At 44.6% G+C, this 60,948-nt stretch overlaps 1 protein-coding gene and 1 pseudogene across 1 annotated transcript; both read left to right on the top strand.

Moving 5' to 3' along the window:
* The first annotated feature begins 492 nt into the window (after positions 1-492).
* Positions 493-15,014, top strand: LOC148184767 (histone H4 transcription factor-like; annotated as a pseudogene).
* Positions 15,015-23,617: 8,603 nt separating this feature from the next.
* On the top strand, positions 23,618-45,501 carry RIPK4 (receptor interacting serine/threonine kinase 4). The gene is made up of 8 exons (XM_005526546.2): positions 23,618-23,863; positions 30,836-31,127; positions 38,511-38,659; positions 39,415-39,464; positions 40,500-40,658; positions 41,589-41,695; positions 42,204-42,456; positions 43,359-45,501. Exons 1-8 carry the CDS (start codon positions 23,682-23,684, stop codon positions 44,534-44,536), a joined length of 2,370 nt encoding a protein of 789 aa, XP_005526603.1. The 5' UTR covers positions 23,618-23,681; the 3' UTR covers positions 44,537-45,501.
* Positions 45,502-60,948: the final 15,447 nt, after the last annotated feature.

Raw genomic sequence — 60,948 nt, 5'->3', positions numbered from 1 at the left:
GGAATGGTGGGGTTGAGCCTGAACTAACAGAAATACAAACAGAAGGATTAGAGGGTGGGTGGGGTGTGGAGAGGAGGGAGGAGGGTTGTGGGAGGTTCGGGTGGGATGGGAGACAAGGAAAGGGGATGTGGGAGGTTCAAATAAAATATAAAAACCAGGAAGGGGGTGTGAGAGGTTCAGGTGGGATGTGGAGAGAAGGAAGGGGGATGTGGGTGGTCAGGGGGGATGTACAGACAAGAGGATGCTGTGCCATTATGGACAGGAGGATTTCAAAGGCTCTCCCACAGTTTTCCCTCTGGTGGTTTTTGCCTCCAGTCGCTGGGATACTGTGGATACTGGTGTTGGTCAATTAGAATAATTATAACTTGAGATATTTTGTTCCAGTGGTATTAATACCATGGCTGGAATGGCTTTAATAAAGTTACTTGACCACAGATTATTTAATGTCCAGCACAAACACTACTCTTCCTGCCTTTCCCTCTGTCTTTAGGGATGCCAGGAGTTCCAAGCTTGGCTGTAGAAGTTTGGATCAAAGTGTCACAACGTGAGGAGGGTCCCACTTGGAATACCAGCCCATCATTTCTCTGGGAAGCTTTGCAGTATTTCACTTTCTGCTAGGGGAACACTTCCAGAGGGGTATTTTTAGTAGCTGGAAGTACAAAGAGTACAAGGCCAGTGGTGTGGGTGGTGCCTGTTGAACACCGTGGAGTTGGCACAGCGATTCCTGCACGTTTTCCCGCTTTCCCACTCAGTTTTTTCAGCCCTGAATTATGTCAGCACCCACGTTTTTTAATCAGTGGGATCAGCACGAGCATCAGGGAAGACACAGTCAGGCTTTTACACTGGTGCTTGAGGCTACTGGGCAGAGTTTGTCTTCCAGATCTGTATGAGAAAGTGAAGAGCCTCCTCCCAGCTGCTTGTTGCCATCCTCCTCCCGAAGTCTGCCGCTGACTGAGATCCATCAGCTGATCTGCTCCGAGGCTCCTCAAACCCTAAAAACTAATCCAGGCTGCTGAGAGAGAATAAAGCAAGCCAGGGAGTGGCTCTCAGAGCAGCTGATCTGGCAGATCTTTTGAGCTCCTCACACAGGGAAGAGGAAGGAGGTGGGAAGCCATGGAGAATGGGCCAGGAGAATTTTTTTTAATGAAGTTTGTTGTTGGATCTGTTCAGGGTAACAAAAAGCCAGTGGAACTGTTCCTCACTGGTTTACATTCCTGTGGCTTCCTTTATACAAACATGCATCCAGCTGAGCAGAAAACCGATTTCTCTCTCTATCATTCCTCCCCCAAAACCAGCTTTCAGCTGAAAATCCCTCTTTTTTATTTTCTTTCAATTTTCTCATCAATTCATCAGCTGTGCCAATTCCAGAGCTGCATCCTGAGAAATGCAAGAGAACGGAAGCAGCCCTGTTCAGTGGGATCCCACGCTGGTGTCAGTGACTGGAATTGCACTCCTGGTCATGGTTGCTTTGGCTTTCTGTGTGAAAAGAGGTTTTACAGCTCTGCCGTGGAGTTAAATTGTAAGAAAGGGACTCTCAGCATGGGATGGTGATCATAGTACTCTTACTGTGTGGTTGCAATAAAAATGTTACAACTTGTGGCTTCTGGCAAGGTGTAAATGTTTGCAAAATATGGCCTTAGATACTTAAAATAAGGTGAACAGTAATTAAAAAAAAAACAAACAAAAAAGCAACAACAGCAACAAAAACCAACCAAAAAAAAAAAAATTCATGTCATTGAGGAGACTGTAATCTTGACTACTTGTATTTTTACAAGAGATATTCCCAGAAATGTGATATAACTAAAACCTTCAGTGGCCCCAGGAAGCAAATTTAAGAGCACTGGGTTGATGCTGCCATGTGTGAAAAGAATGCTGCTTTGTAGGGAAGTGCATGGAGGCATTTTGCAATCCCACTGGGGAACACTTGCAGGAGCAGCAGGTCACTCCTATCTCACCTTTCACACAGATCCTGTGCGAGAATATTCCGGGGCTAGAAGGGAATCCTGATTTCAGTTTACCTGGGAAATAAATAACACTGACTCCAGTTTACCTTGAAAATAACACTTACTTCAGTTTACCTGCACCTGAGCTTTGGTAAGCCCCACCTGCATGAAGCCCTTCAACAAGGTCTTATACCTGTTTTATTTCTTCCTTCATTCCTGGATTATTATTTTTCCTTATCCTGGATTTTTGTTTGTATTGATAACTATTACTAATATGGAAAGAGAGTGAGGAGGTGATGTCATGAGAACATCTGTTTAGTTTTTCTTTTCCAAGAGCAGGACCTTGCAGATTTTAACAAATTGTTTTTCATGGCAGAGTTTTCTTCCCTTTCAGGGATAAGTTTTAAGTTTAAATTAGGATTTGTATGAATCTTTCCAGGAAAAGGGAAACTTTTATTGTTTCTATGGTGTTTTCCTTAGTACACTGCTGTTATCATGATGGCTATTGTGCTTTACAGTTTTTAAATAGCATTAAATGTACTCAAAAAGAAAACAAAAAAAAAAATCCAATTCTGCAGAAAATTACAGGCAGACTCTGTGGATGTAATAGCAATAATATACCAGACTTTTTAATATAGCTGGTTTGGCTCTTGTGTATCCTGCTCTTTATTCTTAACACTGTAATCAAGTGTAATTACAGGTGTAGACATTTTAATTAAAGGTGAATGAGTTTTAATTAAAGGTGAAAAAAGTAGAATTGGACCAACATTAACAATGTCTCTGTGACCTAAGCCAAAGAGTGTCACAGTATATATGTAAGAAAATCCTGATTTTTACAAAATTCTCCTATTGAATCTATGAGGTGCCTTTGTGCAGGAAGTTGTGCTTTAAGGTACAAAGCACTCAGGTGTTGCTGCATTTGTGGGACAGTGGGATATCTGTTTGCCACTGAGATTTGCAAGTTTTATTTGGTGCATTATCACTAGATAGCAATTAGCAGTTTCTCTGCTAAGGCTGCTCACGGACTATGAAGTTACTACAGGGGAGTTTGCTGGCAGAATTGTGATGTGAATGCTTGATATTGGCATTTTCTTTTCCTCTCCTAACTTCAGGATTCTTTGGATTTGGCTCACAATGGGGAGTTTTTTTGCTCAGTCTTACCCCTGAACAACGTGTCCTACTATCTCTGTGACATGAGATTGTCACCGTAGCAAAGACAAAAATGAAAACCACCTGCCCCATATAGAGATTAAATCTTTCCTGGATGCTTTGAATTTCCAGGGGATTGCAAGTCTGACAGAGCATTTATCTTTAGTATTCTTCTATGCTATTATTATTCTTCATTTGATTTTACTACTAACTCTGTGTGTTGTTCACAGTCTCTTTGAGCCCAAACTGCAAAAAATTGATCCAGTTTGTTTTGGAGCATGAGACTAATTTAACAGGTTATATCCATTTTTAAATGTGTTCCAGAATAGCTTCTTTTGAACAGCTAAAGCACTTACATTCCTAACACACAGGCATCAGAAGTACACACAGAACTTTTCGTTTCAATAACTCGAGGAGAAAAATACAGAAAAATACAGAACAGATCAGCCACAGAGGGTGTGGAGCTCCCTCCCTGGGGATATTCCAGATTTGTCTGGACAAAATCCTGTGCCCTGTGCTCTGGGAGGGCCCTGCTGGGACGTGGGACCAGATGAGCCACCGTGGTCCCTCCCAAGCTGACCCACTCCGTGATATTTGCATAACATTTGTGACCTTGAATTCCAGTTTCTCTTTCTTGGGACCAAAGTGATCTTTTTTGACAAAGATACAACTTTCCTGTGTTTTAGAAGCATATGTGAAAACCTTTAATTCACCCAGTTCAATGAATAGCTTGTAGTCTGTAGCCAGATCTAGAGTGTTTTTTGTTGGTCTGGAATAAAGGGTAACAAAATCTGATGTTTCCTTGGTTAGTTGGAAATGGTTGGAATTTTTTCTTTGCTCAAAGAGAAATCAGACATTTGCACCAAGCTGTTCATCTAAGTTTGATGTTGAAACATTGCCAAGATTAGTTTCAATTAAAAATGGTTTGTACCTTGACCACTTTTTAATGTCCTGTGCTAAATAAAATCATTTATCTGTTCTGTGTCATTTTTGTACCAAGGCAAGAGCAGTTGCTGTATTTTTATTAACAATGCTAACATAAATACTGATGCCTATATGATTTTTTTTCCTGCATCTACAATATTTTTTTTCATGTTTTATGAGCTTTGCTCTTTCATTTAAGTGATATAACTGAAAAAATAATAGCAAAGAAACAAGTGAATTGAGTTACTGAAAAACTGTGACTCTAATCAATTTTGCAAACCTCATATGGACAAATCTGATGCTGGTTTTGAAATAGTGAATCACTAATCCATACAAAAAATTCATTTTTCAGAAGCCTTTGATAATTTTTTCCTTATGTCTCTCTATGTCTTTGAAAGATTCATTTCTTATCATCCTTAAATCCCATTCTCTATTACCTATGAGTTTTCTATATCAAAGTTTGTGACAATATTAATGACACAAACTATCTTTTTGAGGTTAAGGACAAGCACTAGTGAGGATGAAAATATTTCCACACAAGGTAATGTCAGACCAAAGGGTGGTGTTTTACAAAGATATTTTATTTCTCATGTGTGTCATATTAGAATTAGAATCAGTGTGATACTGGAGTATTTATTATCAGTATTTATTGGAGTAAATATACTGCAGTGATGGAGCAAAGCCACTTCTGTTTTCTGATGGTGCCATGCTTTGTTTTACTAAACTTTGACTTATTTGGTCTATAATAATTTCCTGTTTTCATCTTAACATTTCAGATAGGTTGTCTAAAAATATCCTTTTGACCCTAAATTTAGAGTATCTGTGTTCACATAATGCTCTTTTCATTAATTCTTCCTTAAATGAAATAAGGAATGACATACAAATTCTATTTAAAGAGAGAGGTAGTTCTGTTGTTAAATCAATCTGTGAGAACCTCTACATAAAATTTTTTATTTAGAAGTGGATTACATATGGAGTACCCCACTGTCATCTTTTTAAAGCTGTAAGCCTAAGCAAATAATACAGATCATTATTTGTGATAACTTTTGGACTGTCTGCATAGTTTGGTTACAAACTGTTGTTACAAACAAACTTTATTGTTGTTATGTCTGATATCTTACAGGAATCATTTAATGCAGACCAATCAGTCTTTACTTACACAGATTGGTCTATTTATTTTAAAAATGAAGAAGGTTCAGAAAAAGTTCAAAACCCTCAGAATTTTGCTTGCTGCCTCTGTCACTAAGCACAGTCTTTGCTTGAAAAACATGCTTAAACCCCAGCTAATTGATTTAACATCCCACTTTTTGTATTTTTTGAGTGGGCAGTCTGGGCTGATGGACGAGTCCACAAGCATTCTGCAAACCCCTTTTTTATACATGTTTCTTCAAGTTCCAACTATGTAGTGAATTTTATTAATTAGAAGAATGTTTCCCAACTTAGTAGGCAGGCTCCAGCAGCCCCAGGAGGTGGGGTAGGGCACGCTGTGAAAGAGGAGAACTTTGAGGGCAGGGAAAACTGCTTACCTTTCCCACCCTCCTGCAAATATGTTCCCAGAGTAATGAATATAATTCCCTTTGAAAAATCACCCGTGCAGCTTCCCCTGACACCTGGGGGGGGGGGGGGTTCAGCTGTGGCAGGTTCAGTTTCCCCACAGGTAAATCTTCTGACTCAGGCAACAGCCCCAAAAGCTCTGCTCCTCTCCTGTTTACACACAAAGAATATTTAAGAAAGTTCTGTTGAAACACTCAAAGTTTTGGGGCCAATGAATTAAAATGAGTTTAAGCCCCGTATGGTTGCTCTGACTAAGAGTGAAGTGGTTTTCCTTCTGTCTAGCTCAATATTTTAGTTGACTCACTTTTATGTGCCTCTATGTTTCCATAGGCACAGGACCTTGGATTTCTCAGATCCTGTTTCAAGCCCTTCCAAGGAAATAAGGGAAGCTAATAAGGGAATAAGTTTGCCTCAGGGAGCTGTTGTGAAATACACTGGAGTGTGAATTTAAAATGCAGCAGTTTGCCTGCATTAACTCCTTGTGGGAATGCTCTGTTCTGCACACAGAATGCTCAGCAGCTTGGTTTAATCCACTCTGCTAAGATTAGAATGACTAAAACCAGGTAACCCTAAAACCCAAAACAGGGTTTTTAAAGGTATGTATTTTTCTTTAAACAACCTGAATGATATTTACATTTTAATCAGCTGTTATCACCCTAAGGAGTTTTGCCCAGTTCCCTGGTGTTTGATTTGGTTGAAAACAGTTCCTTGCCCCAAATTCAACTTACAAAGCTGTGCCAGCAGAAGCTGAGGCTCAGATGGTCGGGAACTGAGGGAAGCACTTTGGATTTGGACTGCTGGCAGTGTGCTGCTGAATGGCACCTCTTCACACCACAGAAAATGCAATATACAGCCCACTCTCACTCTCAGGTGTGGGGTTCTGTGGACTGAGGCAGAGGATAATTCAGGTTTAGTCCCCCCCTTGTCACATAAGACTCCTGAGGTGCTGCATCCTGACACCTAATTCAATTTAATCACTGTGCACTTCCCATTTCTGTTGGAATTCCCTGCACTGCCCTCATAAACCTTGAGAAGGAGCAGGGAGGAATGAAGGGAGGGGACAAGGTAAAAATATACAGAGAAATAAACCAACAGAAATGCATGAACAGACACATTCCTGCTCAAAAGAATGAGGAGCATTCACTCAATTAGTCTGGACAGACTTTTCAACCACGAGACAGAAGGTGAGAATTCAGGACCTGGTTTGTGTTGTGGATACTGCAAAATTTTCTGCATTTTTGTAGTTGATGTAATTGTCTCTGTGTTGGGGTGAGTTAATTAAATGTTACTGCAATATTTACTGGTGTCTGTTCGGTTTTTAAAAACACTTAATTCTGTGTTCTTGTCAGTTCATTTTCTGCCAAAACCATCTTGTCTTCTCCATCCTTCTTTGGTTTATGTTACCTTCAGTAACCCTGTGTGGTTTTATGAACATGTTGCTCTTCATGCCTCTGATAAGGAGGAAGAAACTTACAAATTAAAAAAAAAAAGGTTGTTTGTTGTCAAGTGGAAAGGTAGTTTGTAAAAAAAATTAAAACACACTATCTCAAAAAATATTTCACATATAAATGTTTCTTCTAAAATTCACTTAGTGCTCTATGTGCATAGGAATTTGTGAGAGATCTTTGGGTATTTTTTCACCTATCTAAAATAGTTGCAAAACCACTTCTATTTTATGGGCACCATGATTTAAGCAGGATAGTTCCTCTCATCCATGGGCACTTCTCAACTTGGGGTAACTGGGAGTTGAACAGAGTTGGGTTTCCTCATGATTCTGCTTGTGGGTGACAGTGCATAAACCATTCTAGCAGATTTTTGACTTATTTCTACCAGCCAGGATCAGAGGTGTCTCCCTCATAAGAATATTTCATGGTGAGCTTACTCCTCCTCCTGTCCAGCTGATCCTTTCCAATCAAGGGACACACACCTACTGCTGCCCCACTTTTTCTCAACTCTGTGGTAAGAAAGAGCATTTTTAATGCATTCTCTATATTGCAAGCTACCTCTTGTGTTAAAATTACTGTCGTGGCTTCAAAGGTGATGTCCTGCCCGTGGCTGTATTGGAGCCACATTCCATTGAGAGCCTTTCATGGCAGATGCCTGGGCTGTTTGAGTAAGGGCCAAACTATTGGGTTTTATTTGCTGTGCATGCCATTCATCTGCAGAGCTGGGCAGGGTGGGAGCAGAGCCTCTGCAGATGAAAAGCTGAAGGGAAATTGGGCAACCTGTGTGACTCTGCTCCTGGAACAGATCATTCTGTGCTCGCTTCAAACCAATCAGTTTGGCTTTGTTTGGTAAAATGGATCAACAGAGCTCATGTTTGATGGGAATCCTCTTGGTGAAGCCCCAAGATATGTGTCTCTTCAATTTATGGGCTGAAGTTGCTTTTTGGGGTAGCTCTTAATGACAAAGTCCCATCAGTGGATGCAAGGCCACACAATGTGTTCATTTTCCCCCTGGAGATTAGCTGATACATTATTTTTTGTCTGGAGAACTCAATTCACTCCAGTGACCTGAGAGTTAAAATTTCCAGTCCTTAAGAGGAACAAAAATCACACATCACTGGGACCATAACTTTGGAAAATAAAGCCCATTATGCCAGGTGAAAGAATTCCTCTGGCTGTATAGCCTAAATATGGGAATGGGAAAAAGTCAGATGTGGAAGAAAAGGAATATGGTGAGTCTTCAAAGATGTTTAGGAACAGTGAAACCATTTGTTCTCCATGTCTGTGTAAAAAAGATGAGAAGTAATGAGCATCAGTTACAAGAGGGGTGCAAGATCTGCTGTAGGCAAGGTGAGGTTTCAGGATTTCCTGTCCTTTAATAAAGATTTTAGGGTTCTGACCCTTTACTAAGTACATGAATTTGTAGCTCTGTGCCAGGAAATTGCCTGTATTCCATGCACTGGAGTGGATGTGGGCTGTGATCAAGGTTTTATATTCTTGCTCTTCTTGAGAGAACATCCTGATGAAGAGCAGAAATGGACTCACTGTGCACCTACTCGGTTACATGAGCTGGGCAAGTCCTTTTGGGTAAATTAATTTTATGTATTCATTTCTGAGACCTAAAGATATCCAAGGTGTCATTTAGTTTGATTCACTTGATTATTCTTACCATCAAGGATATATTCTTTCCCTGCCTCCTGTTTTTGAATTTGCATTTAGTCCTCTTTGGTTGGGTGCAGGCTATGATTTCACCTTTCTAAAAAGGGAGGTTTCTGCATAGCTGTCACCTTTGTTAGGCAGATGATACTTGTGGCTGCTCCTTGCATGAGATGATAGGATCTTCCTTTACATATGTCTGAAGTTTTCTCCTGAAAGTAGATTTTTAACTCTATTTACAGCTAAACATAAAACCACTTGGGATTGTCCCCTTGTCACAGGTCAGCAGCCAGAGCTTTCTACTTCTGCTGTTAAAACTTGCATTGTGTCCACAGTATCAGAGTTCCTGAGCTCAAGAGATCTGAGGACAGAGCTTTTTAAATGCAAAGATTGTTTGGTGGCTTGCTGATTGCTTGTGGTTAACCACTACGCGAATTTAAATATAAAGAATAGAAAGTGTGAAGTTTTTTTAAAAACAGGCTGGAAGTGGAGTTCTGGAGATGTACAGCTGACATTTATTCACTGCCCCATCATCCTGGTGCTCCAGAGACTATGGAGATATCTATGGAGATATCTATGGAGACATTCCAGAACAGTCTGGACACAACCCTGTGCATGGACATTTGCAGGGTTAAATGTCCTGTGGTGTTTGCAACACTGCTAACAGGATTTCTATTTTATAAATAAGAGGTTTGTGTATTTCTAAAAATATAAGAGTCAGACACAAGCATATGATGGCTTCTTCTGCTTCTGCATTAGAAAGCACAGTCCTCATGTGCAGCTTTTTTTGGTTGGTTGGTTTAGGATGTTTGGGTGTATTTAAAGGAAGGTGTAGGGTTAGCTGTAGGTGTGGGTGAAAGCACTTAAAGAACCCCCACAAAACAAAAGGTTGAAGCATGTCCTGCTTGTGGGGGGATGGTCAACAACACCAGGTATTTTTATCATGCAGAGAATCAAGTTCCAGGAAACAGCAAGGGGTTATGCTCTCATTTCTGTTTATGTTTTTAAGATTATAATTTAATGTGCATGTGAAACTTAATAAATATTTCTACTTGCATAGAAGTCAATTGCATGAGAGCAGGGTTTGCTCCAGGAAGGTTGTTGTGTTCATGAAATTCACAGAAAATTCACAGAAATTCTCTTTCCTTTGTGTGTTTGGTGAGTATTTTCTTCACCAGAACACTCCCTACCTCCACCAACTGTGTATTAAAAGTGCTGTGCTTTCCTGCAAGCTAAAAAGGGAGGGACAGGTGGTGTTTTTGTTCTGGTTTTAAGTGTTTGGAATATATTTAGGATTTGTGGATGTTTTGGTGATGGGAAGTGTGTGCATTGACAGAAGATCTCAAATTTGAAACTGTTGTTTTTTTGACCGGGTTATTATTCTGTTTAGGATATTTACTTACTGGTAAACAATCCTCTTCATTTAGCCTAAGCTAAATTTGTAGTGAAAAAGAATACTGAAACATGTCTCAATGCTATATTAACAAAACCGGCAGCTAAATTAATAATAAGTTATTAATTAATAAAACTTTCAAAAGTTATTTGTATTGCCACTAAATAGTTCTGGTTTAAATTAAGAAAAAATATTTGCTGCTGGGAAACATTCTGCCAATGAAAGGCTGCTACGAGATCACCTGATGTAACATGGTTAGAGCTTCTTAAAATAAAACATCCTTTTCTCAAGGTTAGATAAACTGCAGGTCAGATAAACAACAGAGCTACAAGAATTGTTATATCAGCTAAGAAAATTGATTTATGAACCTAGGTCAACTGAGTTACAAATGCTGGAAAAGTAAGGACTGTCTGTGCCTCTCAGGCATGAAAATTCCATTCTTTGTGCCTTCAAACCAAAAAGGTTCAAGGGGCTTTTCTCTTTAGCAGCAGCTCCGGTGCAGATGTTTATTCTCCTCTCGCACCTCTGTTTATTTGCTTTCAGAGCCAGGGCTGGGTGAAAGCCCAAGGCGTGTTCCAGCTCACCTTGCAGCACATCACACAGCCCAGTCCTTCCCTGACCTAACCACAACCTCCCTCGGGTCCCCAGAGATTCCCACAGGTCAGCGATGACTTGCTGGGAAAGAATCCTGCTGCATGCGAGCAGGAGGAAACCTGGGATATTGCTGTGGGACACCCAGGAAATGCAGGGAGCAGGGTGGGAATGGGAATATTCCAGCCATGCAGCCAGAGCTGGGAACACTCAGGTTGTATAAACACACAAATAGCTCTGTGCAGACTTGCTCACCCCGGGTAGATTCTGTTTTCCAGTTGCATTCTTAAGGAAACACGTTTTTTCACTGGCTGCGACTCCACACATTGATGCTTAGGCACTCTGCCTTTCATTAGATTAGACTCATGGTGCTTTTGGGAAGAGATTGGAAATAAATCCAGATTGAGATTTTTATTTTTGTTTTATTAACTAATGAAGCTGGTTAAATATGCTGTTTGGTTTGGATTTGTTTTGTTGGGTTTTTTTTGGTTTGTTTTTTTTTAGTTAAAGTGCAACATATTAAGGTAGATCTGATATATTAAATAAAGCACATGGCTAACTGAACTATTTGTTTCTGGGTACTCTGGCTGTGATTAAACCTTTGTGAATTGTGCAATGTGCCTGGCTGTCCTTATCCCCTGATAATTCTGCCTATGTTCTGCTTCCTCAGGCAGGGAAAATCTCAGTGTGGCTGGAATAGGAGCAAGGCTGATGTGAACCTGTGTCATCTCCCAGTAAGTGAACTTGGCTGAGGGAGCTGGGAGGCATCCCAGGGTCCCAGCTACTCAGGCACAGCCTAAATCCATTCAGATATTGAAGCCAGTTACGTCCCTGGGTCATGATTCAGCTTTCTTTAGCAATTCTGGCAGCACACACGTCTGCATGTTGGTGCAGAGCGCCAGTGCAGACATGACATTCCAATATTCCTACCCCAGTGTATTGCATAACAGCTTGCTGATAAATATTGAAATTCTCTTTTAAAGAGCTTGCTTACCTATAAGGAATTATTCTGAAATAAGCTGTGATGTGAATGCAAATGTTGCAGATATTCTGAAAGCGCTCCCTACGTGGACATATTTACATGGCAGACAACTAAGTAAACTTGGTTACTCCCATTCCTGTTCAATTCACTGACACAGTTTTGCAGATTAAGTTATTCCAGACAGGCTTTTCACACGAAGCTATTTATGTTAGGAAGAAAAGCAAAACAAAATTCCTGGTCTGAGGCAAACTATGAGGAAAAATCCCTGTGCAGGGAGTGATTCCGGAATATTGCAATGCATTACATTTATTTTTGAGACGACATGACTGTTTTTTTCTCTGGTTTAATGACCAGCAGTGGGCTGGTTATTAAACAGTGCAAGGTTTCAAATTCCTATAAAACCCAGCCTTTGTCCAAACTCAAGCATTCTTCACAGGACTCTCCCTACGGCGTTCACCACGCCGCTGATTCATACGCACAAAGCAGAGTTTGTTCAGGGTAAATCCCTCCAGCCCTGCCTGCCCATCTGCCAGAGGCTGTCACAAATCCAGAGTCACAGAATCCCATATCTGAGCAAGCCCTGTGCCTCCAGAAAAGAAATCCCACTGAATTTCCTGGAGGAGGACGCTCCTCCTGCTGCCCTCATGACAGTGGCAATACCTCAAACACTTAAAGCAGATTTGACACTGCTTGTCCCTCAGAAGGCCTCCAGACAACATCCACCTTTTAAAAACCCTCCAAAAGTGCCAAAGGTGAAACAATAATCATCCTTTTTGTCAGGGCCTAGAGGGTGAAACATGATCCTACCATCTATTTTTTGGAAGTAACCTGAAATGCTGTAAATCAACCATTATTCCACTGCATTTCATTTTGATCTCATTCCTTCTCTGTATATTTTATTCCCAAGTGCATTATAATATGCTAATTCTAAACTGACATTTTCTTTTCTTTTTGGTCATGTAGAAGATAAAATCCTGGTGAAGCTGTGCTAACAGAAAGGATGTTTCTGTCTCTATTATCTTTTCTAGTTAACTGTGTTACCTGTAGCCTTTGTGGGTGGTGAGCACAGGCGCCTCCTCACTGAAAGCACACATCCAGTTTTGACACCATAATTCCATTGTCACCTCTGTGACAGCAGGTAAGAAAATCTGAGGCTCCTGGCAAAGCAAGTTGCACATATAAGCGCTGTCAAATTAATTTTTCCTGAGAAGAAGAGAGGCCTAGTCTTTGGGTGCTGGAAATGGGGTAAAATGCACCAATATTTAATTACTTCTGAGTTCACATTGCGTGTGGATAGAAGGAAATAACTGGAATTTCTAAACCAAAGAAGATGATTGGTAATGGACAAGAATTTTCTCTACGTGAACATAATGAAAGGGTGGTAGTTGTGGAAAAATAACCTGGATTTGGGCATGGTGTGGATGTGTGGGAAGAAAGAAGGAATGGAAAAAGAAATTAAGAGCACATCAAAGAGATGTCTGTACTATCCCCTTTCCACAGGTGGAAAAACTGAGGCAGAGAAGCAATTTACACAAATTCCGCTTTCACTTGTCATCGTCAGAGCCAAAAATTTCTACCTCCAAGTCCTAAACATGAACCACAAGGCTTTTCCTCTGTCCTATTATATCTGTTATTTGTTTCACCTTGTTTTCAGTTTTGAGAGCTCCTCTGATCTACATAAACATGTTGAAACACAGAGTGATTCAGGTGCCTACAGCTGTGATGTTGGAGGATGTGGTTTCATTTCATGGACTTCACTGACTTTGAGACAGCACTGCAAGACAGGGTAATAAACAGCAGGATAAAATATATTTCTCTAAATGAATCCAAAGTTTCAAATTTATGTGTATTTGGCTTTGTGTGAATTAATGAAATGTTTTATTTTTTTTCATCAAATCCAGCATTTATTTGCACATATTTCTAGGACTCTTGCAAGTGTTATGAAATACCTGATTCCTCCTTTTGAGTGCTTACTGCAGGTACATGCAGTTGCATTCTCAGAGTCTTGAACTCTGCCCAACCTCCTCCCACCTCTTTTTAATTTTTTTATTTTTTTTTTGAAGGGAAAAAAAAAATCCCACATGGCAATTCTGATCTCAACAGCAAAGTATTTCAGGGATTAAAATCCAACATCACCTTTCTGGATTGTTACTCCATACTTAGAACTAATATGTTACCAGAAAATAGGGGAACTTTTAATCATGTGAGTCTGGTCACACATTAAAATTCAGTTTGGGCTGCTATAATTTATACATGCTTGCTGCCTGTTTCTTCAGCTTCCTGAGCTGTGATCACTCCTGTAAAATGAATATATTTCAGTGGGATCTGTCATCCTGCTCTTGGGGATCTGCAGTAGCAATGGCCAGTGCAGAGAATTTCCACCTTCACTTCCTTTAATCAGGAAGTTCTAACAACAACAAACTGGAAATATTTTAGGAAGCTACTTCAAAATTTCAGCTATTTAGTGTGGTTTTCCCCTTTTCAACAGGGGATTAATTTTTGTCATATATATGTGCAAGCCTTCCATGACTCGAACGGTCTTCCTTTCCAAGAGTAATTCTGAAATATAAATTCTACATCTGTCAAAACATTTCCCCTGGAGTTATTCACTGACCCAACATCTTCAAAAAGCTCATAAACTCAGCAGCCATTCTCATTCCAGGTATGTCACCAGCTGATTCTTGCTCAGGTCATAAAGTATTTTTTCTAAAACATTCTGATTTACAGATCCAGATAATTAAAGTTTGCTGAAGTTTGGTTCTATTTTAGACATTCTGAGTGTTAAACAATTTACTACTCTGCATTAGGTTTTCCATCCTGGTAGTAAAACTTAAGATGGTTAAACCAAGGAAATAAAAAGGATTTTTTGCTTTTATAGCTTTTACAACTGTGAAAATCTTGTCACTGATGCTGTTAGAAGAAATTTTTTAGCCCTGCAAGTTGTATCCACAGAAGAGAGTACAGAAATATATGAATGGCTTCTGCAGTATAAACAAGCTGTTCCTTCCATTTTGGGATGAGAAAATCCAACAGATAAAATATTAATATGAATATCTATCTCCTAATTTCTCTTACATGCTGCACATTTGATAAAAACTACTTAATTGGAGCCCTCCTGCAGGTGTTCCATCACAGAGAGTGTCTTTTGTTTGAGTGTCACATAGTAAACAACAACCTAATTCATCTTTTAATTGCTGACATTATCAGTTTTGGCAATCTAATTAATGTTATTCTAATTTTCAGCTGCAAACACTATGTTTGTAGTTTGTGTTTTCATTATTTTCAATTTTTTTTTTCCCCTTGGACATAAAGATGACAATGAAAGTCACTGGAGTTTGGATGCAGCCAAGGCTTGGGTCAGGATCTCTAGATGGTGACAAATCAGGCTTGACCAAGTCAAAATAATTTTAGCAGTGATGGAATGGAACTGGGCTTGGGAATTCAGATAGATTTCTAAAAAACCAGTCTTTTATTGGATTTTTACTATAAAAAAGATGAGGATTTTTACTCTTTGGAAGAGGTTTGCTTTCTTAAATGAAACAAGTTTTAAAGTTTTCACTTTTATCCTTGACAAATCTCATATAAAACACTGTGTTTTCTCAGCTTCATTAAATTATTCTGATGTCCTTACAGAATATGTTGAAGATCCACTTCCAATAAGTTCATTTATACCTTTTGTGAGAAGAAACTTTGAAGTTTTCTATATTCATATAGCAGACATATGTGTTCATTTATTTATTAAAAACATGTGGGCAGTGGGGAAAATGTTGAGCCAGTGCATGACATGAAGAGTTTGAGTTGGTAAGTAAAACATCCCATTTTTTATTAGCCCACTATGTTATTTATTAGAAATTGCCTAACGGCTTGTGAGATGTATAAAGGAATATAAAAATTTTGGCAGGTTTCTTAGCTTGGTTAGTGGCTTCAAAAATATTTCAGGAGTTATTAGAGAGACTTTCTTGTTACAATGGAAATATTGCAAAGGAATTTATAAGCCCTGTCACAAATATAGTCACAATAAAAGGGGCAGGTGTAAAAATCTCCCCCCATAAATTCCTGCCTGAAAAGCTTTGCAGGCAGCTGAGATCTCCGTGCTCAGGTTTTAATCTCACTCAGAACCCTGGGCTGTAAAATGTTTCAGGAGCACTTGAGCCATCTGTGCAGAGGGGGAAGGCCAGACACGTGTGGGTGTCAGCCTGATTTTAATCTGTGTGAATCAGGGAGGCAGCATTTTTAATTCTGCACATTGCAGGTAGAAGTGACTCACGTTTCTCTGGGCCACAGCTCGGTACCACTATAGCCTCTGGGATTTCCCCTGCTGAATATCAAAGCAACAAGCAGAGAGGTGTCAACCCTTCCCAAAGAAAGAGTCCTTTAGAATGGAAAGTATTTGTCAGCCAGAACACGCAGCCTTTTCCAGGCTTTTCCAGCAGTTTACCTGCAGTCTCTAATCCCATATCCCACATTTTACTCCCCATGCCTGATGGGGAGCTTGCTGCCCTTGGTGCAGGCTGCACTGCAGGTACCAGGGTTCATTTACACCAAGCCCACTCAGGATTCATTCCACTTCACACAGCAGATCCAAACACGGCGTTGTTTGATTTGTGCTTGTGCTGTGGAGCTGAATACGAGCAAGAATACAACCTGCAACTCCAAAATTCCCACCTCGTGCTGTGAGCCTATTAAATACATTAAATACATTATGATTTTGTAAGGCAAAATCAACTGTGGAGTCAGACTGAATGGGACAATAACTTATTCATGGAGAGCAGTTTTTGATTTATTTTTTTTTTTAATAATTGCTCTTGTTTATTCTGTTATTGCTTAGTTACCTGGCTTATTTCATTGTTATTTACAGAGCTTGCATTCAAGGCGTTTGCAAAGATAAGAGTTACTTTATTTTATCTTTTTTTTTTTGTCAGTAATCTATTTTAGAATTTCCACCTTTGTATTAGTTTGTATATGGAGGTTTTACTAACACCCGTGTTTCTAGTAGACAACAGTAGTTAGCAACGACGAATTTCAGGGATTTTTCAGCATTTTTACAAATTTTTGGTTAATATTTTGAATAATCTTATATTCAAATATTAATAATCTTTTGTTAAGATTTTAATAATCTTTTGCCAAGATTATTAGCACCCCAAGATGCTGATGTGAATACACAAAATAAAATACCCATTTGAAAGCATTTGAGTGAAAAGACATGGCTTTTGACAAAGCAATGACGAATTTCAGAGGTTTTTCAGCATTTTTCGAAATTTTTTGTTAATATTTTTAATGATCTTATGATCAAATGTTAATAATCTTTTGTTATGATTTTAATAATCTTTTGCCAAGATTATTAGCACCCCAAGATGCTGATGTGAATACACAAAATAAAATACCCATTTGAAAGCACTTTGGTGAAAAGACATGGCTTTTGACAAAGCAATGATGAATTTCAGGGTGTTTTTTCAAATTTTTGGTTAATATTTTTAATAATCTTATATTCAAATGTTAATAATAGTTTGTTAATATTTTAATAATATTTTGTTAATATTTTAATAATCTTTTGCCAAGATTATTAGCACCCCAAGATGCTGATGTGAATGCACAAAACAAAATACCCATTTGAAAGCATTTTGGTGAAAAGCTTTTTTTTCCCTCCCTGATTTTGATACCAAATTTTAATTTTTTTTTTTTTTTTTTGACTGAAACGGCAGTGTGGGGATCTATTTGGGTTTGAGAAGCAGAGTTTTGCTTGGGTTTAGTTTTGGGAATGGTTCTGGGGTGGATTTCCCCGCAGCAGCGCTGTCCCATAGAGGAGCGCAGTGGGTGCCTGCGGACCCCGAACGCACACGGGGTTTGTGCCTGGCAAATCTCCTTGTCCAGCACCTCTCCCCATCCCAGGACAAGGCGGCTCCGACACCAACAAGGCGTCGTTTGCCGGGATTTGTGGGATCCAGCCTGAAAAACAGCTCCGTGTGCGCCGCGGGGATGAGGCGGCCGTGAGTCAGCGGGGCCGGTTCTGGTGGAGCCGGAGCATCAGATAAGGGATGGAAAAGCTGCGAGGTGTCTGCCCGGGGCTCTGGCACAGCATTTGGGTCCTGCAGCTCAGCCCTGGGCTCTGTGCGGGCAGCAGCAGCTCACCCTGCTGCCAAAGAGCCCCTGCTGGCCCTGCCCGCAGAGGTGATGCCCTGCAGCGCAGCCGGCAGCAGGGAAAAACAGCGTGCCCCAAAATGTACCTGGGAAATGTACCAGAGAAATGTACCTGAGAAATGTACCTGAGAAATGTGTACCAGAGAAATGTACCAGAGAAATGTACCTGAGAAATATACCTGAGAAATGTGTACCAGAGAAATGCACCTGAGAAATGTGTATCAGAGAAATGTACCTGAGAAATGTGCCCCAAAAATGTACCTGGGAAATGTGCCTGAAAAATGTGCCTGAAAAATGTGTACCAGAGAAATGTACCTGAGATTTGTGTACCTGAAAAGTGTACCCGAAAAATGTGCCCGAAAATGTACCTGAGAAATGTGCCCAAAAAATGTACCTGGGAAATGTGCCTGAAAAATGTGCCTGAAAAATGTGTACCAGAGAAATGTACCTGAGAAATGTATCAGAGAAATGTACCTGAGAAATGTGCCCAAAAATGTACCTGAGAAATGTGTACCAGAGAAATGTACCTGAGAAATGTGCCTGAAAAATGTGCCTGAAAAATGTGTACCAGAGAAATGTACCTGAGAAATGTACCTGAGAAATGTGTACCAGAGAAATGTACCTGAGAAATGTGTACCAGAGAAATGTACCTGAGAAATGTGCCCAAAAAATGTACCTGGGAAATGTGCCTGAAAAATGTGCCTGAAAAATGTGTACCAGAGAAATGTACCTGAGAAATGTGTATCAGAGAAAGGTACCTGAGAAATGTGCCCGAAAATGTACCTGGGAAATGTGTACCAGAGAAATGTACCTGAGAAATGTACCCAAAAAATGTACTCAAAAAATGTACCTGAGAAATGTACCTGAAAAATGCACCCCAAAAAAGTCCTCAAAAAATATGTACCTGAAAAATGTACTCAAAAAATGTGTACAAGAGAAATGTACCTGAGAAATGTACCCGAAAATATACTCAAAAAATATGTACCCGAAAAAAAGGTGTACCTGAAAAATGTGTGCCTGAAAAATGTACCTGAAAAATGTGTGCCTGAAAAATGTACCTGAAAAATGTGTACCTGAAAAATTTACTCAAAAAATGTGTACCCGAAAAATGTACCTGAACAATGTGTATCAGAGAAATGTACCCCAAAAATGTACCTGAAAAATGTGTACCTGAAAAATGTACCTGAGAAATGTATCTGAAAAATGTACCCGAAAAATGTACCTGAGAAATGTGTACCCAAAAAAGGTACCTGAAAAATGTACCCAAAAAATGTGTATCTGAAAAATGTACCCAAGACACAAAAAAAGTACCTGAAAAATGTACCCTAAAAGTGTGTACCCAAAAAATGTACCTGAAAAAGGTACCTGAAAAATGTACCCAAGAAATTACCCAAAAAATGTACCCAAAAAAATGTACCCAGAAAATGTACCTGAGAAAGGTGTACCTGAAAAATGTACCCAAAAACATACCCAAAAAACATCCCTGAGAAATGTACCCAAGAAACGTATCCAAAAAATGTACCCGAAAAACGAGCGCGGCTGCCAAGAAGCAAAGCAAGACTGAGCTGGAGGAAATCAAGCAGAACTCATTATCTGTCCTCAGAGGTTTAAGAATTAAAATTTAAAACTAGCCATTCTTCTCTCGAATAGCGTACAAACAACTGCGTTAGTCATTTGCTGCTAATGCAAAAATTAATAATATTTATTTTTTTTATTACTATTTTTTCCCATTGCGCAGACTCTCCATCATTAACAGAACTGATAACAAGGTGCATGTAAAATTTGGGTTGTTTAATACTTCTCAATTAGGCTCGTGAATGCAGGGCTTTTTTATTATCCTTGCAGAGGAAGAATGCTAGCAAAGATAGTTCAGCAGTTTCTAGGAAAGCAGTGGAGAAAAACCACAGTATTTTTTCTCTGGGAAAAAAGAGTCTCAAAGCTGGATCACTAAGCAGTGCTATTATTTTGCACAGGCTTTAAAGTTTGGTGTCTGGGAGAGGAGTGGTTGCCCTGATATGGCTTTTAGTATATAATTCCATTAAATAAGAGCTGTTAAAAGCAATCTGCAAAGCCTGCCTAAAGCCCCAAACCAGTAATTTTCTCACTAGATTGCATCAAATGCAGAGTTTGTTCTGTTTTTGTCTACAGCAAGGAGCTTTTGTGATCTCCAGCAAATGATGATGTGCCTCAATTCTCCTCCTCTAAAGAGTTCTCATCTCTACAAGGAAGCCACGAGGTTTTTATTAACCTGTGTTCTCATTTGTTCAGCTATTACGAGCACTAAAACCACCCTGCTGAAGGCCCAAGTGTGGTCCTCAACCTGCCTTTTAATTCTGGCTTAACTTTTGTGCATTCAAATCAATTTATAAAGGAACTGACTCTTGGGGTATTGAGCAGGCAGAGCTGCCTTCACCTTCAGCTCTGCACTCACAAAAATCCACACACGTGCCCAGAGCAGTCCAGCCCCACTGTGTCATTGACTTCAGTGGGACTATCTGCACCTTGCTTTTTTAAAAAATTTCCCCAGTAGAAGCTGGTTTCAGGATTCCCCCTGTCTTCCCACGGCTCATTTCCATCTCCACACCAGGGTTTGCCAGGGTGCTTTAGGCGAGATCAGCAGGGAGCTGCAGCATCCTCTCCAAGGTGCAGCCGTGCCCCTTTCATCACCTCCACACGGAGGCAGGTTCCTCCAGCCCACTCTTGCCTTGCTGTTGACATCAAGGAGCACCTGGTAAGCCAGGCCAGCTTTCTGATCTGGCTGCAAACTAACCAAGGGAGTTTTTTTGAAGTGAGATCACTGAGCTGATTCAGTTACTGTTCAACCACGTGAGTGCAAATGCAGCCCTGTGAACAGGAGCACAAGAAGGGGATGGCAGCCTCCTTCAGAGCTTTGGGTTGGCTTAACCCAGCTGCACTATTGCACCATCTGTGTAGGAAAAAACCCAACGTAGCTAAATATTTGCAGAGTGGACAAATAGATGGATTTTTGTTTAATAGTTTTGCAAACTAGTGCTGTTTTATATCAACTTTAAAGCTATTACCTAGTTGCCAGATGCTGTCTGTTCACAGAATTTAAAAGCAAAATATTTTAGCTCTAACATACAGGACAAAGGGGCCCTGTGACCTGCTGAAGCACCAGGTTGAGTTCACTCATGCCAAGCAACCCTTGAGAAGCATTTCATTCTAAAACAGCCAAGCTGAAGCACTGGATTGGATCCTGTTCTCTGAAAGGACTGGGAAATGTTGCAAGACAGTGAAGCAGAGTAAGAAGAGAGGTTCCCTGTGGTGCCCCTGCTAACATACACACAGGAGGGAAGGAATTACATGAGACTAGTTACCTTGCCACAGAAGGATAAATTTTGGTTTATTTTGGTATAAAAAAATATAAAGGTTGGTTGCACAAGATTTGTTCTCAAGAAACCTAGTACTGACTGTTGTATGTCAGCCTGGCCAACTGTTAGGATGCTTTTAATTATTAATTAATTAATTAATCAATCTGTTTATTTATTCATTCATTATTATTCAGTGACCTGACTGCTCTGGAATTCCCTTGCTGGTTTCTTTTTCCACCTCTTGAAGACAAGCTCTTCTGGTGTCCTTTTCCAGCCTTCTAAATTTCATCAAGAAAAAGCTCAGAGCACAGGAAGCCAGTCCTCTAAGCGCCTTAAATGTGAATTTTATTTAGTCCTAGCCCTTTTGAAAGCATGTAAATAATTGAAATTCCCTCAGATGAGCACTTACTCCTTTCTTGCTTGGTGTTTGTTGAATTAATTCTCAAATCACCATGGAGGCAGAAGGTGCACAATTCACTTTTTGGTTAAACTTAACTGCCAGCTAAATGCAAGCTGAATTTTGTCTTGCTTAACTTTCACCATCTTCCCAGTGAAACAGGGGTTTGAGTGACAATGTATCATTAGAGGAATAAAGTTGTGAGCTCTTCCAGAAATGTTCAGCGCCCTGGTTCTCCAAATCCCTTCATTTTAAGCAGAGCTCCTTGAGAGCAGGACACACTCTCCAGGCTGATCCACTGAGAGCTGAATCCCAAGTAAAAGCAAGGAGCAGCTCAGGATGATCCAGGAGACAGAGGCCAGGTAGAAGTGTATTGCTGAGCCACAGAGGTGACCCATGGGCTTGTCTCTACACACAGCTATTTCTTATTTCTGATTTATTTCTACAAAGATGTTCTCATTCAGAGTAAGCCGTTGTTTAGTTTAATCCGGAGTAAATTAAGCAGGAAGAAATCCATGTGGAATAAAGCCTTGAGAACAGGTTTCATGTCCTGTGCCTTTTGAAGGTAATTAAATGTCTCTGTAGATTCTTTTTGAAATGGAGCTTTGCAAAGAACTGCTATTACCCTGGCTTTAAAACACATTGTCCTCTATCTATTGCCCGACCTGCCAGATTAAATGACACACACTGGCTGCCTAGAACAATCACCTCGAGTCTGATACTCAGTGTAACAAACAAAGGCCAGCTTTATTAACCTTCAGACCTGCGATAGGGGTGAAGGTTGTGATGCAGGTCAGAACAGCCTCTTCACCAGTCCTGTTACACACCAAACGCTGCAGGCTCTTTAACTCCAACTGCAGCATCTCAGTAACAGGGTGAGGCCCCACATCCCTTGGTCTGAGCCACGGCTGGATGTGAGCCCAGGGGTGCCCAGGGGGTCAAGAAGGCCAGTGGCACCTGGCCTGTGTCAGGAATGGTGTGACCAGCAGGGCAGAGATTGTCCCTCTGTGCCAGGCACGGCTGCGGCCACTCCTCCAATCCTGTGTCCAGTTTTGGGCTCCTAAATTCAAGAAAGACATTGAGGTGTGTCCAGGGCAGAGCAAAGGAGATGGTGAAGAATCCAGAGTCAGTCCAGTGAAGGGTGGCTGAGGGAGCTGAGGGGGTTTAGTCTGGACAAAAGGAGGCTCAAGGGGAACCTTCTCTCTCTTTACAATTCCCTGACAGGAGGGGGCAGCCAGGGAAGGTCCGGCTCTGCTCCTAGGGAACGAGGGGCAGGATGACAGGCCACAGCCTCAAGCTGCACCAGGGGAGGTTTAGCTTGGAATCAGGAAGAATTTCTACCCTGAAAGGGTGGTCAGGCATTAGGACAACAACCCAGGGAGGAGCTGGAGCCCCCATCCCTGGAGGTGCTTAAGAAACTGGATATGGCACTTGGTGCTATGGTTTAGTTGACAAGGTGGAGATTGGCCAGAGGTTGGACTTGATGATCTTGGATGTTTTTTCCGAACAAAACAATTCTGGGAGTCCTGTGGTCTTTGCAATTAGATCCACAAAAGGATCCAGGCACTGAAATCTCATCAAAGCTTCTAATCCCACGGGCAACTAAAACCCAGAGATGTCTGAGCTCTCAGCAATAGCTTCCCAGAGCCTAAAAGCTGTTGCTTCAGAGCGTGCCTGGGCAGACAGCAGCCTGGGGCAGGCTGGCCGGAGTGCCGCACACCAGGCCGGGATGCACAGGGACAGGGGGACAGGGACAGGGGGACAGGGACAGGGGGACAGGGACCTGCTGCGCTCCCTGGGCAGGGGGAGAAGAAAAGGCAGGAATGAGGTGGCTGGCGCTTCCCTCTCCCGTATTTAACACTTCAGCCTCATTTAATATCCTTTTTGTCACAACTTATTTGTCCCAGCCCAGCAGCGTGCGCGGCGCTCCCCTCCCGCCCCATCGCTGCGCCCGGGGAGCTCCGGCCAGCCGGAACCCGGGAGCTGCCCCGCTCCCGTGTGCCGGGACAGCCAAGGGAGCTGTGCAAAAAAAACCCCAGTCCAAACCCACCCCCTGGGCCGTCCCAGGAAGTGACGAGGCGGCGGTGCCCCCGGCACACCTGAGTCACTCACCTGGGCGGGCGGGGCGCAGCGCTGCGCTCCGCGGAGCCGGGCGCGGTCCGGACACGGCAGCGGCGATGGCGAGGGACGGCGGCTCCCCCTGGGCCATGGGGCTGCTGAAAACCTTCGAGGAGAGCGAGTTCAGCAGCTGGGAGAAAATCGGCTCGGGGGGGTTCGGGCAGGTGTACAAGGTGCGGCACCTCCACTGGAAAACCTGGCTCGCCATCAAGTGTTCGCCCAGCCTCCATGTGGATGAGAAGTAAGGGGGGGACGGAGGGAATGGGGGACAACGGGGGGGGGACAAGGGGCTCTTCCCGCAGAGGTACCCCGAGCGCAGCCGGGGAGAACGAGCGAGGCAGCCCTGCCCGTCTCACAGCCAACAGCAGCAGATCCCGTGAAATATCCCAAATGTCTCTCCTGTTCCCTCGGAGCCCTGCGGAAGGCGTTCCTGCCCTGCCCAGGCTGTGCCGGCTTGCACGGGCCCGCTGCGGGGATGGGATGGGAAGGGCAGGAGGAGTGGGAATGTCTGGGATGCAGGGGCTTGGGAAGAGCCAGGCCTGTAGCTCGCAGGGGCAGGACTTGTGTGGTGTGGTGGCAGCCTGCTCGGGCTGGGGGGTGTCGGGATCTTTAGGGACCTGGAATGTTCCTAAAGGACATTTCTGCTGGGAAATGTGTCCGGCTCCAGTGCAGGGCCAGCGCTTCTCCGTGTGTCTGTGCTCGGGATGAGTCCCTGGAGGTGGATTGTGTTGCAGGTTAAGGTGCCCCGCGGTGGGACTCCCCTGCCCTCTGCCACTCCTTGTGGTCCTTGGTGAGGACGATGGGCTGTGCTGCTCTCACGCTGTGTGTGATCGCAGAACCACAGATGGGTTTTGGGTTGGAAAAGACCTTAAAGCTCATCTCGTTCTGGCCCCTCGCCACGACCAGGTTGCTCCAAACCCCATCCAGCCTGGCCTTGAACACCTCCAGGGGTGGGAGCTGTGAGTGCAGGTCTCCTTTCCGAGGAGAGGAGGGCTGTCAGATGCACCTTCAGGAACATCCCTGTGTTGTGGGGACAGCGGTGGCTTCCAGCAGCAGAGGGAGGTGAATATGCACAAATCGTGTTCCTGGAGCTTTCCCAGCTCCGCTTGGTCTCTGGGATCACTAGCAGAGCTCACAAGCCGATTCTGCAGTTTTTGAGACGTGGATTGGCTCAGTCACAAAAGGTTTCCTGTTGGTGCCTTTCCTGCAGAAGGAGGGAGATAAGCTAGCCCAAGACTGAAAACGTTTGTAAACCCATCTTCTGCAGGATTTCTGGGGTAGTTGAGCATCTTTTCCAGCATCTAAATTGCTGACTTTGCAGTAGGCATGGCGTATAGAGCGGAATAAATGAAATTAAATGTCCTTTGGAGAGGGAGCGTTTACTGTTATGCATAGGGTAACTATGCTGTCTGTGAATAAAATGGAAAAGACCTGTAAATTGCAGACTGTATTTTTATTGTGCTAATCTTCAAGCCCCCTACTATTAAAACCTCAAAGAAGGTTTTGGGTTTGATGCTTATTGATCAAAATAGTACCATGGCTGATTAATTTTGAAGTTAAGATTAAAAACATGTCTTAAAAATAAGCTAGAAGTTTTCATTTGCAGTGTACAGCTAGAAATTTACTCCAAAAGTTAATTTGCACTCTGAGACAAAGGATGCTGTCACCTATTTTAATATGAACAATTACTTTTGAGATTTGCTATCAGATCTCTGTATTAATATATACCATGTGCAGTAGAGAGCCACCTGTCCCTCCGTGGCTGAGGTGTGCAAATACTGGAAGACCATAGAAACATGCAGCTCAGTAAGGAAAAAATGCCTTGAGAATTTGGGAACTTTGAACCACAGGGCTCCTGCAGCTTCTGATTTATTTCAATAAACCATTCCTTTGAACTCTAATTTATTTTACTGCAGAATCTGTGCTTCAGATGCTTGAGGAGAGCATTGATAAGAAATTGGAGTGTCCTTGGCCAGCTACAAAATAAATGTAAACTGATTTTTATTTTTTTTTTTTAAATATTTCTCCTTTGGTTCTTGGGCTGCTCTATCAAACCCCTTTCAGGAAATGGTTATGCTGAGACTTTTCACCCAAAACTTTTCTAATAAACTTGTACTATTCAAATGGTGGGGTGAGGGGCACAGACAGAATCAAACACAGCCTCTTTAGCTGGCAGGTTGCAACAAGCCTGTGTAATTAGGTTGTTAATCCAGGAGATTAACTTGACTAGCTGTTTCTTGGAACCCTATGAAGAGTTAGAAGAATTGCCAGTGGAATCAGAAACATTAACTGAAAAGCACAGAGGCTTTTTCTGATGTATTTATTTGGTACCACATGAAAACGCTGTTTGTAATGGTTTGCTGGTGGTAATGCTCTGTGTAGTCGCTCTTACTGTGTTTCTGCAGACAGTGAGAGATTTGGAGTAATTCCCTCAGCAATTATCACATCACAGAGCCAAGTGGCCTCAAGCAGAAGAAAAACTGAATGTTGAGCCAGAAGTGTTTTTTACCTTTCAGCCCAAGCCCTCAGACAATCCAAATTCCATTCCTAACACCTTATTTGCTCCCACATCCCTGAGATCTCGATTCTCACATGTTGACTCGGGATGCTCTCCTCATGGGGAGGTTCCATGTAAATCTGAAGAAAAAGAGTGTGACCCAGGAAGGTGGAGGAGCCTCTCCCCCAGGACTTGCCGTGGAGAGGCTCAAGTCTCTTCCCTTTACCCGTGTGGGCCAGAATGGAAGTGTGGTCTGGGGAAAAACAGGGGCAAGCTTGGAGAGAGAGAATCCTTTGTTGATTTCATCTGCTGAACGCAAACGTGCTGACTGTAAGGTGTAACATTTCCTGGAGAGGGATCTTTACTGGAGCTGTTGGCCATGGGGGTGACTGCAGGGTGTGGAGGTGCAAAAAAATTCTTGATTAAGGGAAAAAAAAAAAAACCCAAGCAAAGCCCTACACGTATCTCCTTCTGCACATCTTGGATTTAGGAATGGAGCAGGACTTTGACATTGAGGAGGTTTTGGAAATGCCTCGCTGTTAGTGGATGCTGCGTTTATTTAGGTGGTGAAGGTGAATGAATGTGTCTTCTGTGTAGGGAGAACCTAAGAGTCACCTTGTGCTCCTTAAAGAGTAGGTGAGAGCCTGGCTGTCCTATAATTCTGTTAGCAGGGCTGACATCTGTTAACCTGAAAAAAAGGGATTTTCTTCCTTCCCCCCCCCACATACTCTGACCATGCAGTGTTTTTTCTTGTTTTCTCATATTCACATTCTTCTCTGAGAGTCAGCAGTGTGGAAATTGTTAAATGTGTACCCTGCAGAGCAGAGGCCACTGTGTGCTCATAAAACCTCTGCCATGATGCAGATGAGAAGAGTTCCTGGGGACATTCAGGGCTGGTGTAATTTGGTGGACCCCCACCTGCACCACCAGCAGTTTGTGAAGAGGTAACTAAAATTCCTGACTGCAGAGCAGGGCTGGATCTGGGAGAAGTGTCTGGAGGTGGCTCACACAAATGGCCTCATTACAAATTTTGAGCTTCTCTGGAGCAACTTTTTGAGTTTCTCTGGAGCAACTTTTAACTGCTCTGTCTTAGACTCCATTAGGGAAATGTGGTGGCAGTGGTGGGGGAATATAAAACTGCAAGGGCTGCCTGGTGAGTCTAAGGTTGTAGTTTTACAGCAGTGTTATCTCTAGGGCACAAAGATTGGATGCATGCAAATGCAGGCACAGCTGTAATTCCTGCTGTTCTTGTGGCAGGGTTTGTGGGACAAGGGCTGGGCCCTGGGGACTGGGGCAGTGGGCAAGAGCAAGGTCCAGGAGAATCCAAGGAATGCAGCCCTATCTGTCTGACTTCGAGTGGAAGCAGACAGCTCTCTGGAGGTCTCCAATCCACGCAATATTTCTAGTTGCTTTGAAAAAGATTGATCTGTACTGACTTCTCTGACAGAGATGCTCTTTGGCACTGGACCAGTGCTGGAGCTCTTGATGTGTGGGCCCCTGTCTTCTGGTGTTATTTACAGGAAAGTGTGCAGCCCATCATTTACATGACCTCAGCTGTCCTGTGTGTAAATTTTCTTTTCTTTTTTTTCCCTTTTGTTTTTCTTTTTCCCTGTTTTCCCCCCCCTTTTTTTTTTTTCTTTTTTCTTTTTTTCATTTTCCTTTTTAATTTTTCATTTTTCTTTTTTCTTTTTCCTTTTTTCTTTTTTCTCTTTCCTTTTTCTTTTTCAATTTTTCTTTCTTCTTTATCCTTTTTTTTCCTTTTTCCTTCTTCCTTTTCCTTTTCTCCCTTTCTCTCCTTTGTCCATTTTTCTTTCTCCCCTTCTTTTTTCACCCCATTTTCCCCCCTCCTTTATTTTTCCCTCTTCTTTCTCTTCCCCCCATTTTTCTCCATTTCCCTCCTTTCCCTCCCTTCTCCCTTCTATTTTCCCTTCTTTCTTTTTCCTTTATTACAACAAAGTTATGATGCACTACTGGAGGGAGAGGGGAGCAGAGCCTTGGCGCCTAGAGAAGATAACTCCTTAATCGAGTGGGTATTAAACAAAAAAACATTACAACAGGGGCTAGACCTGCTGCTCCCGACTGAAAAGCGCCACCAGGAGCTTTACTTTTCCTTCCCTTTGGATGGTTCAGAGTAACTCCCCAGCACCGGAGCGGTCCAGCATCCCACAGCCGCATCCTTTGATGCGCTGCCTGTGAACTTGGCGGCTCCAGCCCCGCAGCAGCCAAACCCCGATGGGTTTTACAAACCCATTAGCACTCGTGTGCTGGGGCCGTGGGGCTCCGAGCATCGGGAGAGGGGAGGGAGACACCTTTTATCCCTGTCTGCTGGAGGAGATCTTGCTTTAACGAGCTGTTTGTGTTAATGCCATTAATGCCGGTGCGCTCCGGCACTCGGCTAATGACTGCTTTGGCTCTCTTCAGTCCTTTTGTCTTCTCGCTTTTTCTGTTTTCAAAAGGTGACAGGGGCCCTTTTGAAAGCTCTTTGAAAGCCGACGAGCCTCGCCGGCCGTCCCTGGCCTCTGGCTGGTTCAGTTTTGAATGCTCTGGGTATGGGAAAGTGCTAAGGGTGGTAATTGTCGCATGGGGGTTTATTTAAACAGGCAGATTAGATAGAGGGCACTCGCCTGTTACTCTGTTAATTCACTCAATTGACTGGATCTGGCACAAGCAGAAAGGGAGCTTTCCCCCACCCCCCTCCTTTCTTTTTAAATTATTCTAATGAAACAGAAAATTCTGCTCCTTTAGAAAACGCCCCATTTCCAGCAGCCAATCTGTGCTTGTGGCGATGCTCTCTCAGGCTGTTGCTAGCCTGAGAACCCCATCCCGGGGAGTCTTAGTGGTTCTTGCTTTGCCTGGGAGGGCTCAGACGGGTGTTTTACATCCCTGACTCCGCCGAGGCCCGGTGAATTATGCTGGCTATGCGTGTGGCTTGGGGGCAAGGAGTTGCTTGTGTTATTCATAGGCGCTCCCTTCCAGCGTGCCAAAGAGCAAACTGGGTACTTGTCTGCAAAGGCGATTATTTCACAAGAAAGTTGCTGTAGGGAGCAGCCGGAGCCAACATGGTTAATAGAAAAGATTTCCCTTATCTTTTTTGTTTCTCTCTCGGCGCGTACGTCCCTCTTTAGATGATTTTTTTCCGCCCGATCTTGCCTCTGCAATGGGTCTGCTGGGAAGTGTTACCTGCAGCAGGTTATTGCGGGCTGCCAGAGCAGCTGAGCTGCAGAAACATCCCCAGCCTTGGGGAGTGTCCTGCTGCCGAGCCTGAGGGACGAATGACAGCTCCCAAAATCTGAGGGTCCCTCACAGGCTGCGCTTCAGCTTCTCCCAGCTCATCCAGACATCGGGGGACACTTGGGAAGACTTGGCCGTGTGCAGGCTGGACTTGGTGTCTTCTCTTTTCAAAAGTGGACAGTGCTTCTAGCTGGCTTTGGATTTGAAATTTTAAACCCAAAACAGTTAGATTGATGGCTTTGGATTTGAAATTTTAAACCCAAAACAGTTAGACTGAGCTGAGGTTCTGCCATGAGGCTCCCACAGGGGGAACTGGCATCACTCGGTGGTGGCACAGAGCACAAACTTTGTCCTTTTACTTCAGGTACTGTTGTCCATTAGGTAGTGGGCACATCTTTGGGTGCATTGTAGGAGCTGTTGTGTAATAACAGAGGGTCTGCTCAGGAAATATTACCTGTCTGACCTCCCTGTGCCCTCTTTTGTCAATCTACGGCAGCAATAGCGATGTGGCAGTGCCCATGGCCCAAAGCTGCTCTGGGCAGGGTTCATAATCACTAATAACACAGTTTTTACATTTTGAAGGGTCTTTCAGCCATCAAGTGTGACCACTCTGTAGGCACAGCCAGCCTGGGCTGTTTCTCCTCTCCAGCCTGATGCCTTGTGAGCTGTTGCAGAAGGCTGGGAGTGAGGTGCACAAGAAAGGCACAGCAATTAAGGGTCTTGACCTGGGAGGCTGCAGCTTGGACTGAGTAACACTTAACCCTGTGCAGGGTCAGGCTGAAGTGACCTGTAAACAACCCGGGGTGCTCATTTACAGCTGCCAGGCCCGGGCCTGTTACATCACCGAAAACGCTGTGCTTGGAGTTTTTGGCACCTGCTGGAGCTCAGGGAGCGCAGTTTTGGACTTGTCTGATCTGTATTTTTTGGGGAGGTTTTTGTTGTGTCTCCCTGGTTACAGCAGGCAGTTTGCTGCCCTCAGTGGTGGCTCCAAGGATTCCTCTCCCAAGGTTTGGGTCTGTGTATGCTCAGGATGCAGCAGCAGGGCTGTGAAGCGATGCTGCCTGGCTTCTCTTCCGATTAACACAGCCTTATGACTCACAAAAACTTAATGACTTCAGCCCAAGGAGTTCCAGCAGTGGTAGAGCTGGGCTCTACGTGTCTCATCCTCCTTCTGAACAGCACAGCACAACCACCAAAGCAGGGAGATGGGCTTTGCACTCGGGATATTCGCACTGTGGAAGTGTAGGGCTCACCTGTGGTCCTGCAGCTGGGAAAGCATGGTCCTGCCTACTGTTGAAAGCATGAAACCCCAAATCAGTAAATATGGCAATCCACCTGGAGTGCAGGCTGGTGAGATGGCAGCTTGGGTCAGCCAGGGGATGGGCACAAAATGTGGCGTTGGGTTTTATAAGAAATGTTTTGTGCGTGTTTGGCTTGAGGAGAAACAGCTGCTCCATCCCTCACCTCCCATTCTCTTCCACCCAGGGAGCGCATGGAGTTACTGGAAGAAGCCAGGAAGATGGAAATGGCCAAGTTTCGCTACATCCTTCCTGTCTATGGCATCTGCAAAGAGCCGGTGGGCTTGGTGATGGAATACATGGAAACGGGGTCCCTGGAAAAGCTCCTGGCGTCCGAGCCCCTGCCCTGGGAACTGCGCTTCCGCATCATCCACGAGACAGCGGTGGGGATGAACTTCCTGCACTGCATGTCCCCCCCGCTGCTCCACCTCGACCTCAAGCCTGCAAACATCCTGCTGGATGCCCACTACCACGTCAAGGTATGCCCTGGACGCTCGGTGCCAGGGAGCCACCTTTGGATCTTCCCCCGTGGCTCCTGCCAGGTGCAAAAAGCCTGAGAGAAACCAGCAGTGTTCCTTTAGAATTAGAGAAATGCCCACTGACCCAACCCCTCCGATTCCCAAATTAAAATCCACCCAAAAGGAGCCCTTAAAAAAATCCACCTGGTTTATGCACCATTTTAGTACATAAATAGAGGTATGGCTAGATAATTCCTGAAATTTTAGAAGGTTGTAGTGAACTCTGGTTCTGAGACCTAATGGGTCCTGCTACAAATTTCCCTGCAGCAGGGTCATGAGAACAGGGAAAGAAAAGTAGTGTGAACCTCTACATCATCTTTGCCACTTCCACAGTTGCCATGGTTGCCTTGTTCTAGGTCTTTGCACCCCTAAATGCACAGGTCCCATTTATGGCTGGAGTCTGGAGAAGCCTTCCCAGAGGAAGCTCATTTCCATTTGCTCAGAGCATGTACAGTGACGAAGAATCTCTGTCCTGACTGTTCATACATACCAGAGGTCACTGAAAGGAATTTCTTTTGTGGCTGTAACAGCATGAAATTATTTTCGTTATCCATTTCAAGAGTAAACTTGGCAAACTTGTTAGCCCTCTCTGCTGGAGGTTCTGTGGTCAGCTGGACCAAGGAGGTTGTGCTTGCTTTCTCAACTTTCTTTTTCAGCACAGAGACTGAAATACAGTATTTTCCCTGTTTTTTGTTTTTTTTTAGTGCTTGATTATTATTTTTTAGCAGTGCCATTATCCATCTGCTCCCTGTTTTCCTGGCCCCCTCACTGATCAAGTGCCTTTGGTCTTGCCTGTATCATTCTAAAAATGAAGTTTTCATTAAATAAAGACAGATTTCCTGATGTCATGAGAGGGTTGGAGCCATAAGAGGTGTGTGCCACCAATGCAATCACACTTGTGATGGTCTCAGCTCTTTTACTAGGCCTCTTAGTGATTTATTTCTTAGAAGGATTTTGTTTCTGAGGTAGGAGGCATCTAGAGCTGGTCATGCTATTATGACCAGAACATCAGGATTTGAACTGTTGAAAGCCTGTTCTCACACAATGGTGCTGAGAGACCTTTGCTAAGTATTTATTTACTTAAAAGTTCATGCTTGCTTGCATAACTTCTTAAATTCCTGATTCTTGACTCATCCATGAGCCCAGATAGCAAGGCTGTGTTTTTCTCACTGTTTCAGGAGTGCCTGATGTTCTGCCTGCTGCACACAGCCTATATCTGGGCAGTGATGTAACACAAAGGGGCAAAGTGCAAAATGTACAAAAATAAAAAAAATAGTCGCTGGTGAGGTCATTGCTGACATCCCTGAACTGTTGGCTTCTCTATGAAACACAGCAAGGTCTTGAGAAACTTCTCAAGAAAAGCTTGAGAACTTCTGTGGAGTTCAGAAAGGAATGGTCTAATCCAAAACTTTTCCAGCCAGCAGTCTTTTACATCCACAGGCATCTTGGAAAGCCCTCCAAGAAGCAAAGCAGGCACAGGAACCTATATGCAAAATAAGAGATGAACATATTCTGTGAGGCACCTTCACTTTGAAAATGTGGCCCCAAACCTTCTTTTTGTGTGACGTGAAATTTATAATTAAATTTCAGACCCTGCAGCTCGGTTTAATGTGCATTTTCTTGCTGGAAGGCTAATGGAGCTGCTGATTGAAGTGTTTTTAAATGTCAGCATTAATTTAGTATGTGACCTGTCCCTAATAGAGTCCTAAGGTGAGTGAAGAGATGTTGCAAACTGCAAAAGAAGAGTTTGGCGGTAGGGAGGACTTTTACAAACTGTTTGCCCTTGAGCCAGGAAACAGTCAGTCTTCCAGTGGAGAGCATTAGAAATGCTGCTGTGCCATCCTGCAGTTAAATGCAAACACACCCTGCTCCTTTTATGAGCAGGGTGCTCACTGTAAAGCCCTGAGTGAGGTTGGTGACTCAGGCAGTGCTGCTGTGCAGAACTTATCATCAAGTAGGTGCCTCCATATCATAAAGCCTGGGCATTACATAAGTGTGTGCTGAATTGGGAGGATAATTAGGAGGATGGGATTAGCCTGAGCACGGATATAGATAGATATTAATTTTTCCAAAGGCACACTGGGAGATTCCCTGGTGATTTTAAATATTTGTGTGTAATATGTACAGTGCAAGGTAAAGCTTTGCTGTTTTTGGAAGGTGGATGCATCCATCCTCCGTTGTGAGTTGGTGGTGGGAGCTCCCTTCCCTGCCATGTCCTGTTCCATCTTGTTTGCTTTTCTTGGCAGGATTATTCCATACCTAGACAGGGTTTGCTAGCAAGGATCAACCTGCTTTTCTTCCTTCCTTCCTTCATGTCAACCTTTTACTTCTCTTTCTGCCACCAAGATCCTCCCTTGCCCCTTTCTCCAGAGTTCCTTTTGATATTTCCACGCTTGCTGACATCTATTTCTTTGCTCAGCTGGACCACATCTTTTTGAGCTCATTCTTCAGCTCTCCTGCTCTGCACACACATTCTGGATGTGTCCCCAGAGCTACTGTGATGTGGCAATGGCTGGCACGGGGAAGCAACGCCACATTCCAGCGCTGCCCTCGTGGGCTGTGAGTTTGCTCCTTCCCTGCTGCGATGTGATCTCTCTGCAGGGCCCTTGGTAGGAGAATAAACACCCCACCACGTGCAGAAATCTCATGCCCAACTTGCTGCCAGCTACCGTGCTCTCATGATCTCTGTTGCTGCTTCACAGGTTTCCTATCTTCCAAAATCTCATGGTCAAGCGTGTTACTTTTTGTTCAAGGGTTTAAAATTAAGCCAACCTGCAATTTAATAGTTTTGGGGCAGAAACATTATTTTTATGTTCTTGTTTCTCTCACTGTCCAGCTTGGGTTTTTTGCAGCTCCTCATCTTGTCATACATATATTTGTACACATACATGTATATATGTGTGGGTTCATGTACACACAGAGACAAGCCTGACCAGTTGTTTTTCATCTCCTAGATTTTGGTTTTAAAGAACTTGAAGCAGAATGAGCTGCTCTCAGCTGTGCACTGCTTTAAGCTCTCTGTAGTTGCTTTTGTCCCCTCCCCAGTTCTCTGGTTTCAACCAATGTGAAGTTTGCTGCTGTGTTGTACTGTGCTGATGGTCTTGCCATTGAAGTGGTCTTCACTTTTATTTGCTTCAGCTGCAAAATTTCTCAGCATGGAGTTAGATGCAGCCTAGTCAGATAGCAAATTTAATTATCAGAAAGCTTCTCCATGTAGGTTGTTAACTGGACATCCAAGCAATACCCACAGACCAGGTTGGTAAAGAGCAGTTGTATCATTTTATTGGACAGCCACTTTTTTATCAGCTGCAGTTGCTCTCCTGTTATTAGAGATGAGGAGATCCTCTGTTTTGTGTGTCCCTTCAGCTTGTTTCCTACCCTTCCTGATCAAAGTTTCCATGCAGGGCTGTTGTTGCATGGCTCCTTAATCCCAACCAACAAAGCTGGTTTGCACCTTGATCAATTCTTTGATTGATCTAATTATGGTGGCACAGGGGAGGGAACAAAACCATCCGTGTTACAGTAATGCAGATTCATGATGGATTAAAATGGGTATTTGGCTTTGGTTTGTGCTGCTTCTGAAAAGAGGATTACATATGTCCCACCTGAAATGGGTTTGGAGGAGTTAAAAGTTTCAGAGCAGGTTGGAAAAGGATGGAAATGCAGTCTGTTTCAGAAAGGTTTCTTTTAGAAGCTTACTGAAGTGCATTCATTAAAAATCCTGTTCATAAAGACACAGGTTTGAAGTGCACCTTGTGTTGGTATTTGGAATTAATTTTTAGTCTTAATTTTTAGTAGTCCAAATCAGTGATCTGTGTAAATTTCTTTAAAATTTCAGACATTTCTTAAGAACAAAAATGTAACAGCCTTTTTTCCCCTACTCCAAAAAAAAACAAACAAAGGAAGCGTCCCCCACCACCAGACACTTGAACACCCCACAGACAAATGTGGAGGCATTCTCAATATCCAAGTGCAGATACTTTGTACAAATACTGGATATTCTAGCAGAGATTAAAAATTAATCCAGTGGATTTGATGCAGAAAACCTTTTGGTGAACTCTGTCCCTGAATCCATTGCAATGGGTTCTTGAGTTTTGCTTTCAGAAAAATGGCAAAGCATCAGGAGCTAAGTGCAGAGCTCAGGACATCAGGAGGTGAGAGCAGAGTTCAGGGCAGTCTGTCAGGAGCCATCAGTAAAAAAAGGCACTTTCCAAGCACTCATTTTGTTCCTGGGAGCTAGATCCCTGCAGTGCTTGGGAATAGCTGGCTCTAGTAACTGTTGTAGTTATGCGAGCCTTTCTTCTAGTTAAAAAAAAAAAAAAAATTCCAAAATACAAAAAAAAATCCAAAATACAACAAAAATCCAAAATACAAAAAAAAATCCAAAATACAAAAAAAAAAATTAAAAAATAATTTCTTAAAGCATCTAAAACTTTGCAAGTGAGTGTTTTTTGTACGAACTAAAAATCCACAAACGGCAGAAGCAGAGAAAAGCTGGCGTGCGTGAGTTAAAAACAAACTGAACTAAAAAAAAATAAAATAATAATAATAAATAATCAGAAATCTTCAGATCTTGGAATCCTTCAGTAAAGCCTTGCTGGAAGTGGGCAGGAGAACACGTGCAGCTCCCGTCCCTGCTCGGCGCTCACGTGTTGATTCTCATGCGGCGCTTGAAGGAGCAGAGCTGCCCGAACATGAAGCATCCCACTGCCTGCGTGGGCTTTGGCCAAGGCTCCTTTCTCTTCCTCCCACCTCCCCACCGCGGGTTTTGCATGGAGCAGTCTGTCGCCTCCGTGTCTCCCCTGCTGCTACCGCGTCCCTTCAAAAGCACCCACCTGAGATCGCTGATGTGAGGAGCCAGGCTGCGGATTCCCTCGGAATTCAGGGGCAGGGCTGCATGGACCAGCAAGGATCTGCAGGAAGGGGTGGGGAAGGGTTCTCCACTTCCACTGCCTTCCCCAGCAAGGGTGCTGCAGAACGAGGTGCCTGGCAAGCAATTTAAAGGCAAAACAGGCAAGTTAAATGCCTGTGTCTTCCACCCACTGCGCAGTTCCCACTGGTGTTTAAAGAACCTGCATGACTAAATACACCATGCAGCGTGGAAAATTCACCCTAGAGCAACTAATAAAAGCCACAAAAAGCTGTCTCCAGAACCTCACTATTTTGTTACAGCCTGCAAGATAACAATTCCTCAATTTCCACTGCTTTCTCCTTCCGGAGCAGACTTTGATATGATCGAAGCCCTGCTCTACAGGTGATCTTTTATTAATTGACACAACGCCCAGTCCTTCACACTAGGTAGGGACAGTTCCACAAGGTGAAGTTCTTGCTAGCCCAGGGAGGGTGTACACCATGTCCCTTAGCTGTTTCTTCATTTGTAGGGTGGCTTTTTCTGTCTGGAGTGCTCAGCTCTGCCTTAGCCCCCAGCCTTAGATTCACACACTGCAGCTGGTGGCTCCAAACACAGGAGTGTCACCCTACTGTCTGCATTTCATCTTTATTTCTTAACTCATGCAGTAGGAAACACGGCATTGTTTAGACAAAGAGGGAGGTGTGTGGCTTTAATTATGGCTGGATTTCTTGAGGTGCACACAAGCCTCTGCTTCACGTCCATCAAAGGGGAGCAGCGCTTCACCACGTCGGATCCGTTCAGACTTGCAGCATTCGGTTCATTTCTAAGCTGACACCCCAGCCTGGTGTCACGTTGGGGTTGTGCTTTTGTTCTCCTCTGGAGCACCAGGTGCCCCAGACTCATGCAGCATTTTCTGAGGTGGTCTATTTGACTCTTCCCAGGGTGTGTTGACAGGGGTTTCCTACCTGCTGCTTTCCTGGGCTCCAGTGCTTGGCTTGCTGAGGAGTCCAGCAATCCCTCTCTTGAGAGTGTAGCTCTACAAGGATGAGCAACTATTCCTCCAGAGAACTTTGCTTTTTCCCTTTTCTTTCCCCTTTCTTAATTTTTTTTTTTTAAATCTTGTGTGTGGGTTTTTTGTTCTCAAGTTATTCCCACATTACCCTGCAGATTAAAGAGGGACAACAGGTTGGACATACCTGTGTTCTAGGGTGCAGGACTTCTCCTGCTCCTCAGAATGCCTCTGCTGAGCTCTTTGTCCATGGGAGGAGTTCTTGCTGAAGCTGTGTGGGTTGCTTTGTTTGTTTTATGGCAAGAGGAGATTCCTTGCATGGCTGTGTAACCTGCCTGTTCTCCAGGAGGCTGAAGCTGGCAGCAGTTTTCTCCCTTTCCAGTAATGGACACATGTTACAACTAGTTTTGTGGTATGTTTAGAGAGAAACTTCTCAAAGTGTACAGCAAAAAAAAAAAAAAAAAAAAAAGCTTTTTTTAATTATGCTTGTTGTTTTCAGGGAAAACTTTCTCAAAGGAGAAGCTGTGAAGATCAAAAGGGGAATGAGTCATTGAAAAACCTGAGTATTTATTAGATAAAAAGAATGTATAAGTTAGGGGGAGGGGGAATTTTATCTGACATGTAGACAAAAATCAGTGTGCTCAGTGGTCCAAAAAGACTTGACTTTTCTTGACATTTCCACTTGGCATAATAGACATTTTTGTCCAGTGGGAAATTAAGTAAGACAAAGGAAATTCCTGGCCTATCTGTTTGCTCGATGATTGGTATGCCTTTGAGAGCAAATGAATGCATATTTGCTTGACACTTCAAATTAAAGTGGAGGTGTGTCCTTTTCATAAACTTGCTGTCACTTGTTGTGCTCATTTCAGCTGGGCTCACTGCGTCACTGCACCAACTTGCTGGATCTCCTGGCTGCCAAAAAGAGTTCCCTGTGTGGGGTTTTGGAGTGTGTGTGCTTCCATTTGGGTTTTTGGAGCACTTGGTGGCTCTGCTGTTTGGCATGGTCAGTGAAGAGTGATATTTGAAAGAGTGATTCTCCAGAGTTCATTGGAGAGCCAGGACATTTAAACACATGGTACAGTGTGAGCTTATGTAGGGAAAGGGGTTGGCAGGGCCAATAATTACATTAAAGTAGTTTGCAGTAGCTAAATTTGACTGGTTTAAATTACAATAAATTGTCTTTACTGTTTGTTGTGTTTGCTGTGTAATGGGCTGGCATGTTGTTGCTTGCAAAAACTGCTTGCCTTTATTTTTTATTTTTCCTTCTTCTTTAACTTAACCATAAAAACCCACTGAAACATTATGCTTCCAAAGATGTTTTACTGCCTTAGTGTTTCTGAACAAGCACTTCACTGTATTTTTTGGGTCACCCTGTTGCATCTGTTGCTCTTTGCAGAAAATATTTTGTGAACACCTTGAAAGTCTGATGGTACCATGCACTTTTCTCACCTTCTTCCTCCTCCTTTTTTTTTTTTCCCCCCAGATTTCTGACTTTGGGCTTGCAAAGTGCAATGGCTTGTCCCATTCCCATGACATCAGCATGGATGGCTTGTGTGGCACCATTGCCTATCTTCCTCCAGAACGCATCAAGGAGAAAAACAGGTGTTTTGACACCAAACATGACGTGTACAGGTCAGTGAACTATGAAAACACTTAAATGCTATTTTAGTAACCCTGTATAATGAGCCCTTTTTAATTTTTTTTAAGCATGAAACCCCTAAATATAATTTGGGGCTCATCTTGAAATGTGTCACATTTGCTTTGGGTTTTGCAAAGTCTTTGTAGGGTAGAGGCCTGTTAAAAACTGCAGGTGATCCTGGGTCATGAAATTATTTGTTAGCAACTGGCAATGGGAGGCACTCTGCCCACCTTTAATTTCCCTTCTAAAGGTACATCCTGACCTACTTTTCCAGTCTGTGATAAAATTCTGAGTTACGTTCAGTGGATTTCATCACAAGGTCTTTGGCTCTTTCATGGCAAGATTATTAGGAAAAGGAAATCACAGCTTTAGATTTAAAAGATATCTCTTATTCTATATTAAATGGATTTCTTTAAAGTCATCTTGCAGTGTAGAAGCATTAAATTAAATCCACTGTAATGCTTTCTCTGATTTTGTCAGGGTAGATGTGGAGTGGTTGGTAAATGCTACCAAGGATTTGGCAGCCTCCAGCAAGTCCCTGTGTCTGCTGCTTCAGGTTCCTCCCTGCCAAAGCTAGACTTTGAAATTGTGGTTTTTGCTGCATCTCTGTGTGTGTGTGTTCATCAGCTGAATTAGATACAAAAGTGGAGGGACAAGGAAAACAAATTATACTCCTGAGTTTTTCAGTTTCATTTAAAAAAAAAATCTATAAATATTTTTTTACCTTTTTAATTTTTTTTTTTTGTAGCTTTTCCATCGTGGTTTGGGGAGTTCTTACACAGAAAAAGCCTTTTGCAGGTAAGTTGTGCGTTATCTTGAATTTTTTTTTCTTTTTCCCATTACTAAGCACACTTCTTGTCCCACTAGCCCCAGCTTTTGTGCAATTACCTCCAAATTCTAACAGTCTTGTGTGGTAGACACTTTTAAGCTCTCAAATTCTGAACACAAGCTTAAATCCTCCTTTGTCCTACGTCATGAAAACAGAACCTGTGTTGCTGCAGGGGCCCTTGTCTGCACATTTTTGTTTCTGCTGGAGTTTGCTGCACAGCTTCAGACCATAGTGTGGCAAAGCCAACTTGGCAGGCAGTTTTTCTGCTGTTTTTCCTCTGTAGAGAGGTTCTGCAGTTTGCTTGTAGATTGTGGGCACAGATTTGTTCTTTCTAAAAAAAAAAAAAACCAATAAAAAAAAAACCCAGAAAAAAGAAAAGCTGTCTGTGAGAATAAGCCCTGTTCCACCCTGCAGTGGATGCACCACTCAACAGGCAGCTATTTATTCTTTATGACTTTCCTGTGTCTGTGAGTGGCCTGTGTGGGGCAAACACGTCCCAACAAGTTCCAGTCTACTGCTCATTTTTCTCCCAGTGAGGGATTCCGTTTAGCCCAGTGGTTGATTTACAGTCAGGAGCTGCCTTCCTGCACCTCTTGATTTGTGTTCTTCCTTCACCTTTATCAACAGTTCAGGTGCCTGGTCCAAATAAAACCTAAGGTTCTGTTTTCTTACAGCAGCTATGGAAATCCAAAGAGAAGTAGCAAAGAACTGTTTGAGGTTTTGTTTTTTTTTTTCTTTTGTTCTTTATCTTTAATAGGTGGAAAAAGAACACAGTCACTCGATGAAAATTGTTTTTAAGTGATGCATTGGAAGCAGGTGTTACTGCATTAAAAATACCTTGTTGGAGAAGACAACCAACAAGTTTTTCCCCTATTGATAAGAAAACTAGAAAAAAATGTGTAAAAACAAATTTTCCAGCCTAATGGACTCTTAATGCTTTTAGAAAAAAAGAGAAGTGATTTCTTTTGCTGGGACATCTAAATTTGTGTGCTTTTGCTTTACAGAGGAAAACAACATTTTACATATTATGGTAAAAGTAGTTAAAGGCCACCGCCCAGAGCTACCTGCTGTTTCCAAATCCAGACCTCATTCATGTAATAACTTGATCAAACTGATGCAAAAATGTTGGCAAGATGATCCTGGTGAACGGCCAACATTTCAAGGTAAGATTTCCTCGTAACTTGGCTGCCCATTCATTCTTCTATGAGTCACATTATTGCTCAGGACTCTGCTAATCCTTGGGGTAAACGCTGAGAAGCTCTGTGACAGAATAAATAGAACACATTGTGTGGTGGAGACAATGATACAGGCCACTTACTCATTTGGAGGAAGGGATTATCTGAGGACATGTCTGACCATGATGGTGTTATGTAAACACGCCAGGAATAAGCCTTGTACTGAACCAGTCGGTCCATTTAGCCAGAAATTATATTTATTTCTGATAGTGTGTGTCAGGACATAGGCCTGGCTGGAGTTGCTGTGGTTTGCAGTGCACCAAAGCGTGGAAGGAACTGGCTCTTGAAATTTGTATTGTTGTATGTTGAGAAAGTGAATTTTCTTGTAATGAAATAGTTTGTACAGTCACTTCTGTGCCAGTAAAAGGTTTGAACTTGTCCAAAGCACCTGTTATGAATTCAGGCGTTGTGGTAGTTTGGCACTAGCAAGTGCTGTCACCAGGTAGCTTCATTTAGGATTAATGGGAGAGATTTGCCTCTTCCCTCTCCTCCTGCTCCTGCTCAAACAAGGAATGAGGACTGAAGAGATGAGGGATCCCATCTTTAAATAAAAAACATATCTATATCTGCCAGCAGTACAGTGGTTCCCATTTCACAGCCCTGCAGTGTGGCCCCTCTGTAACACCATTCTGGTGGGTGTGAGTGAAAATGAATTGTTTGGGCAGCCCTGTGTACCCTTGGCTTGGCTGCACACTTGTGCCCACTGAGGGGGTGCTGGATGGAATGGTCAGGACTGGAGTCCTTCTCCCTCAGTATCTCAGATATTTTAAGTTCTATTGATAGAGAAAGGCAGCAGGGTATCTCAGAAACTCTCCTTCAAAAAACAAGCACTAAAACCTTCTCTTGTTTTCTTTAAAGAAATCACTTCAGAAACAGAGGCCCTTTGTGAAAAACCAGAAGATGAAACAAAAGAGATGGTAACCCAGGACCTGGACACCAAGAATGCCCCAGAGCAGCAGCCTGAGGTATTTTCTCTTTCACTTCTTGTTCAAACTTGCAGGGTTTTGGGAGGAACAGGCTTCTTTATGACCTGGAAGGTTCCAAGCAACCTTTTCTTTGCTGCTTTTGAGCACCACCTTGTCTGATGGAAGTGGGTCTTGGTAAAGGACTGGAATGCACAAATGACAGCAGGGACTTGGATCAGCTCAGGAAAACCTCAGGGCAGATCCAAATGCAAAGTGCATCTTACTCTGTGGAGGGGGAGAGCAGGAAATAAAGGCTGGAGCTGTGTGGGTGTGACTTAAAAACCATCGTAGACAGAAGGGCCATGTGGCTTTAGTGGCTCTGTGAGTACTGATGGAAGCTGCCCTCCTGCTTCTGAAAAAATTCAGTGACCTTATTCATAGGTTTTATTTAATACAAATAGTGTTTAAAGGCTACCTGCAAAGTAACAAATTTATGTTTCTTCTGTAGGGTCTTGTGCTCAGTTTTGTTTGCTGACCTTTCTAAAATGCTTGTGTGCTTCTCTTGAAGGGGATTTGTGCACTATCCCAGAAGAAACAGGAGCCTGCTCTGCCATCAGTTAAGGATTACAGTCTCTCAGAGTTGTTGTCCCAGTTGGATTCAGGGATTTCACAGACTATGGAAGGCCCTGAGGATCTCAGCCGCAGCTCTTCGGAGTCCAAACTTGCCTCCAGTGACAAGCGGCTCTCAGGAGTTTCATCTGTAGATTCAGCTTTTTCATCCAGAGGATCCCTTTCCCTTTCCTTTGAAAGGGAGAGTTCAGGTAATGGTCACGCTTTCCTTTGTAGCTCTTTGGACTGGGGCATGGGAGCCAATGGGTTGGAGAGTAGAATAACATTCTGGAAATTACTGTTAGCCTTGCTTTCTCTTGCTGTCAGCACTACAAATTTGTTTACTGGAGGTAGTTATTTAAAAGGAAAAAATACAAATAGAAAAATTATGTGGTTCCCAAACATGATCTAATGAGAAATAATAAATCTCATTTACTTTTGTAAAGGAGTAAACTCCCATTAAAGCAATTACAGAATCAGTCATGTAGAGGTTGGTTGGAAGGGAGGTCACTACTAGTCCAGCACCCTGGTTGACATGGGATTAAAGCCAGTGCCCAGTCAGGTCAGCTGAGTCTGTGGCTTGTTCAGTTAAACTCAGCCTAAACCTGAGCACCTTAGTTTTTGAGAGGACTCAAGCCACATTCTCAGCAGCCCCTGGGACCATTGTGATAAAGACCCCCTCACTTTTCAGTCCAGTGCTGCAAACCCCCAGACATCTGTTTTCCAGTCAGGTAAACAAATGGTTAGTGCAGGGAGATCAACCACAACATCCTTTGGTCTTCGTGCCACAAGAAACAGAGTCAGTGGGGGTCCAGATCTGACTTGAAAATGTTCTGGGACTCCTGTGGGGCAAGGGGAGTGGATTGTACAGCAGGCAGCTCATTGTTGAAACCATGGCCAGGTAAGGTTTGATGGGCATCAGAACTGTGATGCTGTCTTTTCCACAGAATCTTAGAACAGTTTGGGTTGGAATGGACCTTTAATGAGCAGGGACATCTTCAAATAGATAAAGGTAAATGTTTTCAGGGATGAGGCATCCACCACCTCTCTGGGCAACCTGTTCCAGTGTTTCACCACACTCATGGTAAAATTTTTCTTCTATCTATCCATTTAGATATTGGTACTACCGACATACAGAAGAGGAAGCTGACGGAGGCAATTTTATCCGGAGATACCAGCAAGCTGATGAAGATCCTCCAGCCTCAAGATGTTGATATTGTTTTAGATGGGAACTCCAGTCTTCTGCACTTGGCTGTTGAAGCAGGTCAAGAAGAATGTGTCAAATGGCTTCTGCTGTACAATGCTAACCCTAACCTCACCAACAAGAAAGGGTCCACCCCTCTTCACATAGCCATTGAGAAGAAGTTTAAAAGCATCGTGGAGCTGATTATGGCCAGGAAAATCAACATCAATGCCAAAGATGAGGACCAGTGGACTGCTCTTCACTTTGCTGCCCAAAACGGGGATGATTTCAGCACCAAAATGCTGCTTGATAAGAACGCATCCTTAAACGAGGTGGATTTTGAGGGCAGAGCCCCCATCCACATAGCCTGCCAGTACGGCCAGGAGAACATCGTGCGCATCCTGCTGAGAAGAGGCGTCAACGTGAACATCAAGGGCAAGGACGACTGGGTGCCCCTTCACTACGCCGCCTGGCAAGGCCACCTCCCCATCGTGAAGCTGCTGGCCAAGCAGCGCGGCGCCAACGTCAACGTGCAGACCGTGGACGGAAGGACCTCGCTCCACCTGGCCGCCCAGCGGGGTCACTACCGCGTCGCCCGCCTCCTCATCGACCTGGAGTCGGACGTCAACGTCCGCAACGGGCTCCTGCAGACTGCCCTCCACATCGCCGCTGAAACCGGCCACACGAGCACCTCCAGGCTGCTCCTCAAGCACGGGGCAGACATGGAGGCCACCACGGCAGAGGGATACACGGCCCTGCACTTGGCATCCCGCAGCGGCCACTTAGCCACAACAAAGCTGCTGATGGATGAAAGGGCCAGCGTTCTAGCCAGAGGGCCTTTAAATAGGACAGCGTTGCACCTTGCCGCGGAAAACGGGCACTCTGAAGTAGTAGAAGAACTTGTCAGTGCAGAAAATATCAATATTTCTGACAGCGAGGGGTTCACGGCTCTTCACCTGGCTGCGCGAGGGGGGCACGCGAAAGCAGTGGAGGTTCTCCTGAAGCACGGGGCTCACACTGACATGCCGAGACCCAAGTGTCAGACCCTGCTCCCGCCTGCTCAGCAGAGCAGGAATAGCTCATTTACCGTGTTGTTAAGTGACACTTAAGCAAAAGGTGCCGAGTGGTGCTTTTTAACCTGGTGTGAGGAGGCTGCTGGCGCTCAGGGCCTTCTCCAGCTGTGCAGGGATGTGCTCACCAGCACTGGCAGCTGGTGGACTGAAGTGTTTGAGTGTGGCTAAGGCCAAGAGCTGGAGTCTGCCATGGTCTCTGTCATTCATTCTGTGCCTGCCCACCCTGCCTGGATGCAGACATTCCCCTCCCAAGGATGTTGTGAGAGAAGGATGCGAATCGCCTGTTTCCCCTGCTTTTTTTTTTTTTTTTCCCTTATGTGCCAAACTAATTTAAGAACTAACATTGTGCTTTTTTTATTTTCCTCAAAACAAAAAGAAAAAAAAAAGGTGGCATAGATTTGTGGTTTATTGCAGCGATCTATATTTTGGGCTGAAAGCCTCCGGTGTAGAATAAGCACAACAGCAGTCTGCTTGAAATTAATGCAAGAGTTGAGGAAAGGGCTATTTAAGGTACAGTTAATCAGGTTTCTGCTACATTTTTTAATGGAGACATTGATTACAGATTTCTATATACTCAAAGTTTATAAGGCAGACTTAATAACAAGGCAGAATTCCAAAAAAAAAAAAAAAAAAGCAGAAGTAAAAGCTTAACACTGCTGTCTTCATGTACAGTACTACCTTGTATGTATCCTGAGAGCAGTAAACTGGACTAGGTGCTTAGTGGTTTGTCTTAAATGAGCAAGTCAAGAGCTGAAATTCATACTGAACTGGAACTGGATGGTCTGTTCTAACACCAATTGTAGCAATTTGCATAACACTGTTTGGAGGGGCTGATGACTGGAACGGATATACTGTGTATATAGGATTTCTACCTGTTGTATGCTTTTTTCTACTGAAGAAAATAGATTGCTTAGAGTGGGTATGTTTTAATACACCTTTTAATTTCACTCTTTTTGAAGTACAAATGTGGCCTGTTATTAATAAAAAATTGTGTTCCACAACTTGTCTGTATTTTGGAGTCGATAAAGCAACTGAAAACCCATTGACCAACAACAGCAGAACACAACTATCACGTGTTAGAAGGGACCTTAAAGACCCCCTGACCTGGGCAGGGACACCTTCCATTAGATCAGGTTGCTCAGAGCTCCATCCAGCCTTGTCTTGAATGATGTTGAATCCCAAACTGTTGACATGTAAGGCTGCCCTCAGTTTTACATTCCCTATGGTTTTACAGAAAGTCAGGAGCTTGAAGAAATGGGAGGTGTTTGTTATTTACAGAAAAAAAATTGTAGAATAAAGCCTCACATAACCAAACCTTTAGGTGTGTAACACATTGATGTACAGCTGGGATGGTTTCTTCTTATGCTGTAGATGTTTGTGAAGAATTAAATGGTATTACAAAGTAGATGGTGAAGCCATGCTCCTGCCACTACATGGAGGTTACAAAGCAATGCCACTCCTAGCAGAGCATGGCAGTCCCAGCAAGCTCCCAAAGGTGCTGACAGTGAAACTTCTCATTCAGCAAACAAAACTGTCATTTTCCTACTGCCTCCTTCCACTTCTTTGGAGACCAATAAGGTGGCCATGTTTCATTAAGCTGCACTTAATCACTGTCTCAATATAGCAAATTGAACCGCAGACCACTTGGTCTCTCAAGCTTAAATGCTTGGCTTAGCCTAGCACACACCATTCTCTTCTATTTCACAGTCTCCTGAGCAGCGAGATTAAAGATACTTAAATTCCAGCACTTGCCTGAAGTGTAAAAGAGCTGTAAGACCAGGTAACAGCAGTCTTGCACCTCCTAATAAAGGTGGTTCACACCAGCAAGACAAGGGGAAAGTACACTTATAAAATGCTTTTAAAACAGCTCAAACACTGCTTCGCCAGTACATTCCTTTAGTGCCTAATAATAATAGTACATTAGCGTCTAATTAAACATGAGGCCACACTCATGAGTCCTTATTTCCATGCTGTCTTTCACAATAACAGGCACCAGCGATGCATTACAGAGAAGGCAACACAGCTGGCACTAGAGAAAAAAAAACAAAGGATTGCAATGACATGCTGCCAGGACTGGAGTGGGTATTTTTGCCTGTGGACTAGCCTGCCTTGGGGGCAGGAGGGGTGAGTGGGGGTGCTAAATTGGCAATAATACAGCGATTAGGAAGTACTGTTTTGTAAAGGTCTCCTTCAGGTGACTTCTCTAGTTGTATGTACACTCCTCTGACTTAGCTGAAGTCTCTGGCTCTGACCTAAGGCTTTCAGGCATTTCTTTGTCTCTTCCCAGTCTCAGGTGTGTTCTTTAAAAAAAACCCTGCAGGCTTGGGAGGTGGGTTTGAGGTGGTCTGTGACACAAAGGGCTCCATGGAGCTGAGCCTGCTCCAGGTCCCCAGCTGCTCCCTTGCAGGTGAGAGGGCTGAAAGATGAACATCAACTCTTCCTGCTCACCTCCAAGATCAGGCAGAGGGTGCTTGTAGGGCTTCTGCAGACTCCGTGCCCATTTGCTTCCTCTGGGCTGCTGACCATGGCCCCAGGTGGCTATTTCAACCCAGGGAGAAACATAAGAAAAAAAAAAAAGATACAATGAAATGATGTTCGTGACCATAACCTTCCTCTTTTCATCTCTAGATGTGGTTTTTCTGCCTGCACAGCTCCGGTGACACAGTCTGGGTTCCTGCCAGGCCCCGCTGGTGCCGTCTCCCCGTGCAGGAGCACCAGCAGCGGGGAAGGTGCCTCACACCATCCCCATTCCTGACTCCTCTGCCCCGGGGGAGAGCACAGCCCCTGCTGCATTCATTACCCGTCTTTGCAGCAGTTTGTTCCCAGCAGAAGGCAGCTTTATTTACCTGCTGCTCCGCGCCGTGTTTGTACAGGCCTCGAGAGGACTCGACAAGCCTGCGGTTCAAACGCGGCGGTGGCGGAGAGGGGAGAGAATTGCTGGGTGATTGCAAAGAGGCCCCGGGGCAAACCTCAGCCCTTTCATTCCTGCCTCCTCTCCTCTCTTGCACCACCTTGGCTCCATTCAACATCAGGCTTGCAAGAAAAACAAGGCACGCGGGAGCTGCTCTGCAAGGCCTCCCTTTAGCAGAGAGGTCTGGAGGAGGGGATATCTCCTCTCCTCCACGCTCCTTTAACCCCAGCTGGGTACCATGAGGTGCAGAGCAGCCCGTGGGTGTCTCCAAAAATCCCAGGCAAAGCCTTCAGCTGCCAAAGTGCTCACGGGGTGCAAACCTCTGTTACCTCCCTGGCTGTCTGTGGGCTCAGCTGTTGATCAGATCCCGTTGTCCCTGTGCCCTGGGGAGGGAGCATCCAGCCTTTCCCTTTCCTTGACTTTGGATGTGTTTCTTTGGAGGAGACCCCCACAAGCAAGAGCAGTGGGCTCTCCAGACACCAGTCCTGGGGCCAGGGGGTTGAGGGAAGATGTCCAGCTGCACTTTGTCTGTCCTGTTCTTTGGCCAGAACCACCTGAAAGTGCGCCCAGGTCTCTGCATGAAGCCTGTAACAACTTTGGCCTCACCAGTTTGGTATCGGAGAAATACGGATCATTCACAGCACTGCTCCACTGCCTCCCCTCTTCACTTCTGCGATGCTCTTCCATCCAGGGCTGTGGTAAAATGCCAAACCCAGGCACTCCTATGGAATCACAGAATCGTTTAGGTTGGAAAAGACCTCCAAGATCATCGAGCCCAGCCATTTACCCAGCACTGCCATGTCCACTACTATTGCCAGCCCAAGCCAGGGAGAGCCTCACGGCCCAAGGCGAGCGCTGATTAAGCAGGGCAGGGTTAGAGCACAGGAAGCCCTTTCCAGGGGAGGTGGCACAGGCAGATCCCAACACGTCGGGCTGAGCGTCAGGGGCTGTCGGCAGGGAGGGAAGAGAGCTGCGATGGAGAGAGGGTGGGGAGGCTGTGCCCCGGGGACACTGTCACCCTGGAGAGGCTGGCATGACACCCAGCTGGGCTGGAAAACCCTCGCTGCTGCACCAAAGTCCTGAGCTTGTAGGGAAACGCTCAGCAGGCACATGAGGAAGAATGGGATTTAAAATCAGTGCTGCCACTACCTTATTTACCTGGTGTTTTTGAAATATTGCAGGAGAGGCTTTCAGGCTTTGCTCTGCAGTGATGTAGAGCTAAGCCCATTTAAGAGCTAATAAATAACAAATTGTGATCTACACAGACACCTTGTCTAAGAGACTCGAGTAGAAACACGCAGAAGTGAAAGACAAACACTACAGCCGTAGTTCCCAATGAGAAGGGAAAAGATGTTCTGCACTCTCCCCTGGAAGAGCAGGCAGAAGCCCGTTTGCTCTGCCCTAGAGGCACAGAGTAACCCTTGACCATGACAGGAATAAGGGCCATGGGCCAACCCAGAACATGCACGAGGAGAGAAATTTGCCTGAAGAGTCTCCCCCACCCCAGTCTCCATTGCCTGTTCGGATCAGAGGAAATAAATCCTGGCAGAGCCAGTTTTCACAGGAGTTCATGCCCTGACCCTGCCTCAACAGGGACCGGGTCCAATACGTTTCCCTTTTATCTATTTAAATAGGATTGCTTTTCTTAGTCCACTAACAGGCAAAACATGCCAAGTCCTGTGCTGAATTACTGATGTCTGCTATGTTTTAAAACCCCCAGTGAGGCTGGCTTTGCCCCAGCATTGCCTTGCTTTTGTAAAGATGCTTAGCTAGGGGCACTGTAGGAGGTTTAGCAGGCCACAATTCTAACTGACATTGGAAACTTCTATCACATAGCTACATCCAAAAGCACACGTGCAGTGGGGTTTAGGCATTTGCAAAATCAAAGTGTAGATGTTTGTGGTGAATATAAAGGCTGACTTCAGTCTAACCTCTACCAGTCTCCACAGCTCACATATGACTTCATCTTCCTTTAAAAAAAGGTAAGATTTAAAATCTATCCAGCAGACCAGGCCATCCCAGCTTGAAGAAGATGCTGGATGCCCTGAGATTAATTTAGCCTGACCACTGACTTATCAAAGCAGAAAAGCCTTTATTCCCCAGGTCTCGACATAAATCCAGATCCTGATGGTGATTTATTAAAGAAAGGTCGTACTGCTCCATTGCTCACCAAGCCAAGCTGCTCTCAGGATCATCTGTGTTCTCCACTTATCCTCTGGGCTCCTGACACATTTCTCACTGTGCCAGTTCCCAAGGAAGAAGTTTGTCTTAGTGCAACAGACCAGGGCAGCCAGTGCAGATGCAGACAAGCTCTCTGGCCACAGGTACAGCCCCACAGCCTGCACCACCCTCACTTTCACTAGGGCAGTGTTTTCTCTGCCAAAAAGGTCCCAAATCTAGGTCATTTCCAAAGCAATAATCTTTGCAGAGTTGGAAACTGAGGGGCTCACTTCCCATCCTTGTCTCTGCCAGCTTTGGGGAAAGAGAGAGCTGCAGAACTGCTCCCGGCACCCCCACAGCAGTGCCAGAGACACAGCCCCAGACATGCTTTCAGCACAGCACCCTGTGTTTCCTTCCCAAAGGCCTGACAGGATGAGGCAGCTCTGCAGCAGCTCTGCAGCAGCCCTTTGCCCCGGGTGGCAGCCAGCTCGGCGTGTGCCGGCAAGCGCCGCGCTACAGGTGGCTCCGGCTCACGGGGCTGGCAGGGCTTTGCCAGCCAGTTTTTGGCAGGGAGGTGGCGTTGCAGATGCCACTGGACTCCATCCATTCATTTCTCTGCATTAGTAACCAAAACAGTCACTCGAGCCAGGGTGAAGCCCGGTGGTGAAGGCTGCTATTAATGAGCAGAGCTGGCAAGCACGCCCAGCAAAGAGAAAGGGCTGGGTTAGGATCACTCGATCGTGGCTCAGAACCAGCCTGTGCCACTGGGGAAACACACCTGATCCTCTCCCTCCTCCCTCTGAGCTTCCTTTACCTCTCAATTAGTTGAGAGGTAACTCAACTCCTCCTTCCTGGAGGAGTTAAAAGAAAAAATAAACTAAAAGGCCAACAAATGTGGAGGAATACACCGGCCTCGCCCTGATGGCAGAGGCGTGTGCCTAGGGGGGGTTCCCTTTTTCCCCCACTGGGGTGGGTGCTGGCAGCTGGAGGGCAGGGGGGAAGTAGGGTGGGGGTCAGGCAGAGGGTGCAGTGCCAAGCTAGCCAAGCTGACCCTTGGAAAGGGACTGCTCTGCTTCATGGTATTTTCAGGACTGTGCTGACAGAGTCTCTAGCCTGAAGCGAGCCAAGAAAAGGTGCTCCAGGGGAGGCTGTCACTCCTGTAACAACAGCAGCCTGTTTCCAAGGGATTTTATGCATCTGACTCCCATTAAAACCAGAAGGACGCTGACCTATGGGACTTGGCCAGCATTGTGCTTGACGCCTGCAGACATCTGGAACTGCTCCTTCAAATCCCACCTCCTCTGCTCCCTCCTGCCCCACACCGCGGCACCCTGCTCCAGCCAATGCTCCACAGCGTCCAGAAAAACCTTTCAAGTCAGGTTGTTTCCATGTAAAATTCCCAGAGCTGCTCTGAGGTGTGCCACAAAGGCCCCCAGGGCATGCCACTACTTTGTCCCCTCTGTGAGCTTGCAGGCAGGGCTCCTCCAGTGTCACAAGCTGGCACAAGGGTCACAACAAGGCGAATCAACAGGGACACGGGACAGGGTGAGGCTAGGTGAGGTAAGAGGCAACAGGGATGGGATCTTGAGCCATTCCAGCTTTTTAGCACGGCTCTTTCCTCACTGGCCTCACAAGGACAGCCAGGTGCCCGTGCCCCTCCCTGCACAGGCACACACGTGCCCGCGCTCCTCCTGCACACCTGCTCACTCACACAACACTCATTTCTCCTTTATACACTGAAAATCAGCCACTTCTCGAGGCAGGGAGCTCACAGAGCACTACATCCACCAAACTCCCCCCAGCACAAGCTGCTCACAGACAGGGGCATCACTCTTTGCTTTCAGGGGCAGAATAAAACACAAGGATGGAGACAGCAGTAACTCATCTCTGCTTGTGCAACGCTTTGCTGACCTGATCTCACCGACTGCTCGGTCCCACAGCACTTTGCAGCTCTCCCCTTTAGCTGTTCCCTCCCAGCTCCCTGGGAGTCTATCAGAGCATCCATGTGGCTGAAAGCTGCCTCAGGCTGTGTCCCTCGAGGCTGGCAAAAGTTCAAGTTAATCTACTCCCGTGGGCCACTGCTGCTGTCAGAAAGAAATCAAATCCTGTCTGCAAAGAAAGAGGAAAAAACATCCACATCCTCAGCCATGAACATCAGTATGGCTGTTCCTAGCTCAGAAAGCACAACCTGGGTCAGACCAGCATTCCTCAAATCTGGTTTTGCCTCAGAGTTTCCTGTGGTAAAAGCCCAAGGAAAAATCAAAAGTCCTCTCTGAGCAGTTAGGAAACAGAGTGCTCACAGGGAGAATGCCTTCCACATCACAGTCACTTATTACAGTGTCCACTTTCTCTATAGTAAATATTTAAATATTTCCAGAATCCTACACTGTTCTTCAGTTACCATTTTAAAAAATATTAATAGATACATACCTATTGTTATACACATTCAGACACATAAATATGTGTCTGTGCATATATATTTTCCCACACATAAAGAAAAAAAACCAAAACCCTTGAAAGCATTTATTTGATCAGTCTAAAGTAATCCTGCCTTTGGATTCTGTTTCTACCTCCTCTTATGGCAAAGTAAGTCATCTTTACCTTCTTTTTAGCAATCACACAAGACAGGATACAAACTCCTGCTGGTTCCCCTGCAACACTATTTGTTGACAACAGCTCCAACCCATCCCAACAACCCAAATCCCAACCCAGGTGCAAGGACCTGGGTCCAAAGTGGTACATGAGGCTCCTGCTCCTGCATCACCAAAAACTAAAGGACCTGCAAGTAACTTACTTTCTTTTGGTCTCATTTTTGAGACCTCCTCTTTTCAGATGTTTATTTGTTTTTATGTATTTATTTACTATTTATTTGTGCCAGGTTGGATGGGGCTTTGAGTAACCTGGTCCAGTGGAAGGTGTCCCTGCCCATGGCAGTGGGGTTGGAACTGGATGATCTTTAAGGTTCCTTCCAACCCAAACCATTCTATGACTCCTCCCCTTATCCCCCTGCTGCCTTCTTCACCATATTTTAATTGTTTAATAACTGTTGCTCCTCTAAGGGTCATTCTTCAGCCCATAAAGAAGGGATTTGCCAAGTATTTCTTACATCCACTGCAGATACACATGTGCACACACAGAGTGGGCAGTTGCAGAGCTACATTGCTTTTTATCAAGCCTCTTCCTGCCCTTCTGCTGTTTTCCCAAGATCTGCTTGTTTCCCCAGGTTTACTCTAAGGCCCTGAATGTATCCCAGATTAACAAAACTCACCAGAGACCAAGATGCAAGGGTCAAAATCTTCCAGCCAAGGGGATGAAGTCTCCCAGCAAAGTTAGGTTTATATATCTCAACTAAAAATGTCCTCTTGCCCCCTTCCTATGCCTGGTGAGTGCCAGGGGCTCTGTGCCAAGCCCTGGCCACTCCTCACCTGCCACGCTGTCGTGCCAGAGGATTATGGCTTCCTCGAAGGCCTCCTGAGAGGCTTCAATTATCTTGATCAAATACCAGAGCTCCTGTGCCAGCAGCCAGCGACCCGAGCGGGCCCAGCCGCAGAGAAGATTCGCTCCTGAGCCGGGTGTCCTGCAGGGAGGGTGAGCCCCAGCACCTCAGCTCCACAGAAAGTTTAATTACTTGAGAGGTCTGTTCTGGGACAGGCACAGCCCAGCCCTTGAGAGATGTTTTGGGGGCAGCTCTGATGCTCCCCAGTAGACCGTGAGAGTTGAGTGAAATGGAAGGGGGAAATCATTGGGGCTGCTGCAGAAACCTGCCAGAAGGCCAGAGCCAGCCTGAGATTTTGGGTTTGGCTCCCCCTTCCAGTGCTATTAACTCCTTAAAGCTCTTCCTGAAGAACCAATCCAATCCTCCAGCTTTGCCCAAAAGGAGTTTGGCTGACAGCAGGGAAGTTGTCAGTATACAAACACATCTGATGCCAGCAGAGTTTGGCTGCAGATCCCAGTTGTAACACAATTAATACCTAATGAGGATGTAAATATTATATTGTGACACACATAAGATCACCAGGTTTCCACAGAATATGTTGTTGTGGAGGAGCCAAGAAATAATCCTTTAACCATGGATTAAATTTAGTGCTATTTGACATCCCATCCTTCACTCAAGCCATTCAGAGAACCTGGGACAGGAACATTTCCTCACCAGAAATACTCATATCTGGGTGAGATATTTTCTAACGTGCATGGAAACAAGAAGTGATGAGGCTCTCCAAGGAATGGCTGCTCCAATCTAGTGCCTGCTTTGTGCCTAGGCTACATTAAATGCTGATATCTTGTCTGAAAAAGGTCATTAAGCTGTATCTGTTCTTTCTTTCAGCTGGGTCTTAGCCCCAAACTTCACCCACCAGACTTTAAGCCAGCTCCCAGCTGCCCACATTTGGTGTCCCTTGAAGCAGCACTTGCAGGGGTGCTGTCACTGCTGGGTGACCCCGCTGTGCCTCCCAGGCACGGAGCTGTCACCACACATGCCGAGGGTCCAGCCTGCCCTTCCTTTCCTCAGGTGTGCCAGCTGCCACTGGAAAGGTGCTTAAGCCTCTCTTCATCTCCTGCTCCTCTTCTGGGCCCTGCCTGCCCTTTGAGTCTCACCAATCCAGAGCTGAAAGGTGAATCCTCAGTGACTCACAGGGCAGGGGGGGAAGGGAGGGAAAGGAACACAAAGGACAGCCCATGTATTTCAGCCCTCTGCAGAGGAGATTTTCTCTTCCCTCTGTACCCTGCCGGGCTGCACTGTGATCTCCAGAGGCTGGAGGTGTCTGCTTCCCTGGGGCAGCAGTTTCAGTGTTTTGTGGGAGCACAGCTGCCAGCATCCTCTGTAACTCAGCCTGGTACCCTGCACAGTCTCTACGGCTTTTCCTCTCTCTCTCTGACACCTAGAGTGGAGGTCCCCAGGGATCCACCTTTCACTTCCTCCTGTCTTAGCTGAGCAGAGTTATTAAGGATCTCTCTCTCTCCCTAGCAGCAGCAAAATGGGGACAGACATGGCAAACTTAGGAATTCAGTGCAAAGAAAGCCAACTCCTGTAACAGAAATATGGAGAAAGAACATCAAGAAGAGAGGTGGAAATGAAAAGCACATTGTGGAATTATGCAGCACTCCTGTAACAAAATCAGTTATACAACTATTTGTGAGGGCACCTATTTGCATTATTCCTGGGGTATTAATTACACAACTCTCAATTTTTCTTTTTGAGACTTTGCCATTACAGCTCAACACCTGTAGCAGGTAACCCAGCAGCATTTTTCTGCCTCCAACACAGCCTATTCAGTTTTTTTCCTCCTGCCTAATTATGACAATTGCTTTCTTATCCTCCTCCTTTATTTCCCTTGACTCCCGTTGTTTGAACCAGCCATTACATCTCTAATGTTCCTGTACCGAAATTGTTTTCTGCAGACCCCACCCAAGACAGCAGCATGATATCACCTGGTGTCAGGTAACAGCTGAAATCAGCTCTCCAGCAGGTGTTTTTCTGACAGCTCCTAACAAAAAGGAGCCTGGGGGTTTGTTTTGTTTTCCTCTGACTGCTGCATCTCTCCCTGGCCTCCTCTTACCATACATCCCTGCTCGGAACATGCTGGATGTGTGGTCTCAGAGGCTGTCCCACAAGTGACAGGGATCCCAAGGAAGGGCTCAGCCCACTGTCTAAGCACAGCTTACCAGCTCCTCAGAGCTGAAATCCATTGCACCGAGGGCATAAACATCCCCACAGACTCAGAGAGTCCACAGCAGCACCAGGCAGCAGTGCAGGGTCTCCTCCCACACATCCCAGGTCAGGGGCTGTACTCAGACCCCCGCAGGTAACATTCTTACCAATGAATTAATGAGAGCACCAACACAGGACCAAAAGAACTCATTTGCAAAGGCTAGAAATAGGTGACCAAGTCAGAGGCTTCTGTGAGAAGCTGCTAGAAGCTTCCTTTGTGACCAAAAGAAATAACCTGAGCAACATTGTCTAGAAGATGATCATCAATTGGCAAGCCAATGGTCATCATAGGAGCAAGAAACTTATTCCAGCTTTTCCAGTAACACTCAACATCCATTTGTCCTAAATGAAGGTATTTGATTCAGGACTTAAGGCACCAGTAATCAGCCAAGTTTGCCACTCACTTCACAATGAGGAAAACTGCTTTTCTGAGACCTAACACCCATCTTGTCCCTTATCTTAAGCCTAGACCACAACCCTGTCTGTTTTTACGCTGTAGTTTTCTGTTCACGAGGTGTAAGCCATAATACTTGTTCAGTATATATATATCTATATCTACATATATATATATATATAAACAATGAGTTGAATCTGGCCCAGAATAATCAATGCTGGATTACACAAGGAGGCACTGGCTCTTTTAAGCCTTACAGTAAAATCTCATCTGACTTCTGAGCCAATCAAAGACTATTTGCCTCCACAAAAATCAGCCCTTATCTTAGCCAGACAAGCCCTGCAGATGCTCATCTTCTATCGAACTCTTCAGCTTCTGCTCTCAGCACTCTAATCCAGTGATGTTGAGCTGAACCTAAGTGAATTATGACCCTTTTGCCCCAGGTGATGCTGACTCTTCAGTTTTATGGGACTACAAGAACCAAACAGAAATTACAGCTTTGTGAGCAGCCTGAGCCCTAATGATGGGGTGATATCCTTGCTTACAGGCCCTGAGCTGGCACAAAGTGAATGAGAATTCTTCACCCAGAGGGTAGCCATCCTATTTTTAAATGTCCATCAGGACACAGCAGAACATAAAGCCCAAGAGATCTTCAGCCTGTGATAAATCAACCCCTGACCATCCTCCTTTCTGCCATGTTTTTGTTTTTTTTTTTTAAACAGCCCTGAACAAATCACAGATCACTGTTTTCCCTCAGGATGACACCCTCACTTTTGCTTGTTTGGCCTTGCAGGCACACAGACATATTGATCCGTGCAACTCTTTAGTCCCTTAGTTTTCCACGCGGTCCCTCAGACACAGGAGCCTCAACTCCCCACCCATGAGGCACCAGTGCTAATCTAAGCCCAAAGGCAGTGGAAACACCCCAGAAAGCTCAGGGCAGGGCCAGGGCTTCATTCAGGAGGCGTTTCCTGTTTTACCACGAGGCAAATCCAGGAGCCTGGGATGAGAGCCTGCGCAGCGTCCTGAAGGGATTAGTGTTTTTCATAAGGATGAGCTCCCAGAGGTCCTGTGCTAAAATGAGGGCCAAGATTAGGAACAGCAGGGTTGGTGGAGCCCAAGTGATCCACAGAGCTCCCAAGCAGGTTGGCATTAAAACAAGCCAATGACTTTTGGGCTATTTTGGGATGAGGCAGGGTCTCCCACATTTGTGTCTACAGGCACACACTCCATGCTTGTGTTGGCAGATCCTGTTTTCCTGCTGTAATTGGCCCAGTGGGAAGGCAGGGTGGGAGCTGGTGTTGGGGTTATTTAGCCCTCCTCACCATCACTGTCTGACCAAACTCACCATCAGCTCCACCCATGGGGCCTTCCCAGCTCCTTTTTCAGGCCACACCGTCTCCACTTTGCCCATTGCCACCAAACCTCCAGCATCTGGTGCCTCCTAATCACCCTTGGCAAACAGCAGCCCACTGTTGCATATCAAAGGAGGAGGACCTGGCAGGATTAGGGATCAAAACAATGCATGGGAGATCTCAGCCTGCTTCTGAATCATTCAGGGCTGGGAGGCTGGGATTAGAGATGGTGCCACTGGAAGCCAATAGCTCCTGTTTGGTTTTTAGTTTTTTTGGTTTTTTTTCTTTCTGGGGCTGGGATGCTACTCCATGGCATGGTAGTTTTTAAACACAGGCTTGGCACTTTGTCCCAAAAGTCTATGCCAAATGATAAATCCTGGAGATTTGCATAAACACTGGTGTCAGTCTGGATGGCTTCTATGTAACTGTGGGGCATGTGTGGATCTACTGGATATACAATAGCAGGAGCAAATAACTTAATAGGTCTGTTGTGAGCAAAGCTTGCATCAAAGGCTGGAGTTGAAGTCCTGATTAAGAAAACCGAGGGATGAAAAGCTAAGCTGATTTACACATTTTGCAACACCTCCCAAGGTAGAATGAGGGCTGCTGGTAATAGCAGCAAGCGTCTCCTGGTTTGTCTTGGGGCACAAATTGTTCTCCAGACAAACACAGGCAAGCCTAGAACTGGGCTTAATATTAGGGAAGGAGACAACTGAAGACCTCTTTATTGTTGTTTGCACTTTAGCTTAGAGCATTACAGTGGCTGCTGTCCTGGCAAGAGATTATCAACATGCCCAGCACTCGCTGCCTGGCCGGTGCCTTGGCTTGGTCAGGCTGCTGCAGTCAGCCCTCAGACAGTGGCACCTTTCTGCTCAGGTCCAGGGATCAGTTCAGGTTAACACAGAACCACCTACCCTCACCAGCAGCACCTTTGCTCCTCAGTCCTGGCACGAGAAACCATCTCAGAGCCAGCCCCACGGCTCTCATGGCACCACCCAGCCAGGCTCTGTGTCCCTTGCTCCCTCGTTATCCTGTGCTATTCTGCAGCACAGATGTGTTCTGACACCCACCAGACAAGATATATCCAGGGAATACATCCAAATCATCAGGGGATTTCCTTGGGAGCTACAAATTCCAGAGAACACATCCTGCTATCCCCCCATGCCCCACACCCTCAATAGCAGATGTTGGCTTAGATGACCTGAATTTTTCCATTCCTAATTAATTCCCTTTAAAAATGCACATCTTTATTTAAAGTTACTAACTGAAGATCTGTCTTCTTTTGAAGGTCATTGTTCTCTATTAGAGCTGGAGGACCTCTGTTGACTCTGAATAACTGCCTTTCTATTTCCAGCTGACATTACTGAAAGGGCTATTGAACATGAAGCAATATGAACTTCTGTTTATAAAATTTACATTTTATTACAATAATCTTTTACATGACAGCTACCTCTGCCTCTTTTATGTACCCCTCTCCACCTTCATGCGCAAATGTATTGCTCACAGATTTTAATAGATATTGGAAATTCTCACTGGAGTGAGAATGGTCTTTTTCACTGGCCACAAACACAATATGACAGCACTAACATTTCTTTCCACCCTGCTCTTTTTTTTTTTTGATCCTGGCTTCTTATTTAATAATAAACCAGGCTGTGAACACACTGACTCATCTCTTGTTTTCTCAAAATAGTGAGTTTTATTTATTTTTTTTAATCAGTAACTACCCGAGAGAAAGGTATGCCTCATAAGATAAAGGCATTTAATTAGTTTGTTTGCTGTTAAGAAAAATATGTAGGTGGATGTGGGCAAAATGCCAAGCCAAAGTGGTCTGGCTTTGCTGACAGTTCAGCAAAAGAAAAAGATTAGACGTCATGGAAAAAATTACTCCCTGAACAGGAAAAGCTGGACACGGCACATATTTCTCTTCTTGCTCCAGCTTTGTAACAGTAAAAGGAACCTCTAGCAGTAGCTAACAGAACATATTTAGTGTGCAAGAGGGCTGCAAGACAACAAAGCTGGCTGATTCACAGGGCTTTGGTAATTACATGAGATTTCTTTCAAACCTCTTGTTCTTCATCAGTATTATTATTAATGTTATTCTAGTAAGAGCTATATCCCTTGTCTCCCCAGACTGCACGAAGGCCAACACGTCAGCATCGCTCAGGGCACTGTGAACCTTTGGCTTCTCTGTGCACGTTTCAGAGCTGACCCAGACATCAGGATACTTTCATTTCTAACTCAGAGCACACTACAAAGCAGAACAACCTTTTGGAGCCGGGTTAGCAAACAAACAGCTCCGTATCAATCACCCTAATCTTGATTTTAATGCTGTTCACATTCCTGTGGACACAAAACACTCGAGGTACAACGTGCTGGAATCCCAAAACACAAACAAATCCAGGGAGCCCATAACGTAGCACAAGTCTGTTTAGAGTTTGGCCATTCTTGCCAAAGGCCAAATTTACCACTGGACATCCTCTGTACCCTGTTCACAGCTGGGTCCTTCTGGTCTGCTGCTGCCAAGGAACTGCTCCCCACACTTGAGTCTGTGCCACATCTGAAGCGGGGTTGTGCCTGTCTGTACCAAACTCATCTCCAGAGACTGCAGGGCATTTCAAAGAAAGCTTTCCAGCTGGCTGCTGCATCAGGAAAGTCTACCAGCATGTTTTGTATACAGTAACATAATGCCAGTCATCCTTTATCCTTTAGACTTTTGTCCCAGGTAGCAGCCAAACAGCTCCATATGTTTCCTGAAATCCACAATTCTTATCATGGTGACCTGGCTTTTTAAATGATCACTCAGGTCACTCCCACCTTTGTATTGTTCAATCCATTTCTGTTAACCAGGAAGGATACTGAAATAGCCAGTCCATTATTAGCTGCCTCCCATTCCTGAGATGAGTTGTCTCTCCCATGTTGGAGGAGCCTGGCCACACAACTCCTTCTCCTGTTGACCTTTTCATCATGACCTTTGGGAGAGTGAGATGCCTTTTTACCCCATGGTCCCACCCTCAGACAGTCATGATAGGGACTTTTATTTTTTAAATCACCATGCATCCCTTTTTATAAGGTAAATGTCTTTAGAGACCCCCACATCACATTACCTTGGTTTTCCCTTTTATAATCAAAGGGCTTGTGTGCTTGACTTGTAAGGAACTTCGTGAGAGTTTCCTCAGAGCCAGCCAGTCCAGGTGTGTGTAAAGGGCACATTTGTACACATCTCCAGGAGAAATTGAACCCAGTGGGAGGAATCTAGTTTTGAAGAGCAGGTCTGACACTTCCAGCAGCTGTTAGTGGTGGCACAGGGACCCGCTGAGCACAAGAGCACGGATATAGAACAGATAACACAGGAATTCACATCAATGAATGAGGAGCAGATTGAGAATGAAAAACAATCAGCAGGTGAATGATCTGCTCCCCAGCCAGCAGAGAGAAACCTGGCTGTCACTCTCTCTTCTCCCATGGGATCTTGCCTTGCATTCACTTATCCCATTACAACTTCCCTTTCCCCAGTGCCCCACCAAGACTTCCAGCCCGTGCCCTTACACAACTCTGATTTCTCTGAGAGACGGGATGGGAACCCTACCCCAATAGCACCTGGCTCAGCACTTGTGGCTGCTGAGGCAGTAACAGCGAGGGCAGTGCCCACACCAGAGGCTAAAAGGGTGGGACTGTGCCTGGGAAGCCACAGCTCGGGCACCGGTGGCAGCTTTGTCCCTCAGCACGGCACTAGCAGATCTTCCACGCTCCCAGGCAGGGTTTGCAACTGGTTATTTCATCCTGCACTGCCATTGCATCAGGACTGGTGTCAGGCACCTTAAACCTCAGCTGGTTACTTTTCCTTTCAGGCATGACAAGAGTAGAGGAGAGAGAAAAGAACAAGATGAGTTCTGAATTTTCTCCTCCGGGAGAAATTATAAA

Source organism: Pseudopodoces humilis, chromosome 2 (assembly GCF_049639895.1).
Source record: "Pseudopodoces humilis isolate 2021_Gansu_Grassland_sample_001 chromosome 2, ASM4963989v1, whole genome shotgun sequence".
Classification (NCBI taxonomy): domain Eukaryota; kingdom Metazoa; phylum Chordata; class Aves; order Passeriformes; family Paridae; genus Pseudopodoces; species Pseudopodoces humilis.
Note: the sequence above shows the minus strand (reverse complement) of the source record. Positions and strands in the feature narration are given on the sequence as shown.

What these genes read in the sequence shown, in the direction of transcription:
- RIPK4 (XM_005526546.2), top strand. Translation starts at nt 23,682, where the DNA reads ATGGCGAGGGACGGCGGCTCCCCCTGGGCCATGGGGCTGCTGAAAACC. An exon ending in AGCCTCCATGTGGATGAGAA is followed by an intron (nt 23,864 to 30,835) that starts GTAAGGGGGGGA and finishes TCTTCCACCCAG; the next exon opens with GGAGCGCATGGAGTTACTGG. An exon ending in CCCCAGAGCAGCAGCCTGAG is followed by an intron (nt 41,696 to 42,203) that starts GTATTTTCTCTT and finishes CTTCTCTTGAAG; the next exon opens with GGGATTTGTGCACTATCCCA.